Source organism: Pelophylax lessonae, assembly GCF_965119305.1.
Source record: "Pelophylax lessonae genome assembly, chromosome: 8".
Lineage (NCBI taxonomy): Eukaryota > Metazoa > Chordata > Amphibia > Anura > Ranidae > Pelophylax > Pelophylax lessonae.
This window is the reverse complement of record NC_138775.1, coordinates 444,242-516,330: the sequence shown is the minus strand read 5'-3', so window position 1 is coordinate 516,330 and position 72,089 is coordinate 444,242. Positions and strand designations below refer to the sequence as shown.

Genomic DNA, 72,089 nt, shown 5'->3' with positions numbered 1-72,089 from the left:
ATTAAACGGTTAAATAATTTCTCGTCCATTGTGGATGAAATGTTTAATGAAACTGTTGAAGCTGTAAGGGAAATTACTCAAGAGCAGAGACAAATTTTAGTACTGCAGGAGAAGATGGCACTAGATTTTCTTCTAGCTTCCGGGGGGGGGGGGGGTTCTGTGAATTCATAGGAGAAGACTGTTTACCTGGATAGCAGACACCAGTGATAAGGTCAAGGCCCACATGGATAAGGTAACTTCATTGCAAGGCAGAGACAGAGCTATAGCTAGGAGTTTGGGAGGTTTTGGGGATTTTTTGTTCTCCATTGGAATCTTGGTTGAAGGAAATAGGAGTATATATACTTATGTTGTTCTTGTTTCTATTCCTCCTATATGCCGTGGTGAAATTATCCTGTTGTCTGGTCGATCGAGTCACCAAAGCCCGAGCAGATGAGCTTGTCCTGATCGCTGAGACAAGATGCCCCAAGATGCGCTGATCAACGCATCCCATCATCTCATGTCCTCCCTCTGAAGTCACCTCCGGAAGAGCGGAACCCCAAGTGTTGTTTGCTTTCGACCCATTATCTTTTTTCTTTTTTTTTTTTTTAACTCTTTGAATTGGATTGTTTTTATCATGAGAAGAAGAAAGAAGAAGATTCATAAAAGGGACACATGGGAGCATGACAAAGAGGAGGGGCTGTTGTGGAAATGTTATTAATATTTATGTGGACGTTTCTTTAGGATGTATTTTTAGTTAAATTGCCATTATGTCTCCCAGTGTCAGTTTACCAGTAATTGCTATGAACAGCAAATATTGATTTAACGGTCATTGAGGAAAGACATGTAGATGTGGAAACATTCCATTAGATGGATTGCACAATACTTGTAGCCTGATCTATGGCAGCGCAAGGAGAACTCCATCACACAAATATATATCAGCCAGCCGGGGCCCCGGTATTCACTGCGGAGATATGTTTGTGATGTGGAATTATTATCGTTTTATTATCATCTGCCCTTTACCAGGATTAATGGCTGGCACCTTTCTGTCATATTTGATCCATATGACTGAAATACTGCTGCTATTGTCTTTTGCAGATATAATAATGTCCCATTCACTGGAACATTGAAGCCACTCCCTCCCTTTTGTTCACTTGCTGTAAATAAACCTAGCTCTGCTCTGGAGGACGCACACTCTGTGGACACAGAGGGACCCTTCAGTTTTGCATCGAATTGACTACAGCGAGCATCTGTTCATTTCCTTGCCGCCGAGCGCTTGGCTAACCTTACACAAAAGAACTGTACATTGTACTTTTCAGTACAAGGGATTAATGGTGTTTTGCACATATTAATATCCACAAGTCGGTTTTCAGCGCACCGATCGAGCTTCTATCCTCCAAACCTCATTCATTTCCATGACACGTCACTCTCTGCCGGAGGAGCCCTCACTCTACCCGAGCCCTCTGCCGGAGGAGCCCTCGCTCTACCCGAGCCCTCTGCCGGAGGAGCCCTCGCTCTACCCGAGCCCTCTGCCGGAGGAGCCCTCGCTCTACCCGAGCCCTCTGCCGGAGGGGTCACTCTACCTGAGCTCTCTGTAGGAGGAGTCTCTCTAGCTAGGTTTTCTATGGGAGGAGTCACTGTACCTGAGCTCTGTGGGATGAGTCACTGTACCTGAGCTCTGTGGGAGGAGTCACTGTACCTGAGCTCTCTGTAGGAGGAGTCTCTCTAGCTAGGTTCTCTATGGGAGGAGTCACTGTACCTGAGCTCTGTGGGATGAGTCACTGTACATGAGCTCTGTGGGAGGAGTCACTGTACATGAGCTCTCTGTAGGAGGAGTCTCTCTAGCTAGGTTCTCTATGGGAGGAGTCACTGTACCTGAGCTCTGTGGGATGAGTCACTGTACCTGAGCTCTGTGGGATGAGTCACTGTACCTGAGCTCTGTGGGAGGAGTCACTGTACCTGAGCTCTGTGGGAGGAGTCACTGTACCTGAGCTCTGTGGGAGGAGTCACTGTACCTGAGCTCTGTGGGAGGAGTCACTGTACCTGAGCTCTGTGGGAGGAGTCACTGTACCTGGGTTCATGAGATAATTCGCCTCGTGCGGCGGTCCGATTGCTCCGTAAGTCATTGCATTTGTTCTAGGAAAGATGAGAATTGCGTTATTCTGAGGAAACATAAAGCAGTTATCATTTGCAGGTGTTGGGGCCCAATCACCCCACAAGCGGCTGCTGTGCGTTGTGAGAGCGCTTCGACGCATTCTGTTTACATTTGTATTTAAAGCGGTATTAAACCCTGAACCAGAAATGTCATCTTTCCTGGCTCCTCCCACTGACCTCCTACAGGACAACCCCCCTCTAGATGAATACAATGAAATGACCCTCTTCTATGTGCACGGCGCGACCACAATCTGTTCCTGTACATTGGACGGGTGGGGGGTGTCCCACCCAATGCAAACATACAACACGTTACATTGGTGGTGACACGGGACGCCACCTTCACAGGAACTCTGGTGACACGGTGTAACGTTAGAAAACCATACCTTGTGAAAATTCCATTCCTCGTCACTTCCGGTGCACATACGTCATGGAACAGCTGAGCAGGTTACCATTGCGCATGCTCAGAGGTCCGGAGGGTAGGGAATTTTGACGGGGTAGTGTGTTGTAACGTTCCACCGCATTAGCTGTTGCCGCGGTAACATTAAAACATCTCGGCTGCAACATGAATCATCTCCGCTCCTACCCCTGTCACTTCCCTGATCTCATCTCCGCTCCTACCCCCGTCACTTCCCTGATCTCATCTCCGCTCCTACCCCCGTCACTTCCCTGATCTCATCTCCGCTCCTACCCCTGTCACTTCCCTGATCTCATCTCCGCTCCTACCCCTGTCACTTCCCTGATCTCATCTCCGCTCCTACCCCTGTCACTTCCCTGATCTCGGCTACTAAATGTAAAAGTGGAGGCGGGTCTATGACAATATAAATCGCGGAGCCAAGATGTTTTAATGTTACCGCGGCAACCGTCAAAATTCCCTACCCTCCGGACCTCTGAGCATGCGCAATGGTAACCTGCTCAGCTGTTCCATGACGTCGGTGCACCGGAAGTGACGAGGTTAGGGATTTTTCCCGGGTAGGGATTTTTCATGGAACACCGGCTCATCTCTAAGTCGGGGAACTGCCTTAACGTTTGACTTTTCACAAGACGCTTCCCTGCCTGTTCCCGGGGATTGGTGAGCGCCTGCGTGGCGAAAGATACCCCCGCATGCAGGGTGGGTAGGCTCCGCCCCCACAAACTGACCATCTAACAGTTCATTTAGTTGCACACATTTGTAAATCTATGTGGAAGTCGCAGCGCCCCACCAAGGCTCCTCTGTGTACTGCGCTCCTATTTTATATATGAAAGTCTGGATGAACCAATAGCAGGTTTGCCTGGACACGTCGGGGGAGGGAGGGGGGGGGACAGCCCATACACATGTAAAGGGCCCGGCCACATACTTGACCGGATTCACGCCATCAGACAAGTTTTTTTGATTGGATATTCAACAGAGAAAAACTAGATGGCGCAATATATACCAGAATGTAATATATAAGATGATGATTACGCGGATTGTCACCCCTCCCCCATAGCATTTACTATATGGGAGGATTTTACTGTGGAAATTTAAAGCTACAGACACCAAATATAAACCCATTGGCAGATGTGTCACTTTCACCCATTTGGAAGTATTGTAGAGATGGCGGTTTGTAGCCAATGGGTTTATATTTGGTGTCTGTAGCTGTAAGTTTCCATGGTAAAATCCTCCCATATAGTAAATGTTATGGAGGGGGGGGAGGGGTGACAATCCGTGTAATCATCATCTTATATATTACATTCTGGTATTTATTACATTCTGGTATTTATTACATTCTGGTATTTATTACATTCTGGTATTTATTACATTCTGGTATTTATTACATTCTGGTATATTTGGCGTCATCTAATTTTCCTCTTGTCTGATATTATCACCACTGATGTGGAAATGTCTGTTGGTGGGACTCCAGTTGGCAAGGAAGGTTGGAAGAGCAGGTGAGTGTGAGGATGTCCGGGGGGGGGGGGGGAGGTGAGTATGAGTATGTCCGGGGGGGGGGTGAGTATGAGGATGTTCAGGGGGGGTGAGTATGAGGATGTCCAGGGGGGGGGGTGAGTATGAGGATGTCCAGGGGGGGGGAGGTGAGTATGAGGATGTCAAGGGGGGGGGGAGGTGAGTATGAGGATGTCCAGGGGGGGGGGAGGTGAGTATGAGGATGTCCAGGGGGGGGGGGGGGAGGCGAGTATGAGGATGTCCAGGGGGGGGGTGAGTATGAGGATGTCCAGGGGGAGGGGGGGTGAGTATGAGGATGTCCAGGGGGGGGTTGAGTGTGAGGATGTCCAGGGGGGGGGTGAGTATGAGGATGTCCGGAGGGGTGAGTATGAGGATGTCCGGGGGGGGGGGTGAGTGTGAGGATGTCCAGGGGGGGGTGAGTATGAGGATGTCCAGGGGGGGTGAGTATGAGTATGAGGATGTCCAGGGGGAGGGGGGGGAGGTGAGTATGAGGATGTCCGGGGGGGGTGAGTATGAGGATGTCCGGGGGGGGTGAGTATGAGGATGTCCGGGGGGGGTGAGTGTGAGGATGTCCGAGGGGGTGAGTGTGAGGATGTCCGGGGGGGTGAGTGTGAGGATGTCCGGGGGGGTGAGTGTGAGGATGTCCGGGGGGGTGAGTGTGAGGATGTCCGGGGGGGTGAGTGTGAGGATGTCCGGGGGGTGAGTGTGAGGATGTCCGGGGGGGTGAGTGTGAGGATGTCCGGGGGGGTGAGTGTGAGGATGTCCGGGGGGGTGAGTGTGAGGATGTCCGGGGGGGTGAGTGTGAGGATGTCCGGGGGGGTGAGTGTGAGGATGTCCGGGGGGGTGAGTGTGAGGATGTCCGGGGGGGTGAGTATGAGGATGTCCAGGGGAGGCGAGTGTGAGGATGTCCGGGGAGGCGAGTGTGAGGATGTCCGGGGGGGCGAGTGTGAGGATGTCCGGGGGGGCGAGTGTGAGGATGTCCGGGGGGGTGAGTGTGAGGATGTCCGGGGGGGTGAGTGTGAGGATGTCCAGGGGGGGGGGAGGTGAGGATGTCCAGGGGGAGGGGGGGAGGTGAGTATGAGGATGTCCGGGGGGGTGAGTGTGAGGATGTCCAGGGGGGGGGAGGTGAGGATGTCCAGGGGGAGGGGGGGAGGTGAGTATGAGGATGTCCGGGGGGGTGAGTGTGAGGATGTCCGGGGGGGTGAGTGTGAGGATGTCCGGGGGGGTGAGTGTGAGGATGTCCGGGGGGTGAGTGTGAGGATGTCCGGGGGGTGAGTGTGAGGATGTCCGGGGGGGTGAGTGTGAGGATGTCCGGGGGGGTGAGTGTGAGGATGTCCGGGGGGGTGAGTGTGAGGATGTCCAGGGGAGGCGAGTGTGAGGATGTCCGGGGGAGGCGAGTGTGAGGATGTCCGGGGGAGGTGAGTATGAGGATGTCCGGGGGGGTGAGTGTGAGGATGTCCGGGGGGGTGAGTGTGAGGATGTCCGGGGGGGTGAGTGTGAGGATGTCCGGGGGGGTGAGTGTGAGGATGTCCGGGGGGGTGAGTGTGAGGATGTCCGGGGGGGTGAGTGTGAGGATGTCCGGGGGGGGGGGAGGTGAGGATGTCCAGGGGGAGGGGGGGGAGGTGAGTATGAGGATGTCCGGGGGGGTGAGTGTGAGGTTGTCCAGGGGGGGTGAGTGTGAGGATGTCCAGGGGGGGTGAGTGTGAGGATGTCCAGGGGGGGTGAGTGTGAGGATGTCCAGGGGGGGTGAGTATGAGGATGTCCAGGGGGGGGTGAGTATGAGGATGTCCAGGGGGGGTGAGTATGAGGATGTCCAGGGGGGGGGTGAGTATGAGGATGTCCAGGGGGAGGGGGGGGGAGGTGAGTATGAGGATGTCCAGGGGGGGGGGAGGTGAGTATGAGGATGTCCAGGGGGGGAGGTGAGTATGAGGATGTCCAGGGGGGGAGGTGAGTATGAGGATGTCCAGGGGGAGGGGGGGAGGTGAGAATGAGGATGTCCAGGGGGGGAGGTGAGTATGAGGATGTCCAGGGGGGGTGAGTGTGAGGATGTCCGGGGGGGTGAGTATGAGGATGTCCGGGGGGGTGAGTATGAGGATGTCCGGGGGGGGTGAGTGTGAGGATGTCCGGGGGTGGTGAGTATGAGGATGTCCGGGGGGGGGGGGTGAGTGTGAGGATGTCCGGGGGGGGTGAGTGTGAGGATGTCCGGGGGGGGGGTGAGTGTGAGGATGTCCGGGGGGGTGAGTGTGAGGATGTCCGGGGGGTGAGTGTGAGGATGTCCGGGGGAGGTGAGTGTGAGGATGTCCGGGGGAGGTGAGTGTGAGGATGTCCGGGGGGGTGAGTATGAGGATGTCCGGGGGGGGGTGAATGTGAGGATGTCCAGGGGGGGTGAGTATGAGGATGTCCAGGGGGGGGGGTGAGTATGAGGATGTCCGGGGGGGTGAGTGTGAGGATGTCCAGTGGGGGAGGTGAGTATGAGGATGTCCAGGAGGAGGGAGGTGAGTATGAGGATGTCCAGGGGGAGGGAGGGAGGTGAGTATGAGGATGTCCAGGGGGGGAGGTGAGTATGAGGATGTCCGGGGAGGGAGGTGAGTATGAGGATGTCCAGGGGGAGGGAGGGAGGTGAGTATGAGGATGTCCAGGGGGGAGGTGAGTATGAGGATGTCCAGGGGGGAGGTGAGTATGAGGATGTCCAGGGGGAGGGGGGGGGAGGTGAGTATGAGGATGTCCAGGGGGGGAGGTGAGTATGAGGATGTCCAGGGGGAGGGGGGGAGGTGAGAATGAGGATGTCCAGGGGGGGAGGTGAGTATGAGGATGTCCAGGGGGGGTGAGTGTGAGGATGTCCGGGGGGGTGAGTATGAGGATGTCCGGGGGGGTGAGTATGAGGATGTCCGGGGGGGTGAGTGTGAGGATGTCCGGGGGGGTGAGTGTGAGGATGTCCGGGGGGTGAGTGTGAGGATGTCCGGGGGGTGAGTGTGAGGATGTCCGGGGGGGGCGAGTGTGAGGATGTCCGGGGGGGTGAGTGTGAGGATGTCCGGGGGGGTGAGTGTGAGGATGTCCGGGGGGGTGAGTGTGAGGATGTCCAGGGGGGGGGGGGAGGTGAGGATGTCCAGGGGGAGGGGGGGAGGTGAGTATGAGGATGTCCGGGGGGGTGAGTGTGAGGATGTCCAGGGGGGGTGAGTGTGAGGATGTCCAGGGGGGGTGAGTGTGAGGATGTCCAGGGGGGGTGAGTGTGAGGATGTCCAGGGGGGGGGTGAGTATGAGGATGTCCAGGGGGGGTGAGTATGAGGATGTCCAGGGGGGGGTGAGTATGAGGATGTCCGGGGGGGGGTGAGTATGAGGATGTCCGGGGGGGGGGAGGTGAGTATGAGGATGTCCAGGGGGGGAGGTGAGTATGAGGATGTCCAGGGGGAGGGGGGGAGGTGAAAATGAGGATGTCCAGGGGGGGAGGTGAGTATGAGGATGTCCAGGGGGGGTGAGTGTGAGGATGTCCGGGGGGGTGAGTATGAGGATGTCCGGGGGGGGTGAGTATGAGGATGTCCGGGGGGGGGTGAGTATGAGGATGTCCGGGGGGGTGAGTATGAGGATGTCCGGGGTGGTGAGTATGAGGATGTCCGGGGGGGTTGAGTGTGAGGATGTCTGGGGGGGGGTGAGTGTGAGGATGTCCGGGGGGGGTGAGTGTGAGGATGTCCGGGGGGGGGTGAGTGTGAAGATGTCCGGGGAGGGGTGAGTATGAGGATGTCCGGGGGGGGTGAGTATGAGGATGTCCAGGGGGGGTGAGTATGAGGATGTCCAGGGGGGGGGGGTGAGTATGAGGATGTCCGGGGGGTGAGTGTGAGGATGTCCAGTGGGGGAGGTGAGTATGAGGATGTCCAGGGGGAGGGAGGGAGGTGAGTATGAGGATGTCCAGGGGGGAGGTGAGTATGAGGATGTCCAGGGGGGGTGAGTGTGAGGATGTCCGGGGGGGGGGGGGTGAGTGTGAAGATGTCCGGGGAGGGGTGAGTATGAGGATGTCCGGGGGGGGTGAGTATGAGGATGTCCAGGGGGGGTGAGTATGAGGATGTCCAGGGGGGGGGGTGAGTATGAGGATGTCCGGGGGGTGAGTGTGAGGATGTCCAGTGGGGAGGTGAGTATGAGGATGTCCAGGGGGAGGGAGGGAGGTGAGTATGAGGATGTCCAGGGGGGGAGGTGAGTATGAGGATGTCCAGGGGGGAGGTGAGTATGAGGATGTCCAGGGGGAGGGGGGGGAGGTGAGTATGAGGATGTCCAGGGGGGGAGGTGAGTATGAGGATGTCCAGGGGGGAGGTGAGTATGAGGATGTCCGGGGGGGAGGTGAGTATGAGGATGTCCGGGGGGAGGGGGGGAGGTGAGTATGAGGATGTCCAGGGGGGAAGAGGTGAGTATGAGGATGTCCGGGGGGGGTGAGTATGAGGATGTCCAGGGGGGGGGGGTGAGTGTGAGGATTTCCAGGGGGGGGGGGAGGTGAGTATGAGGATGTCCGGGGGGGGGGAGGTGAGTATGAGGATGTCCGGGGGGGGGAGGTGAGTATGAGGATGTCCAGGGGGGGTGAGTATGAGTATGTCCAGGGGGGGGGAAGAGGTGAATATGAGGATGTCCAGGGGGGGGGGAGGTGAGTGTGTGGATGTCCAGGGGGGGGGGGGAGGAGTGCAGTTCCCCCCTCCCCCCAAAGCCGACACAAATCTCTCATACAGGCACACATTACTGTATAAGCCCCCCCCCCCCCCCCCTATGCACACATAATGTGACCTGCATTGCACTCAGTGTTATCCAAAAACTTTGTACAGTGAGAAGTTCTCCCCACATTCTGTATACAATGTAACAATCCTCAATAAACCGATCGTTGTATTATTGGATGAATATTTCCTATTTATAGAATCATTTCTGTCTATGGAGGATTGTCACTCAGTGTTTCCTCGCAGACTCCCTTCACACATGCATGGTAAGCAGCACCATCCGGGGAAATAGAGAACAGGCATTGACGCCCCCCATCCCCCCACTCCACCCACCTGAACCCCCCCCCCAGTCCACCCACCTGAACCCCCCCCCCCCAGTCCACCCACCTGAACCCCCCAGTTTTCCCACTCCACCCTCCTGAACCCCCCAGTCAACCTACCTGAGCCCCTAAATTCAGCCACCTAAACCCCCCAGTCCACCCTCCTGAGCCTCCCCCCCCCCCCAGTTTTCCCACCTGAACCTCCCACTCTACCTACCCAAGCCCCTCAGTTCACCCACCTGAATCTCCCAGGTCCACCTACCAACCTACCTGAGCCCCTAAATTCAGCCACCTAAACCCCCCAGGTCCACCCACCTGAACCTCCCAGTCCACCCACCTGAACCTCAAAGTCAACCTACCTGAGCCCCTCAGTTCACCCTCCTGAACCTCCAAATCAACCTACCTGAACCTCCCAGTCCACCCACCTGATCCCCTCAGTTCACTCAACTGAACCTTCCACTCCACACACCTGAACCTTAAAGTCCATCTACCTGAACCCCCCACCCCCAGTCCACCTGAACCTTCCAGTCCAAGTACCCGAGCACCCCAGTCCACCTACCTGAACCTCCAGTCCACCCACCTGAGCCCCCAATCCACCTACCTGAGCCCCCCAATCCACCCTCCTGAATTTCCCAGTCCACCTACCTGAGCCCACCAGCTCACTCACCTGAACCCCCTCAGTTCCCTCATCTGAACCCCCCAGTCCACCTACTCGAGCCCCCCAGTTCACTCACCTGAACCCCCCCCACAGTCCACCTACCTGAACCTTCGAGTCCACCTACCTGAGCCCCTCAGTTCCCTCACCTGAAACCCCCAGTCCACCTACCCAAGCCCCCCAGTCCACCTACCTGAGCCCCTCTGTTCCCTCACCTGAACCCCCCAGTCCACCCACCTGAACCCCCCCCCCCCCCGTCCACCTACCTGAGCCCCTCAGTTCCCTCACCTGAACCCCCCAGTCCACCCACCTGAACCCCCCCCCCCACCTACCTGAGCCCCTCAGTTCCCTCACCTGAACCCCCCAGTCCACCTACCTGAACCCCCCCCCCCCAGTCCATCTACCCGAACCTCCCAGTCCAGCTACCTGAGCCCCTCAGTTCCCTCACCTGAACCCCCAGTCCACCTACCTGAGCCCCCAGTTTACTCACCCGAACCCCCCCCAGTCCACCTACCTGAACCCCCCGAGTCCACCTACCCAAACCCCCCCAGTTCACTCTCCTGAACCCCCCAGTCCACCTACCTGAACCTCCCAGTTCACCCACCTGAGCCCCCCAGTTCACCCACCTGAGCCCCCCAGTCCACGCTCCTGAATCTCCCAGTCGACCTACCTGAGCCCCAAAGTTCAGCCACCTAACCCCCCAGTCCACCTACCTGAGCCCCTCAGCTCCCTCACCTGAGCCCCCCAGTCCACTTACCTGAAACCCCCCAGTCCACCTATCTGAAACCCCCCAGTCCACCTACCTGAACCCCCCCCCAGCCCACTCACCTGAACCCCCCCCAGCCCACCTACCTGACCCCCCAGTTCACCTACCTGAGCCCCCCACTCCACCTACCTGAACCCCTCAGTTCCCTCACATGAACCCCACCAATCCACCTACCTGAACCTCCCAGTCCACCTACATGAAACCCCCCGTCCACCTACCTGAACCCCTCAGTTCCCTCACATGAACCCCACCAATCCACCTACCTGAACCTCCCAGTCCACCCACCTGAACCTCCCAGTCCACCTACCCGAACCTCCCAGTTCACCCACCTGAACCCCACAGTCCACCCACCTGAACCCCACAGTCCACCTACCCGAACCTCCCAGTCAACCTACCCGAGCCCCCCAGTTCACTCACCTGAACCCCCACCCAGTCCATCTACCTGAGCCCCCCAGTTCACTCACCTGAACCCCCCAGTCCACCTACCTGAACCTCCCAGTCCACCTACCCGAGCCCCCCAGTTCACCCACCTGAACCCCCCCAGTCCACCTACCTGAACCCCCCCCCCAGTCCACCTACCCAAGCCCCCCGGTTCACACACCTGAACCCCCCCCCCCCAGTCCACCTACCTGAACCTCTCAGTCCACCTACCTGAGCCCCAAAGTTCACTCACCTGAACCCCGCAGTCCACCTACCCGAACCCCCCAGTTCACCCACCTGAGCCCCCCAATCCACCCTCCTGAACCCCCCAGTCCACCTACCCGAACCTCCCAGTCCACCTACCTGAGCCCCTCAGTTCCCTCACCTGAGCCCCCCAGTCCACCTACCTGAAACCCCCCAGTCCACCTACCTGAACCCCCCCAGCACACCTACCTGAACCTCCCAGTCAACCTACCCGAGCCCCCCAGTTCACTCACCTGAACCCCCCCCCCAGTCCATCTACCTGAGCCCCCCATTTCACTCACCTGAACCCCCCCAGCCCACCTACCTGAGCTCCCCAGTTCACTCACCTGAACCCTCCCCAGTTCAATACCTGAACCCCCAGTCCACCTACCTGAACCTCCCAGTCCACCTACCCGAGCCCCCCAGTTCACCCACCTGAACCCCCCCCCCCAGTCCACCTACCTGAACCCCCCCCCCTGTCCACCTACCCGAGCCCCCCAGTTCACACACCTGAACCCCCCCCAGTCCACCTACCTGAACCTCTCAGTCCACCTACCTGAGCCCCCAAGTTCACTCACCTGAACCACGCAGTCCACCTACCCGAACCCCCCAGTTCACCCACCTGAACCTCCCAGTTCACCCACCTGAACCCCCCAGTCCACCTACCTGACCCCCCCAATCCACCCTCCTGAACCCCCCAGTCCACCTACCCAAACCTCCCAGTCCACCTACCTGAAATCCCTCAGTTCCCTCACATGAACCCCCCCAATCCACCTACCTGAACCTCCCAGTCCACTCACCTGAACCCCCTCCCCCCCCCCCCAGCACACCTACCTGACCTCCCCAGTTCACTCACCTGAACCCCCCCCCCAGTTCCCTCACCTGAACCCCCCCAGTTCACCCACCTGAGCCCCCCACTTCACCCACCTGAGCCCCCCACTTCACCCACCTGAGCCCCCCAGTCCACGCTCCTGAATCGCCCAGTCGACCTACCTGAGCCCCAAAGTTCAGCCACCTAACCCCCCAGTCCACCTACCTGAGCCCCTCAGCTCCCTCACCTGAGCCCCCCAGTCCACTTACCTGAAACCCCCCAGTCCACCTACCTGAAACCCCCCAGTCCACCTACCTGAGCCCCCCAGTTCACTCACCTGAACCCCCCCCCAGCCCACCTACCTGACCCCCCAGTTCACCTACCTGAGCCCCCCACTCCACCTACCTGAACCCCTCAGTTCCCTCACATGAACCCCACCAATCCACCTACCTGAACCTCCCAGTCTACCTACATGAAACCCCCAGTCCACCTACCTGAACCCCTCAGTTCCCTCACATGAACCCCACCAATCCACCTACCTGAACCTCCCAGTCCACCCACCTGAACCTCCCAGTCCACCTACCCGAACCTCCCAGTTCACCCACCTGAAGCCCACAGTCCACCCACCTGAACCCCACAGTCCACCTACCTGAAACCCCCCAGTCCACCTACCTGAACCCCCCAGTCCACCTACCTGAACCCCCCCCAGCCCACCTACCCGAGCCCCCCAGTTCACTCACCTGAACCCCCCCCCCAGTCCATCTACCTGAGCCCCCCAGTTCACTCACCTGAACCCCCCCCCAGCCCACCTACCTGAGCTCCCCAGTTCACTCACCTGAACCCCCCCCCCCAGTTCACTCACCTGAACCCCCCAGTCCACCTACCCGAGCCCCCCAGTTCACCTACCTGAACCCCCCCCAGTCCACCTACCCAAGCCCCCCAGTTCACACACCTGAACCCCCCCCCCCAGTCCACCTACCTGAACCTCTCAGTCCACCTACCTGAGCCCCCAAGTTCACTCACCTGAACCCCGCAGTCCACCTACCCGAACCCCCCAGTTCACCCACCTGAACCTCCCAGTTCACCCACCTGAGCCCCCCAATCCACCCTCCTGAACCCCCCAGTCCACCTACCCGAACCTCCCAGTCCACCTACCTGAGCCCCTCAGTTCCCTCACCTGAGCCCCCCAGTCCACCTACCTGAAACCCCCCAGTCCACCTACCTGAACCCCCCCAGCCCACCTACCCGAACCTCCCAGTCAACCTACCCCCAGTTCACTCACCTGAACCCCCCCCAGTCCATCTACCTGAGCCCCCCAGTTCACTCACCTGAACCCCCCCAGCCCACCTACCTGAGCTCCCCAGTTCACTCACCTGAACCCTCCCCAGTTCAATACCTGAACCCCCCAGTCCACCTACCTGAACCTCCCAGTCCACCTACCCGAGCCCCCCAGTTCACCCACCTGAACCCCCCCAGTCCACCTACCTGAACCCCCCCCCCAGTCCACCTACCCGAGCCCCCCAGTTCACACACCTGAACCCCCCCCCAGTCCACCTACCTGAACCTCTCAGTCCACCTACCTGAGCCCCCAAGTTCACTCACCTGAACCCCGCAGTCCACCTACCCGAACCCCCCAGTTCACCCTCCTTAACCCCCCAGTCCACCTACCCAAACCTCCCAGTCCACCTACCTGAAATCCCTCAGTTCCCTCACATGAACCCCCCCAATCCACCTACCTGAACCTCCCAGTCCACTCACCTGAACCCCCTCCCCCCCCCCCAGCACACCTACCTGACCTCCCCAGTTCACTCACCTGAACCCCCCCCCCCCCAGTTCCCTCACCTGACCCCCCCCAGTTCACCCACCTGAGCCCCCCAGTCCACCTACCTGAGCCCAGCACGCTCCCCCATGGCTGCTCTGGGTAGAGGGAAGTGAGATTTCAGTCTTGTGACTTCCAAACATTCAGGAAATCCGTCCAATCACATCACATGACGTCACCTGACTCTCCTCTGCTGGAAGAAGGAAATCTCTGTCCTCAGAATTGCAGCAAACATAAAACTTTCTACCAATCAGCAGCCTTTCCTCCTCCCAGGCTGTGCAATGTACAGAATATTACTGCTAGTGTCCCCATCAGGGAGATTTCCTACAACTTCCTGTCCGGGGGTCAGACAGGACAGGAAGAGACCAGAAATCTCTATGGGGATAAAAACTGCAAAATACACACAAAATGAGGGTTTAATCTGAATATATTTCACCTGTGAATGTGCCAACAATAAGGAAAAAAATCTCATTTAAACTTTCTGTAATGTATTGTCGGCTTCCATGCCAAGCTGACCGAAATTTCCTATAGATGCCAATGAGCACTGAAAGCTGCTCTGGGCAGGAAGGGGTGAAAGTGCCCGAAGGGAACCCTATGACAGAATTGAATTGGGATCTTTATGTTTTTAGGAGTGGACATTTTTCTGCACAATTATTTATTAACTTTTATTGGATTGATTGGGACATACACAGTGCAATACGATTGATTTTATATAGGATTGAGATATCTTGCAATATGGAATTCATTGGCTTCACATTTGTATCCATTTTATTTATTTATTTGGATTCATTCGATTCTTTAGAATTTTTTCACTCTTTTGATACACGATTGTTTTCTTGAAGGAATAGTAGGATTTTTTTCCATTCACAGTAATTATCTACTTGTTAATTTGTTTTGACATTATTGAAACATTTCGTTATTTACTGAGACAATTTTGTTTATATCACTATACAGAACTTGCACCAATTTTAGAATATTCAACATTTTTACCTCTTCAGCATCATTTGGAGTCGTACATTTTTACTATACAACACAATATATAGATTTGTCCATCTGTACGGATGCAGTATATCGATTTCTTTATGAATTAGCGCCAAATTTTGTTTCATTATTACTACACAGATCAAGTCACTTGCACTATTTTTGGAATATTCACTATTTTAACCCATTCAGCATTATTTGGAAGAATACATTTTTACTCATTTTGTCCATCTGTACAGACGCAGTTTATCGTTTTTTTATGAATTAGCGCCAATTTTTTAGTATGACAGAATTAAAAACAAAACAAAAAAATGTTGTGGGGTCCCTCCCAAAATCTATACCAGGACCTTTTCTGAGCATGCAGCCTGTGATGTCAGAAGGGGGTGGTGCCACTTGGTGATGTAACCTGGTGGCCCCGCCCCTTGCCTATAAAACAGCTGCCCCCTCAAGAGCGTCATTCCGCAGGGCGCTTCAGAAGAGTCTTTAATTTTTCTCTATTTTTCGGGTGCAGCGGGTGTCGCGATTGACGATGGATTTACATCGGGGGACACAATTTTTTATGTGTTTCTTTTTTTGTACACTTTTGTGGTGAATGGGTGGGGGTACAATGTATCCGATACCCATTCACATGGGGGGATGGGATCTGGAGGCCCCCTTGTTAAAGGGCTTCCAGATTCCAATAAGCCCCCCACCCACTTTGGGCAAGCTACACGGTATGTTTCAGGAGGGGGGGCACTACCTCTCCCCCCCCCCCTTATCTGGCCTTCCAGGCTGCATGCTTGAATAAGGGTCTGGTATGGATTGTAGGGGGGACCCCACGCCATTTTTTTTAAATTCCTTCATAGGGTTTACCTTAACCCCTTAAATACCGGGCATTTTGACCCCCTTCCTGCCTAAATAAATTTCCAGCATTCGGTGCTCATTTTGGCATCTATGGGAAATCTTGGTCAGCTTGGCATGGCACTGCTCCTAAACTATAAGTGACAGGGACACAAAACTTGGGGAGCACCGAGAGGGGACCCAAGACTACAACATATCTATACATTATAGAAGAGGGGTATGCCTGTTCACTAAACTGACTGCACTAACTGGACTGAACTCACTATCCACTAACTACCTGCCTAACCTCTATTATCACACACTATACACGGCTTCCATGTAAGCAGCAGCCTTATATAGTGTGGGGCGTGGACTTAGCCCCTGAGCCATGATTGGCTAAAGGCACATTGTGCTGTGATTGGCCAAAGCATACAGGTCAGGTGCATGCTTTAGCAAATCATCAGTAATTTATTCACTGCACCAGCACAGTGCATTATGGGGCGCTCATGGGCGGACGAACTTCCTGCCGAGTGCCCCATTTGTTCACGTGTTCGGCAAACACACAAACAGCTGATGTTTGACTCGAACATAGAACCCATCCTTAGAAATGGGTTGGGGGCAGTGGTGTAGCGTGGGTTGTCAGCACCCGGGGCAAGGCAGGTAATTTGCGCCCCCTAACCCGCGGGATTTTAACACTCGAGTCTCTTCCACTAGATTAGTTAAAGAAACCCTTACCCCCTAAGCACATGTATTGTTTGTCATGAAAATACTGATGTAATCAAAGTAAAATGCATCTAAATACAAATTTTAATGACCAGCGTGCCCCCTTTCAATGCAGAGAGACCTGGGTGCCCCCTTTCAATGCAGAAAGACCAGCATGCCCCCTTTCAATGCAGAATGACTAGCATGCCCCCTTTCAATGCAGAATGACCAGTGTGCCCTCTTTCAATGCAGAGAGAGCAGCGTGCCCCCTTTCAATGCAGAATGACCAGCGTGCCCCCTTTCAATGCAGAGAGACCAGCATGCCCCCTTTCAATGCAGAATGAGCAGCGTGCCCCCTTTCAATCCAGAATGACCAGTGTGCCCCCTTTCAATGCAGAGAGATCATCGTGCCCCCTTTCAATGCAGAATGACCAGCGTGCCCCCTTTCAATGCAGAGAGACCAGCGTGCCCCCTTTCAATGCAGAATGACCAGCGTGCCCCCTTTCAATGCAGAATGACCAACGTGCCCCCTTTCAATGCAGAATGACCAGCGTGTCCCCCTTCAATGCAGAGAGATCATCGTGCCCCCTTTTAATGCAGAGAGATCATCGTGCCCCCATTCAATGCAGAGTGACCAGCGTGCCCCCTTTCAATGCAGAATGACCAACGTGCCCCCTTTCAATGCAGAGAGACCAGCGTGCCCCCTTTCAATGCAGAATGACCAGCGTGCCCCCTTTCAATGCAGAATGACCACCGTGCCCCCTTTCAATGCAGAATGACCAGCGTGTCCCCCTTCAATGCAGAGAGATCATCATGCCCCCTTTCAATGCAGAATGACCAGCGTGCCCCCCTTCAATGCAGAGAGATCATCGTGCCCCCTTTCAATGCAGAGTGTCCGGCGTGCCCACTTTCAATGCAGAGTGTCCAGCATGCCCCCTTCAATGCAGAGAGACTTACCTGCAGCGGCGGCTTCTCCTCCGTTCCCCGCGTCTCCTCGAGTCCTCCCACCTCCCCCTAGGCCAATGGCATGCGTTCGCCTTTCGGCCAATCAGGAAGCGGATCTCGGACATGCTTCCTGATTGGCCAGGAGGAGGATCCGTGTGACAATAGCGAATTTTGATTCGCTATTGTCACACAATGGGTGGGCTCGGGGCACATTGCTCTGCGCCCTGGGTCCACCCTTTTTTAAAGCCTATTCGAACTAAAAAACCCACTCTGTGACAGCGCCAGGCTGCTGACTCACTCGCTGCTAAACTGACTGATCGGTGAGGAGAAGCGGCATAGGCAGGGCTTGGCTTGCAACGCCACCCCACCCTACACCAATGGACAGGTGAGGCACAGTCCAGCCCCACCCTGACCCACCATTTTCAGCCATAGGGCGGCCGCACTGGACATCTCCCAGCGTAAAGATGGAGGCAGCCGCAGACAGTGTATGAACTGTGTATGTCAGACAGACAGAGTGACACTGCAGATGCGCCTCCCAGATGTTGCGCCCGGTGCAGCTGGCCCCCCATGCACCCCCCCACGCTACGCCACTGGTTGGGGGGTGGAGGGATATTGAGGGGTTAGGGTTGGAAGTATGGTAAGGGGTTAGGTCTGGAGGTATGATAAGTGGTTAGGGTTGGAGGCATGGTAAGGTGTTAGGGGTATGGTAAGAGGTTAGGGTTGGAGGGCTAATGAGGGCTTAGGGTTGGAGGTATGATAAGGGGTTAGGATTGGAGGGATAATGAGGGGTTAGGGTTGGTAGTATGGTAAGGGGTTAGGGTTGGAGGGATAATGAGAGGTTAAGGTTGGTAGTATAGTAAGGGGTTAGGGTTGGAGGGATAATGAGGGGTTAGGGTTGGAAGTATGGTAAGGGGTTAGGGCTGGAGGGATAATGAGGGGTTAGGGTTGGAAGTATGGTAAAGGGTTAGGGTTGGAGGGATAATGAGGGGTTAGGGTTGGAAGTATGGTAAGGGGTTAGGGCTGGAGGGATAATGAGGGGTTAGGGTTGGAAGTATGGTAAGGGGTTACGACTGGGGATAGGGTAAGGGTTGGAGGTATGGTAAAGGGCTAGGATTGGAGGGTTGGTGAGGATATCCCCCATGTCTAATGAGGAGCTGGATTAAAAACGGGAACTCACCACCCGATAAATCACCATCCCATGGAGTAGAAAGGATTGCTGGAGTAGCAGAGCAGTCCTCTATGCCTGTGGAGTGTCCTGATATCTGGGGATCTGCAGGATAGCCTACCTGGTGTGAGGCTTCGTGTGGCGGCAGCGCCGCCATAGTGGTGGATCCGGGCGGCTGCTTCGAAACGTCCTGTGGTTCTCCCAGGGTGTTTTTTGGCTTCCCTTTTGCCATATAAATGTGGCTGGGTAGGTGATGGGGGGCTCTGGATGAATTTTGGAAGTCCTGGGGCCTCTGATAAGCAGGATGCAGCCGGCTCAGAATGCATCCTCCATGTTTAGGCACGCATGCGCCTTCCCTTTCATTTTTTGAGCAGTGTGTATGTATATATATATATATATATATATATCTGTGTGTATCTGTGTAGATCCAGAAAGTAAACAGGCAGCAGCTTCAGCTGCCCACAGTTAAAATGGCTGCAGCCAGACATGGTGGAGGGAGATTTCGGCAGCACAGCATCGCAGTATATATAAAATAATATGCAGAGTGGTTGGAGGGAAGCTTCAGAATGGCAAAGAAATGATGTGAGCAGACTGCGCTTCCTCTTTAAGTTGTAAGTGAAAAAAAATAAAAGTTGGTGCACTGAAGAATTTGGTGGGAGGGCCAGTGGGCGGGTCCTGGTTGGTACTTATGCCCAGGCCTAAAGCTGTGTAAGGGGCCCCAAAATTTCTGATGCCTGCTCTCTACATTGTCCACAGAGGACACTACAAAAGTCTGTATACAATGCAGGGCCAATCCTGGGCGGGTGCGCAGGGTGCACCACGTGAGGGGGGGGGGCGCACATAAACCTGAATGATCTCCGGAAAGTCCCAGGAGTCTCTCACACAGCGAGGCTTCAGTGAAAGAACGGAGCCGCTACTTCCTTTGTAGTCCCAGCTCACAGGTGGAGTGATATTAAATGCACTCCGCCTGTGAGAGGAGGAGAAGAAGCGGCTTTGCTCTCTACTGCAGGCACATGCTTTCTCTGTACGGCTCCTCCTCTTACAGGCGGAGTGCATTTAATATCACTCTGCCTGTGAGCCGGGACTATGGAAGAAATAGAGGTGCCGTTCTCACAGTGACAGCCCCACAGAGCCAACCAGAATACAGGACCAGCAGCCCAGCCCCAAAAACCAGGACCAGCAGGCCAGCCCCAGCAGCCAGAACCCAAGCCCCAGCAGCCATTCTTTAAGGTAAGTGAAGTCTTCTAGTCTTGGGCCTGGGCATCAAAGTACTATTAATTAATATAATATGGCTTATTTTTCTATTGTTCGGTGACACTCTAATGTAGTCTCTCATGGGGGCTGGAGGGGACTCTATCAGAGACTCTCCAATAGGCACAGAGAGGGCCTCTGTAAGATAAACCCCCCTCCAGGTCCCATTAGACTCTGTTGTAGTCTCTAATGGGGCCTGTTGGGGGGTCTTTCTAACATAGACTTTAAAATGCACACAGAGATGGCCTCTCTCGAACAGATGACCTCTGTTCGAGAGACCCCCCTCCAGGTCCCATGATACGATTCCATTGTAGTCTCTAATGGGGCCTGGTGCTGGCTCTAACAGACTCTCTAACAGAGGCCCTCTCTGTGTTCATTGGAGAGACCCCCCTCCAGGTCCCATTAGGAAAAGGGGAGGCGTTAATAAGATGACCACGCCCCCGTGGAGGCGCCATAAATATTTCTGCACCCAGGCGTCTTGTTACCCTAGGATCAGCCCAGATACAATTCATTCTATGGGGTCTTTTCAGGTACCTTCGGGTCAATCATACATCTTGCTGGAACTGTTATAAGGGTCCTAAGTGTTCCTCTACGCGTTTCACTTCAGGAGGATGGGAAGTAGAGCTGCACCATTAATCATTACAAAAACAAAAAAAATTGCGATCTTGATTTACCCCCCCAGCCTTAAAAGTGCAAGTCCTCCATTCATACAGAGCCTGTCTCTCAAAAAAAAAAAAAAAGAGCCTCAGGAAATGTTTATCAACATTGTTAAGGCTGGGAGATCAGATCACTATAAACACAATGTATTACAATGGGAGATCACTATAAACACAATGTATTACAAGGGGAGATGACTATAAACACAATGTATTACAATGGGAGATGGCTATAAACAATGTATTACAATGGGAGATCACAGTTTTTTGAGGAAAAAATTCACTTTAATGAATAAAAAAAAAAAAACCTAAACAATAAAAGTTAGCCCAATTTTTTTGTATAAATGTAAAAGACGATGTTACCCCGAGAATCGGAATCTTTATTCCAAGCAAACAAATGGGGATTCTAATTTTATCCAGAATCGTGCCGCTGTAATGGGAGGGATTTGGACCGCTATGGAACTCATTTATACCACAATTTCTGGCATTAAAGGTTGTTGGTAAAAACATGCGCAGTCCTCGGGGACCTCAAACACAATTATCGCCTGATGGGAAGGGCACCCGACACATTCACATGTCCTTACACACAGGAACGGGGTTCTTTTTTAACTAAACTTTGTTATCACATAAGCCCCCCCCCCCCCCCCCGTGAGATCATATCATGACAGGTCCTGTGATTGGACGTCTTCCCACTGACAACCAAATATCACAATGCCCTGATGGGTGGAGCCAGTCTAGGGGAGTGGGTGTTCCCAGGCAGGCTTTATTTGCATACAGACAGCCCCCAGGTAACACCCACATGTGATGATGAGCCTCCATGATTGGAAAAATTAAATTCCAATGAATGAAAGGGGCAGAGCCAGGGACAGTCAGGCTGGGGAGGAAAGAGCTAAATGATGCGGGATGTTCTTTCTACATATTCTAATGAACATTGTGACACGCTCACAGTGTGCAGTGAAGTCAGAGGAAGCTTTTTCAGTCAAGGGGAGGAGCCGGTAAACCTGTGCAAGACTGAAGGGAGAGGAGCCGGTACACCCGCGCAAGACTGAAGGGGGGGAGCCGGTACACCTGCGCAAGACTGAAGGGGGGGAGCCGGTACACCTGCGCAAGACTGAAGGGGGAGGAGCCGGTACACCCACGCAAGACTGAAGGGGGGGAGCCGGTACACCTGCGCAAGACTGAAGGGGGAGGAGCCGGTACACCCACGCAAGACTGAAGGGGAGGAGCCGGTACACCTGCTCAAGACTGAAGGGGGTCGAGCCGATACACCTGCGCAAGACTGAAGGGGGAGGAGCCAATACACCTACGCAAGACTGAAGGGGGAGGAGCCAATACACCTACGCAAGACTGAAGGGGGAGGAGCCAATACACATGCGCAAGACTTAAGGGGGAGGAGCCAATACACCTACGCAAGACTGAAGGGGGTCGAGCCGATACACCTGCGCAAGACTGAAGGGGGAGGAGCCAATACACCTACGCAAGACTGAAGGGGGAGGAGCCAATACACCTGCGCAAGACTGAAGGGGGAGGAGCCGATACACCTGTGCAAGACTGAAGGGGGGGGGATGAGGATTAGGCTCAATGTATGTTACATATCAAGTTATAAATCAGTTTTCCATGAATAAAAAGGACACTTTTTTTATAATAAAATGTTTATTTTTCAGTAATTTCCATTATAAAGGAAAACTTATACACAATATAAAGAGTTCTCTCCATAAAACATAATACTTCACACTTCGTTACATTCAGTTTGTTGTATGTAGCAGATTTGTAGCGCCGATATTTCAGGACACCAAAGACTATGGGGGAGGGGGGGGGGGCATTTATAAAAAACTGCTATGCATGCGCCTCCAGCATTTTTACAGTTATGAGAGAAGAATTGCTGTAATGTGTCCAATATGTTTGTTTCCGATGGCCATCAGCTCCATTTAATGACATGTCAGGCAGTATCACAGTATGGCCACTAGATGGAACCGGTGATGAAAGGAAATAAACATATTAGATACATTATGGAGGTTATTAAAGAGAGCAGTGTGTGTGGGGGGGGGGGGGGGGATAGAAATTACTATTATGGCGACTTCCAGCCAAAGCCGATATTTCAGTTCTGAGTGATCACTTGCGGACTTGGCCCTCGCCCCCCCCCCCCAACCATTTCCAAGTCTATAATGAGCCCTTCAATTGGCTGAACATTAGGAGGAGATTGGAGTGCTGGAGAGATGGACACACAAATGAAATATTACGCACAGAGGGGGGCGCCCATCACGCACAGAGGGGGACGCCCTCCACGAAGCGCAGTCAGGTCACCGCTCAGAGGATGACGCAGCAACAAGTGGATGGATAATCCTTCGTCTCCACCCGATTCTCCCGTCCGTAGACAAAGTAGCTGCAGCTCTTCCCCTTCCAGTTGTACTCCACCTTGGTGAGGGGCAGCCACTCGATGGATTGTCTCTGGGGACACAGAGGAGAAATTGGGGGTCACAGTACAATCAATCACAACTGGCAAAGCTGCACACTGCTGGCTCCGATTATAGAAATGTCTCAGTATGACCGATGTGTCTGATGAGTTTATTTCCTAGGATGTCACCTCCATCTAGTGGCCACAATGTGTTACTTTCCTGACAAAACCTCACTCAAGAAAATACTGCATTATAACCATGAGCCGACGATCATAGAAAATATGCATATTACACACATTATGGGGGAATGATCTTGACCCTCCAACTGCCACTTTTGCTGGTCAGCTTGGTCTGTATAACCTGGTCCAAACATCCATTACCATCACTAATGGATAAGCACCCTGTAAGCGCTGAATAAACTATATAGAATCTGCTACAAAACTGAGTCAGACAAGCGATGCTCAGCCATTCACAGGAGGCTTTGTATTGAATGGATGAATACAAGGCTTCCTCTGGTTGGGATCCTCAGCTGAATTAGCCATCCACCCAATCATATTTAACCACTTCCCCCGGGTGGCCATCATGTGACATCGGGGTGAAGTGGTAATATCTGGGTGATGGGTGCAGCTGCCGGCATCATTCCGATAACTGGTTTCAGCCGGTGATTCCCTGAACCGTAAGAACAATCTTAGGGGAGGTTTCGCCACTTCATTATTTTCTCTGGTCTCACCTGGAAGTTTACCATAGAGCTGACCAAGGACCAGATGGTCTCTATGACTCTCGGAGGCCGCAAGTGACATTATGATGTCACTTCTGGCGCTGGCAGATGTAAACACTGTGGTGTTTTTTTTTTTTTAATTGGAAAGCCTGAGATCGATTTATTGTTTTTCTTTGCTTTCCAGATCCCAGCCCAGAGCAGAGATGTGACCCCCCACCCCCAACTTCTCCATAAAGAGGACCTGTCATGCCCTATTCCTATTACAAGTGAGGTTTACATTCATAGTTACATAGCAGTTGAGGTTGAATAAAGACAGCAGTCCATCCAGTTCAACCTCTGTAGGTGCGATCATCTCTCATACCCCTGAATGTTTTTATCCTTGAGATGTATGTCCAAAAGTCTTTTAAAAGTATCCTTACTCCCCGCAGTTACCACCATTTGTGGTAGAGAGTTCCACAGTCTTATAGCCCTTACTGTAAAATAACCCCTGCGTAGCCTGAGGTTAAATCTCTTGTTCTCTAATCGCATTGTATGTCCTCGTGTCCTCATGCAATCCTTGCGACTGAATAGTTTATTTTCTATGCTCTGATCACCATTGAGGTATTTGTAAATTGCTATCATGTCCCCTCTCACGCGTCTCTTCTCCAGGGAGAATAAATCGAGCACTTCTAAACGTAATTAAGGTCCTCCAATCCCCTAATCAGTTTAGTTGCCATTCTCTGGACTCTCTCCAGCTCCAACACATCCCTCCTGAGGACTGGTGACCAGAACTGGACAGAATACTCCAGATGCGGTCGGACCAGAGTTTTATAAAGTGGAAGGATTATAGTCTTATCTCTGGAATACATCCCTTTCTTTATGCATGCTAATATTCTGCCGGCTTTGGCAGCTGCTGCTTGACATTGCATGCTATTGCTAAGTCTATCTGCTACTAAGACTCCCAGATCTTTCTCCATTTTGATACCCCCAGGGGTTCCCCCCCTAGCGTGTATTTTGCCAATGCGTTATTAGTCCCTAAGTGCAATACCTTGCACTTATCCACATTAAACCTCATTAGCCATAAAGATGCCCACTCTGTTATTTTGTTCAGGTCATTCTGTAAGATTTCTGCCTCACGATGTAAAGTTATTGTCCTGCTCAATTTTATGTCATCTGCAAACACTGAGATCGAGCTACTGATCCCGTCCTCAATGCTGTTTATGAATAAATTGAACAAATTGAATCCTGGATGCATTCCTTCTTAATAGGAATAAAAGTGATCAAAAATTAAAAAAAAAAAAAAAAAAAGCCTCCTGTGAATGGCTGAGCAGCATTTGGCCTTTCACAGGAGGCTTTGTATTGAATACAAGGTTTTCTCTGGTTGACTGAGGTGTTGGCGATCGTGAGGTCATTTTGCCACCTCTCCAACTCAGCCAACCAGAAGAAGCCTTGTATTCATTACAAAGCCTCCTGTGAATGGCTGAGCAGCATTTGGCCCAACTAGATTTGGTTCTGGGAGTGGGATGGGAGGTCTCCGTCCTGCCGCTGAAACACAATGCTGTATCCTGGATGCAGCGGATTCCATATACAGGTTATTCAGCGCTCTGTAATGAAGGTAATGGCAGAAAGCTGGAGTTTGCTTTTAAAGAAATTGGAAAAAAACAAGAAAACGAATGCAGCCACCACATCTAGGAGTTGGTAAACTGCATTATAGGACATTTGTTTTTGGGTTTAAAACTGCTTTAGACTAAATGTGAATTATAAAAGGGCGATAGCCTGCAGTCATCTATGAATTCACTTTTCCATTTCGTTTTATGGTGACTTTAGAAATACTTGTAATGGTAAATCCGGCAAACCTGAGCTGAACCCTGGCACAAAAATCCATTTCATATCCCTGAAGAGCCACAAAACCAGCCCCCCTGCACAATGAGAGCAGAGCTGTGCGAGGGGCCCAGCAGGCTCCACCCACTACAAGGGGGGCAGAGACCAGATCAGCCCAGCCCCCCTGCACAATGAGAGCAGAGCTGTGCGAGGGGCCCAGCAGGCTCCACCCACTATAGGGGGGGCGGAGACCATAAGCAGTGGGTGGTCTTTATTACAGAAGTCTCACACTGGATGCACAGATCTGGGAGAAGATTCCGGAAGAAGTCACATGACTGATGGATTTATTATTCCGGAATTCGGATATAAAGGACTCGGCACCTCTGAATGGAGCATTGCACTCCTCAGGATCCAGAAATAACAGGTAAGTGGTATCCCTGTACTTACCTGCTTCAGTATCCGGGAGCTGGAGATGAACTGGGAGTAATGCTGCTGGACGGCCGTCTGGGACGCCTGATTGATGGACGCATCGGGGAAATTCACCAGAGGCGGCACCTACATCAACAGACAACCAATCACCATCCAAGAATGGAGGAAAACCTTCACACGATAGAGGAGAGTAATGACAGCCCCTCCTATACACATCCAGCCCCCCCCCCCCCCCGAGACAGACCCAGCCCCCCATTCTCATCCAGCCCCTCCATTTACACATCAAGCCCCCCTGCCAATACACATCCAGCCCCCCCCCCCGAGAGACCCAGCCCCCCATTCACATACAGCCCCTCCTATACACATACAGCCCCCTCCATACACATCCAGCCCCCCCCCCCCCCCGAGACAGACCCAGCCCCCCATCCTGCCAATACTCATCCAGCACCCCCCCCCCCCGAGACAGACCCAGCCCCCCATTCACATCCAGCCCCTCCATATACACATCAAGCCCCCCTGCCAATACACATCAAGCCCCCCTCCCACCCATATGTATCCAGCCCTCCCCAGACAAACCCAGCCGTCCCCCCTGCCAATACACATCCAGACCCTCCCCCTATACACATCCAAGCCCCCCTGAGACAGACCCAGCCGCCCCATACACATATCCAGCCCCTCCTATACACATCTAGTGCCCCCCCCCAAGACAGACCCTGCCAATACACATCTAGTGCCCCCCATTCACATCCAGCCTCCCCCCCCCCTGACAGCCCCAGCCCCCACATTCACAGCCAGCCCCTTCCTCCCATACACATCTACTAAAAAGCCAGCCCTACACGCGTGTTTTCTTTGGATCCACCAACACTGGAGGGGGACGCTCAAATAAAAATAAGCTCAATGAACGGACACAATTAGGAGTCTAAATCACGATTTTTCAGAATACAAAATCATGAAAGTCTCTCAGGATTTTTTTAATAATTAAAAAATTCAGACCTTACACAAGCATGAACAATAAAGTTTGTTGATGTTCCCAGTTTTTTTTTTTTTTTTCGAATGAAGGACACATTGTCCTGCCAACATACATGGAACCGATTCCCAAATACATATTACATAGTTACATAGTTTGTGAGGTTGAAAAAAGACATCCGTCCATCCAGTTCAACCTATGATGTGTGTGTGTTTGCTGTTAACCGTACATTATATACCCCCGTATGTTGTACATTGTATACCCCTGTAGGTTGTACATTGTATACCACTGTAGGTTATACATTGTATACCCCCTGTATGTTGTACATTGTATACCCCTGTAGGTTGTACATTGTATACCCCTGTAGGTTATACATTGTATACCCCCTGTATGTTGTACATTGTATACCCCTGTATGTTGTACATTGTATACCCCCTGTATGTTGTACATTGTATACCCCTGTAGGTTGTACATTGTATACCCCTGTAGGTTATACATTGTATACCCCCTGTATGTTGTACATTGTATACCCCTGTAGGTTGTACATTGTATACCCCTGTAGGTTATACATTGTATACCCCTGTATGTTGTGGTCTTTAAGGTCCCCATCTAATAGTTTTTTGAAACTATCGATGCCCCCTGCTGATACGACTGCTTGAGGAAGAGAATTCCACATCCTTACTGCTCTCACAGTGAAGAACCCCCTGCGTATTTTAAGGTTAAACCGCCTTTCCTCTAGTTTTAGTGAGTGGCCACGTGTCTTATTGTATTCCCTTACTCTGAATAGTTTGTTCCTTATGCTAGGGTCGCCAGTACAGTATTTGTACATTGATATCATATCCCCCCTCAATCGTCTCTTCTCCAGAGAGAATAGGTTCAGTGCTTGTAGTCTTTCCTCATAGCTAATGTCCTCCATTCCCCTAATTATTTTTGTTGCCCTTCTCTGGACTTTCTCCAATTCCAGCACATCCTTCCTGAGGACCGGTGCCCAGAACTGGACGGAATACTCCAGATGTGGCCGGACCAGAGTCTTGTAGAGAGGGAGAATAATCTCTTTATTTCTGGAGTGAATCCCCTTTTTTATACATCCCAGTATTCTGTTGGCTTTGCTTGCAGCGGCTTGGCATTGCATGCCACTGCCAAGCCTGTTGTCTACCAGTACCAGTAAACCCTCTCCTGTATGAGGTGTCCAGCCTATCCAAGATATCCAATAGATGGAGCAACCCCAATGTCAGCCAGGGGCTCCATCCATGGTTAGATGCCCTCCCCCCACCTCTAGTGTCAGCCTGGGGCTCCATCCATGGTCGGATGGGCCCCCACCCCCAATGTGAATCAGGGGCTCTATCCATGGATAGATGCCCCCCCCCCCCCAGTTTTAGCCAGGGGCTCCATCTATGGTTGAGTCCCCCCCCCTAGTGCCAGCCAGGGGCTCTATTCATGGTCAGATGGGTCAGCCAAGGGCTCCATCCATAGTTAGAGGAGCCCCCCCTAGTGTCATCCAGAGGCTCCATCCATGGTTAGATTGGTCACTCTAGTGTGAGCCAAGAGCTACATCCATGGTTAGACAGCCCAACCCATTGTCAGCCTGGGAATTCATCCAAGATCAGCCAGGGGCTTCCATCCATGTTGAGATGGGCTTTCCTTGTGTCAGCCAGGGGCTCCACCTATGGTTAGACAGCCCACCCTAATGTCAGCCAAGGGCTCCATCCATGGTTTTATATTTTATATATATAGCATCAGATGGAAAAAGAAAATCTCACCAATAGCTGCTCATCTGCGAAGATTTTTTCGCCAGTCACCTTCTTGAAGAGGTCAGTGTTGAATTCGGAGCGGTGGTCAGGAATGAACTCATACAGGTTGTTCTTCCTGCAGAACAAAATATCAAATCTCTAAACTGGACTTCTCTTCATATACACTTTATGGAATGTTGTTTAAAAAAAAAAAAAAAACAACACAACCCACACACTACAATCCTCAGTTCTATACCACTCCCACACACGTCAAGCCACACCCCCTTTAAACCACACCCCCCTCACAGCCTCCAAAGGAACAGAAGCACAAAGATTTACCAGTTGGGATTCAACCGACCCCAAGAAGGTTTACTCCACACAAAGTATATTGTATACTCACCATGTAACCGTCAGCTCGATGTAGGAGATCACTTGCCCCTTTCCGCTACAGCCGGGGCAGGTCTGCACGTTCGTCTGGTTGCAGGTTTTGCATCTGTTCACAGAATAGAATTTGGTGAATGGATGGGTAATCAGAGGTTTTTGGAATTTTCACCAAGCAGTTCAATAGACAAACGAATTTCAAGCAATTGGTTTAGAATTGGGTGGCGTAGGAAAGGGTTCAAGACCTCATAGGTTTATTTTTTGCCCTGCCTGTGGAAGGAAGAAGTTTTGGATATAAATATAACCCAAAACAAGCAAATTCTTCACCCTCTTCACTAGTGGCACAGCGCCCATCACAGACCCTCTTCACTAGTGGCAAGGCCTCCATCGCAGACCCGCTTTACTAGTGGCACAGCACCCATGCAAGACCCTCTTCACTAGTGGCAAGGCCCCCATCGCAGACCCTCTTCACTAGTGGTACGCCACTTGTAGCAGACCCTCTTCACTAGTGGCACGCCACTTGTAGCAGACCCTCTTCACTAGTGGCACGCCACTTGTAGCAGACCCTCTTCACTAGTGGCAAGGACCCCATCGCAGACCCGCTTCACTAGTGGCACGGCACTTGTAGCAGACCGTCTTCACTAGTGGCATGCCACTTGTAGCAGACCCTCTTCACTAGTGGCAAGGCCCCCATCGCAGACCCGCTTCACTAGTGGCATGGCACTTGTAGCAGACCCTCTTCACTAGTGGCACGCCACTAGTAGAAGATCCTCTTCATTAGAGGCACGGCCCTTTAGCAAACCCTCTTCACTAGTGGCACAGCACTTGTAGCAGACCCTCTTCACTAGTGGCACGGCCCCCATTGCAGATCCTCTTCACCAGTGGCACGCCACTTGTAGCAGACCCTCTTCACTAGTGGCACGGCACTTGTAGAAGACCCTCTTCACTAGTGTCACGGCCCCCATTGCAGATCCTCTTCACCAGTGGCACGGCACTTGTAGCAGACCCTCTTCACTAGTGGTACGGCACTTGTAGCAGACCCTCTTCACTAGTGGCACGGCCCCCATTGCAGACCCTTTTCACTAGTGGCACGGCACATGTAGCAGACCCTCTTCACTAGTGGCAAGGCCCCCATTGCAGACCCTCTTCACTAGTGGCACGGCACCCATCACACACCCTCTTCACTAGTGGTACGGCACTTGTAGCAGACCCTCTTCACTAGTGGTACGGCCCCCATTGCAGACCCTCTTCACCAGTGGCACGGCACTTGTAGAAGACCCTCTTCACTAGTGGCACGGCACTTGTAGAAGACCCTCTTCACTAGTGTCACGGCCCCCATTGCAGATCCTCTTCACCAGTGGCACGGCACTTGTAGCAGACCCTCTTCACTAGTGGTACGGCACTTGTAGCAGACCCTCTTCACTAGTGGCACGGCCCCCATTGCAGACCCTCTTCACTAGTGGCACGGCACTTGTAGCAGACCCTCTTCACTAGTGGCAAGGCCCCCATTGCAGACCCTCTTCACTAGTGGCACGGCACCCATCACACACCCTCTTCACTAGTGGTACGGCACTTGTAGCAGACCCTCTTCACTAGTGGCACGGCACTTGTAGCAGACCCTCTTCACTAGTGGCAAGGCCCCCATCTCAGACCCTCTTCACCAGTGGCATGGCAGTTGTAGAAGACCCCTTTACTAGCTGTACTGAGGTCACGTTGAATTGCCGCCTAGACACAATGTCTGTGCAGAACACATGTACTCCCAATGCTTTCCCAACACTTACCCTTCTGAACCGCTTCCATCGCAGTGTGAACATTCTTCTCCAGCACTGCGTCCAGACCCATTACACCATCCACATTTTTCCTGGGAGGAATAAAAACACAAAACATACCACAATGAATCATTGGCAAGGTTTACTTTTTGCTGCTTCTATTTATTGAAAATGTAAATTTCTGAAAGCAGCCAACAATCTTCTCTTCCTCCATGGACCCCTGTGAGGTAAGAAGACAATGGACAGATAAAATTGGGGCTGTCCATGAAATTCCTCAAAGTATTCAGACCTGGTTGTCGGTGTACTGTTAACACTCCTAACTTATGTTGGCCATACACTAGCAGAAAAATTGTTTGAAAATCTGTCAAATAGAAAATCGGTTTTAACTTTTCAGAGACGAAAAATTGAAGGGACGGTTTGGAAAATGCTACTGAACGATAAATTGTAAGGTTAATGTGTTTCTCGCCCGAACTGTTTGCACCGCGCATATGTGACAAACTGAACGAAAAACGGATTTGTGTCCATTGAATGATTTATCATTTGAAATTCGGTCATTACATCATGGCACGATCGTCTGCTCTCATGGCCGATTTTTCGTTTTTCATAAAGGAGTTTGAACGATCTTTCGGCTAGTATATGTCCAGCTTAAGGAAGACCCCCGTGTGGTTAGGCACCCAGGTTTTAACTGACTGTCCCATTACTAGTTCTGGGGCAGAAAATGCTCTTCAAACAGTCCCAACAACCTGCCAAAACTCCCACCATCTTTCTGGGCTTAAGTGGGGAGAAAAAAGAACCTTGAATACATTCCGTGTTGCCATTCTGCCCAAGCTGGTGGCATTTCCCTTTAAATAGAAAAGCGACTTGGGTATCCAAGAAAAGGAATTAGAAAGGTGATTGCAGTGTTCCCGGAACCCAATCATCACGCAGCACTTTGTAACCAGGACTGGGACGGTTCACAAACTAAGCAAGGACAAAAAGTAGAGAACAAAGCGCCGGGACCGCCATGGATTAAAAACAATTTGTTAGACTTCCAGTACGAAATAGAAATACATTTTTATTATTACAGGTCAAGAATTGTGAACTTTGAGGCCTCAAATGACCTTGTTACAGATTGAGTCAAAACCCCTTCAGTTTGAAGCACGCATTGCGTCCATTGTTGAAATGGTTTTATTTACATGAACTTTGAGATAAGAAGCTATGTCATCTGCCCCCAAAAGGAAATTGTGTTTGGTAAAATTTGAATATAATGCTCTGGAAAGGCAGGCAACTAAATTGCTTATCCCAGGTGGGACGGCCTTGGGGGGGGGGGGGGGGGGTACATACAACAGACCTCAAAGGATAAAAGTCATGAAAAGAGAGAAACCAGAGGGATCATAAAACATTATGTTCTGGCCATGAGACGTTTATCACACAATGGCCAAAACTCAAATTCAGGATGACACCTGTGTTCACCCATCCACTAGCAGATAAACTATTGTTTCAACCATAAGAAGACAAACAAACGGAAATCAGCCTGGACAAAGACTAGAGTCTGTAATTCATTTACCTACACACATACGGGGGTAAAGATTGTGTCATACAGACAATTGTCCATTGAAAACTAAATGGTATCAAAGAAATATTGTCAGACTGACGAGAACTGCATCCTCAAATGAATTTCATATAATCATAAGCTTATACAACATCCTTGTCCCATCATATACAAAAGTGGGTTGTGGAACTTATGATGTTATGACAATCTTCTATTGAGAAGTACATTATATCTATTATATAGTAGTGTCAATTGGTCTGAATTTCTCCCATATTTTATAATCCAGTCCCAAATCATGACTGTATTGTTGTTAACATAATAATCCCTTATTGGATAATATTCTGATTGGAAATAACCCATGTGTAGAAAAGTTTACATATACAAGTTGTTGTGTAGCTATATTATTATATATATATATATATATATATATATATATATATATATATATATATAACTGTCCATGTATCTATATCATTCTTACTGCTAATAAATGTAAAGTATATAGGTAAATCAGTAATTTCCAATCATTATATACTATATATATATATATATATATATATATATATATATTGTATTAGTAATATTCTTAATTCAATGGTGTTACCAAGTCCAATCTTTACTTAGATACATGGTGGATATTAGATGGACATGTATAGAGGATGAGAGCATGGATAAATGATTATGTTGTTTGTTATGATAGTCTTAAATGGAGAAATTATACAGTTTTAATATCCCATATATTGGTTAACTAGTAGAGGTGTCGCCCAATGACCTCAGTACTTAATGGTTAAGTAATCTCAACCAATGGGGATAATGTTCCTCCCACTGGGTTTGGTTTATGGTAATTTTTACTGCCCTTTTGTTCAACACAATATAAAAAGGAACCCCAGATGTAATAGGACACATCACGACACTCTCACATTGCCCTTCATACATTACATATACAACACACACGCTACTACAGCCATGCATAGACTCATCTATACAGACTCCATCTTGCTCCATCATGTATCTGAAACTTGGAGGGACGCCAAACGAAACTCCTCCCTAACTGGCCACCATCTTGGAAAGGCCGCCATCTTAAGGACTCTGGTAACGACCATTCTAAGCTAGCAGCCATCTTAAGTATGGTAAATATATCTTGCTTATTATTTGATTGTTATTTACTATCATTTCTTTTCTTCCTTACATGTTTTATATTTCATATTTAAGAGTAACGAGATTACAGTCCCAGCCGTATTAACCATACGTAGATTTTTCTCTAAGAGCTGATTTTTGCTTTTTAGAACATTTTTATTAATATCAGATTTAGCGCATATTGGCGTATTAGTCTCACGTTTTGCATAGCCTATTCTCGCTTCATCTGCAGTGGAGTGACTATCGGCTGCGCAATTCGCAGACAATTGTGGTCTGATTATATAGCACATTTATCTATGGTTTATGCTACTACATCTGGGAAAAACGCAATCTTGCTTTATTTTACTTTCATCGTTTAGCTAAATATCACATTGCATTTATCGTTTTAAGTTTGTAATTTATGTAAAGTTATCTCTTTGTGTCACTCAAGTCTGATCATTTATGGTGAAAACATGTCTGGTGAATAAATATACTTGTATATTCCCTGCTGTAGACTGTTTCACTAAGATTGGTATATGCTTTTAAAAAGAAATTAATCGATCAAAAGGAACTCATTCTACTCGTTCAGAATAATATTCTCGAACATGTAAAACACACAACAAATTGAAAGTTTGTTAAAGGAAAACTGAACTCACAATGGAGCGTAAAGTGGAAATGTCGGCTGGCTTGGCAAACGGAGAAATGCCCCTGAAACGGATCGTCATAGCAACCTTTCACCCTGAAGTAAGGGTCACCCTCTTCCTATCGCCTCCATTGGAGGTCCACAATGAAATTCCTCCTTCCACAGCCATGCCGGACTATTACAGGACATCTGCTCCACACTCCCATGACCAGAGCGCCCCCTTCTGTTCCACTGAGTGCAGCTTTACGGTTCTTCAAATATTGGAGGTTGGCATAGCTCCCAACTGTCCCTTCAAATATTGGAGGTTGGCATAGCTCCCAACTGTCCCTTCAAATATTGGAGGTTGGCATAGCTCCCTTCTGTCCCTGATTTGGAACAAAGTCGCTCAGTCCCTCTTTCCTCCATTGGTCCTTCATGTTGCTCTGATCTATATATTTGTATATAAAATGCACTATTTATCCTCCAGCGATAAACCTTTCATCCAATTTCTACATTGCTGCATTTATACATTTTAAAAGCCAATATAAAAGAATTTGTAGAGGGAAAAAAAAAGCACTTGTGGGATAAACAAATAGTTTTTTTATAGAACAATTTTTAAGGGGGGGGGGGGGGGGGGAACGTGTCCTACACCTTCATACTTTTGCTAATCCGTGCCCCTTCTTCCCATCTCAGAAATTTGGGGGGTGTGGGTTTGTACATACACAGGCCTTTATCCATTGTTCTTATTGATGTCCTTCACTTCTGTCCTAGCAACATGACAGGAGGATAGGTGACAATAGACTCATAGCAACAAAGAGATGCCAGGGGTCCTAACCCTTTCCCACTCAGCTTTGTCTGGAGTGCCCCTTTACATATTTCATCTATTCCATTCCTGTCATTTGAATGATGGCTACAATTTACATCTATAAATGGCGGCTGCCGTGTTTTCCCCAGAACTATTAGGACTTACCCGTCCATTTCCATTACATTTCTGACAGATGATCTTCCCCTTTCCATGGCACTCTTCACATTCCTGGAGGAGAAGATAGAGGACAGAAGGGTCACCAATGAGAACACTTCCCCCAATCTATGTAACAGAGCTCGCAGCCAAATATCGCACAGCTCTGCAGAACAAGTATCGGACACATTTACTTATACACGCCAACAAATCTCAGAGTTACACACGGTGAAGTGACAATCGGACAACGAGATTTGAAAGTTAAATTCTTCTTAAAATATTTTTGTGGGACCTGGCTCCACACATCTAGACAAAAATGCCCCCCACCCCCCGGTATAAAGTCTCCTGAAATACTCATCAAGCACCCCAGGAGGCTTTGGGACAATTGCCAGAGCCAACTGAACCCCGTTGGGGCGAGGCACCTGAAGTGACAGTCAGCTCTGACAACATGAGAAGAGAAGATGGCGGTGCAGGACCAGGAGTGCAGCTGCAGAGCTGAGGTTCCACCACACAATGCCGGATTCAGCATAGATGAAAGAGAGCGATCACAGGACCTGCCACCACCACGCGTCTTGTACTTTCCTCCGTATGGAAGAGACCTTACCTTCTTGGAGGAGGTGTGAGGTACCGGCTGTTTTTTTGTTTCATCATGGAAGAGGGCCGGAGGTTCCAGGATGATCTCCCAGGGCTGAGGAGCCGGCCCTTTGGATGGACCATCCAGATTCTCACCTGCAGGAAGACGAATACAAGGACTTCAGTTCACAGACAATTCTCATTATTCTGAAATTTTTTTCACCAAACTGTTTCACATTTAAGTTCCTGCTCTTGTGATTGGCTTATTGGTATCTACAGGACTCAGCAAATCACAAATTCTATAGATACACAAGCCCACAAACTGGTTATCATCCAACAAACTTCTGTAGACCAATCAGAACCAAGATATTTCAGGTGACTTCATAACGCAGTGCACCATGACGCAGAGTATACGTACTTTGGTAATCTGCAGAGCATTGGGTGTTGGCAGCCACTCTACAGCACAAAAAGAGTTCCATTCACAATCAGTGCCACTGAAACACATGGGGAACCCCAATACTATGGAGAGGTTTTGCTGTAACATGCGTTATAATGCAATCGTTTCACAATCTGCATGTGTAGATCATCACTTTGCAGTCAGATTTACTTCAGATGAAGTCTGAACGTCCTGCGTAGGGATTGCTCTTCACAGTTCCTCTGGAGGTGCAAATCTCTGATGGCCGACAGAAAACATTGTGTGGCCAAAAGTCCTGTGCCTGGAGGTGACCAGGAAATTTACGAGTCCACTAGAACCTTCCAGAATCCCAGCACAGCCCTCAGAGGAACACAGGGGCAAGAAATGGCTGAATGTCCCCAAAATGAGGATTCGATTGGAGATGTTAAAAGGGAGTGAAGACCCCTCCCCCATAGTGAAATAAGGTCAGCTCCCCCCATAGTGAAATAAGGTCAGCTCCCCCCATAGTGAAATAAGGTCAGCTCCCCCCATAGTGAAATAAGGTCAGCTCCCCCCCATAGTGAAATAAGGTCAGCTCCCCCCCATAGTGAAATAAGGTCAGCTCCCCCCATAGTGAAATAAGGTCAGCTCCCCCCATAGTGAAATAAGGTCAGCTCCCCCCATAGTGAAATAAGGTCAGCTCCCCCCCATAGTGAAATAAGGTCAGCTCCCCCCATAGTGAAATAAGGTCAGCTGATGGCCATTTCAACAATTCACCAAAATCCCACCCATGAATGGTCTCCACAGATCATGAAATCCAACACTCACTTGTTGTTAGCGGTTTGGTCGTAAATTGGCAGGACCGTGACTCTGTGAAGGTTTCCAAGCGATACTGCCAATAAAAGAAGACGATAGTTATCATTCAATAGGAGGAGACATTAATTTGGGGGTCCTCGTGTCAGTGAAGACCTCCAGCTGTATTCTCACCCTATATGTATTGAATGGCTTCATTTGCTGGATTTCCATCTCTTGCACGGGGGAGGAGCCATAGCAGCACTGGCCACTGACGTAGTCCTGAAGGGCCTGCTTCGCCGTCTCCTGGCTAATAGAGGGAACCCTGCGGATGGAGAAAATTACAGTTGATGTCACATGAAGGAAAAATATCGCACCTTACCCAACTTTATGGTCATCGGGAGAATAATCATCATTATATTCCTCAGACCCAAAAACCCAATACTGATTTTATTTGTTGGGCTCCTAAAATAAGAAAAAAAAAAAAGCGCACGATCTCATGCAATTAGTCACTTTATTGAATTGGATAAAATCAGATTGGATTGCAGTGACCTTTGTCGGTAGAAAGTTACATAGTTACATAGTTAGTGAGGTTGAAAAAAAGACATCAGTCCATCCAGTTCAACCTATGATGTGTGTTTGCTGTTAACCGTACATTGTATACCCCCTGTATGTTGTACATTGTATACCCCCTGTATGTTGTACATTGTATACCCCTGTATGTTGTACATTGTATACCCCTGTATGCTGTACATTGTATACCCCCTGTATGTTGTACATTGTATACCCCTGTATGCTGTACATTGTATACCCCCTGTATGTTGTACATTGTATACCCCCTGTATGTTGTACAATGTATACCCCTGTATGTTGTACATTGTATACCCCCTGTATGTTGTACATTGTATACCCCCTGTATGTTGTACATTGTATACCCCCTGTATGTTGTACATTGTATACCCCTGTATGTTGTACATTGTATACCCCTGTATGTTGTGGTCTTAAAGGTACCCATCTAATAGTTTTTTGAAACTATCGATGCCCCCTGCTGATACCACTGCTTGAGGAAGAGAATTCCACATCCTTACTGCTCTGACAGTGAAGAACCCCCAACGTACTTTAAGGTTAAGCGCTTATTCAGACTGGTGCGACACAACTTGCTGGGGCGACTTGCAGGGACTTCATATAATTGAAGTCAATGCAAGTCGCCTCCAGGTCGCCCCAAAGTAGTACAGGACCCTTTTGTGTCGCTCCTATTAGAACGGGTCCTGTACTATTCAATGGCGAGCGACCGACCGCGTCTTGTAAGGCAACCAAGTCGCCTGACAAGTCGCGCTAGTGTGAATGGACCCTAAACCGCCTTTCCTCTAGTTTTAGTGAGTGGCCATGTGTATTATTGTATTTCCTTTCTCTGAATAGTTTGTTCCTTATGCCAGGGTCGCCAGTACAGTATTTGTACATTGATATCATATCCCCCCTCAATCGTCTCTTCTCCAGAGAGAATAGGTTCAGTGCTTGTAGTCTTTCCTCATAGCTGATGTCCTCCATTCCCCTAATTATTTTTGTTGCCCTTCTCTGGACTCTCTCCAGTTCCAGCACATCCTTCCTGAGGACCGGTGCCCAGAACTGGACAGCATACTCCAGATGTGGCCGGACCAGAGTCTTGTAGAGCGGGAGAATAATCTCTTTATTTCTGGAGTGAATCCCCTTTTTTATACATCCCAGTATTCTGTTGGCTTTACTTGCAGCGGCTTGGCATTGCATGCCACTGCCAAGCCTGTTGTCTACCAGAACCCCCAGGTCCCTTTCCATCCTAGACTCACCCAGAGGTTCCCCCCCTAGTGAGTAGCTTGCTTTCTGGTTTCTGGCCCCCAAGGATGAGCATTGCACACAGGCTCAGAGCGGGGAGGATGGAAGCTGCCCCATGGCCAGTGATGAAGGAAGGTGCGGCTTCAGGTGGAATCCTCACTTGTGGAGCCGACAGGTTCAGCAAAGACCGGGCCATGGTGCAGCTTCCATCCTCCCCGCTCTGAGCCTGTGTGCAATGCTCATCCTTTCTGATAAACGTCACTGCAATCTAATTTGGTTCCATTCAATAAAGTGATCCATTGTGCCAGATGACGGCCCCAATGTTTTTATTTTCTAGATTAGAACATGGCTCTGTGCATGATGAGTGCAGGAGACCTTTCTACGTGGATTACAGACGAGCCATCGATTGGGCTCACATATCACAGAGAAGGGTTCGTGTCTTTTCTGTGACTGGTAACCGAAAATAAGAATAGAAGCACAAAAATGTGTTTCCCCAATTTTGTTTTCCTTCACAAACTACAGAAACATGGATGCCGCGTCCACCAAAGCCTTTCACAACCCATCGGGGTTTACCAAAGATAGAAAATGAGTCAATTCTGCAGAGAATCCAATCAGCTTCTATCCTCAGCTTCTATCCTCCGCTTCTATCCTCCGCTTCTATCCTCCGCTTCTATCCTCCGCTTCTATCCTCCGCTTCTATCCTCCGCTTCTATCCTCCGCTTCTATCCTCCGCTTCTATCCTCAGCTTGTTTCGGCTTTAGCAGTAATTGCCCTCTCTAGGGTCAGTAGATAAACCCCATTGCAGCTACAAAGGCCAGCTTTTCATTGGACACAGCAGAAAGCCAATAGCCTGCAGAAGAAGACAAAGCGGAGGCGGTCACTCCCTGGGGTACGCCCCCCTTGTAATGTAAAGAAACCATAGAAGAGGCGCCAATATACTCATCAATATCTTAAATCTGGGTAAAAGAATAGAAATACAGATGGGGCTGCACTGAATATGAAGGACAAAACCCAACATGACATTGAGACATCATTGCGTTTCTTCACCTTTATATTACACTTTGGATTATTACTGATTTAGGAAATTTCTGAGTCACCGGGAGTGGAAATCCTCCTCTCCTCTGGATCACAATCTCTGAATCTGATTGGTAACGTTCTCTGGGTTACCTTTCCATGATTTTCTATAAATTGATAATCTATACAGATCACGGAGGAGCAATGCTGAGGTGGAGGAGATCGATCGATGTGTGGACACCAGAAGTGAAGTCAGGTGTCTCCAACTTCCTTTAAAGAAGAACTATAGGCAACCCCCCCCCATTTTGGAAGGGGGAGGGTTATACCCATCAGCTTATTTTTTTTTGCCATCTATGTCCCATAGAAAAACAGGAAGTGAGGGGAAATGCCTGAAAATTAACCGCTTGCCGACCGCCGCAAGAAGATTTACTGCGGCGGTCAGCCCCTCACCGGCAAAGTGACGTAAATATATGTCACTAGGCTGTGAGGCTCTGGGGAGCGAGCGCACGCCGCCGGCGGCACGCTCCTGCGTGGTCACGGACCCCCCGCGCATGTGACCGGCGGACCCGATGTCCGCCGCTCACTCTGCGATCGTCGGGGGAGAGGGAGAAAGGCAGGCAGCTTGTGTAAACAAGCCACCTGTCATTCTCCCCTGTGTAGAAACACTGATCATACGGTTCTACTATGTAGGACCGTTGATCAGTGTAACTACACCTCAACAGACAGCCAATCACAGTTAGAATCACGCCCCTAGGGACACACACAGCCCCTCCCTCTCAAATACAGTTAACCCCTTCCCTGCCAGTGTCATTTTACAGTAACAGTGCATATGTATAGCACTGATTACTGTAGAAATGTCACTGGTACCCCCAAAGTGTCAAAAATGTCAGTCAAGGGTCCGACAAAAAAAAAAAAAAAAAAAAAAAAAATCACAGATCGCCGCCATGACACGTAAAAAAAAAAAAAAAAAAAAAAAAAAAAAACAACAAAAATGACAAAAATCTTTCCCTTAGTTAGTAAACGTGATAACTTTTGCGCAAACCAATCAAAATACGCTTTTTGCGATTTTTTAACCAAACATAGGTAGCATAAAACAAATTGGCCGAAAATGTTAAAAAATTTTGATTTTTACTTTTTTTTTTGGGGGGGGAATTTCATATAAAAAAATGTGAAAAATATTGTTATTTTTGCAAAATTGACGCTCTTTTTTTGTTTATAGCGCATGATCAAAAAATCGCACAGGAGATCAAATACCACCAAAAGAAAGCTCTGTTTGTGGGAAAAAAAGGACGTCAAATTTGTTTAGGTACAGCGTTGCACGACCGCGCAATTGTCCGTTAAAGTCACGCAGTGCCGAATCGCAAAATACCCCCTGGTCAGGAAGGGGGTAAAATCTTCCGGGGCTTAAGTGGTTAAGGGAACCCTTTGGGGACCCCCAGGTCACCAGAACTAGTGTCCCCCATTGGAAGATTTCCCCTCTTACTTTTCTGAGGACAACCCAAAATGTGGGATTTTCTTTTACTTTTAATGATAAACCGGACACAGAGGATGAAAGGAAGAAAGGGAAGGAAGCGCCAACTAAGTGTAGAATCCCAGTTATATTTTAATAGTAAAAGATTAAAAACACACAGAAGAAGTATAGATTAGAAATTCTCATCTGTTGTTGGTATTTGTGGAGTCCTCCTAAGTCCGTCCTGCAGGACCGCTGTCCTCTGTTCCATCTGCTGGAAGGATCGGAGGAACAAGGAAACAAGGCAACGCGTTTCGAGCATTTGGCTCCTTCTACAGGCTCTGGGTTGCCTTGTTTCCCTTTCTCATCCGGTTCCTCCAATCCTTCCGGTGACATCACTTCTTCTGTACATTCCACACTGGTTCAAGAGGCTTCTCCAGGTTCCGGAGTCCGCCATCTCCCTGCCCAGCAGCTGGAACAGAGGACAGCGGTCCTGCAGGACGGACTTAGGAGGACTCCACAGATACCAACAGATGAGAATTTCTAATCTATACTTCTTGTGAGTGTTTTTAATCCTTTACTATTAAAACCTACCTGGGATTCTACACTTAGCTGGCGCTTCCTTCCCTTTCTTCCTTTCAGTCCACACAGAGCGGTCACAACTCTGAGGACAGCAGCCGCAGGTGGTCCCGCATTTTTCTTTATTGCACCCCCAACACTAAACGGATCGCCTTTCACCCCAATTATTGGTAGATATTTACAACCATCGCTGGCTGGTCTATATAGAGATATAACCTGTGCACCAATATCTCTATTCCTCAATGGATCTACCCAACGGGGACACAGACAGCAATAAAAACTGACAGGGGGTCTAATCCCTCCCCTCTCCATCCAAAACTACAAAAAAAGTTTTGCCTTTAATTACACTTTAACTGGAACTTTTGAAAGTAAATCAGTGAACTATCAGGGGAACTTTCATTGCAGACTAAAGCCAGGGCCGGTGCTTCCACTAGGCAAACTAGGCAGCCGCCTAGGGCGCTTTGCCATCTAGGGGCGCAGCCACGAGTCAGCACTCACTCTCCGTCATGAATGATCCTTGTGAGCTGAGGAAAGGGGCGGCAGTGGGGGAGGAAGAAGGGACAGAGGAAGATGCCAGGTGTCTGGGGCAGTGGCAGAACTACCAGGCCTTGGCTTTCCACCATTGTTGGGGGAGCCCCAAGGGGCAGGAAGGGAGCCCACCGGAGTGCTAGCTGCATAATGATCCTCTTCGTCTGGAGCTAAGCGGCCTAATCCCTGGGCGGGAAGTGAATCTCTAATCTGAGCTGGTGGGCAGCCGTTCATTTTCCTGGGTTGGTATTAAGCAGGGAGTGGAGGAGAGCTGAACCTGAGCTCAGCACTGGAGGGCGGAACCTTTACTGGGGCAGAAACAACGAGGCACCGGAAGGGTCTGAGGAGGTTGGTGATGAAGGATGTGCGGAGCTCTCCGACTGCTGCTTCTCCCTCCACCAGGAGCCGGTTGGAGCTGTGGGGAGCACTGTGGTCCTGGAGAGGAGAGTCCTGGGAGAAGGAATCAGCAGGATCACAGTGAAGGAGGGCAGAGTGGGGGCCACTCTCTTCATACCACCCAGTGAGTGTCCCCAGAACAGGGGATCAGGGTCCCTGGGTGTGACATGGAGCATCCCTGGTATGAAAGGGAATCGGGGTACCAGGTGTGACATGGGGGAGAGGGGTCACCAGGTGTAACAGGGGTTTGGGGTCACCAGGTGTGCCATGAAGAATTGGGATCCCTGAGTGTGCCATGGGGGATGGAGGTCCCCAGGTGTGACATGGAGGAACATTGGGATCACTGGGTATGACAACATTACATGGAGGAACCATCAGATCGGGGTCACTGGATATGACAGAGCAGTTTTTAACCCCTCCCCCTTTTTTTTGGGGGGGAGGGGGGGGGGGCACAAGTAGCTGATCTTGCCTAGGGTGTAAAACAGTCTAGCACCGGCCCTGACTAAAGCTACTTATAAAATGCATATACAGTAAAACCTTGGTTTGAGAGTAACTTGGTTTGAGAGCGCTTTGCAAGACAAGCACATTTTTAAAATAAATTTTGACTTGATATACAAGTAGCGTCATGTCACAACTGGGTATAAAAGAGAAGAGGGCGCCTCTAAGTGTAGCAATATGGTTACATTTAATGAAGGTTCAATATTTAGCAGCTCACAGGGTTGATGATTAAAACAGGCACATCTAAGTATGCCGGCATCCGGGGTAAAGCTGTCCACATAGATCATCCTCCGCACCGCCATCTTCATCACACCCTTCCACGCTCCACGAGCGATTCAAAGTCTCGCTTTCAGATCACTCTACTGCAGGGTAGTCTTCCCAATCACAATTGCGGACGGACATCAGTGAGAGCCGGTGGTTCAGAAGACGGTCTATGTGGACAGCTTTACCCCGGATGCCGGCATACTTAGATGTGTCTGTTTAATCATCAACCATGTGAGCTGCTAAATGTTGTACCTTCATTAACCACTTTACAACCGGAGGATTTTGCTGTCTTCCGTCCAGGCCACTTTTTGCGATTCGGCGCTGTGCGACTTCAACTGACAATTGCGCGGTCGTGCGACGCCGTACCCAAACGAAATTTACGTCCTTTTTTTCCCACAAACAGAGCTTTCTTTTGGTGGTATTTGATCACCTGTGCGATTTTTACTTTTTGCGCTATAAACAAAAAAAAGAGCGTTTATTTTGAAAAAATAACAATATTTTTCACATTTTTTTATATGAAATTCCCCCCAAAAAAGATGTAAAAACCAATTTTTTTAAAAGTTTTTGGCCAATTTGTTTTATGCTACATATGTTTGGTAAAAAAAATCGCAATAAGCGTATTTTGATTGGTTTGCGCAAAAGTTATCGCGTTTACTAACAAAGGGAAAGATTTCTGTCATTTTTGGTGTTTTTTTTTTAACGCGTAATGGCGGCGATCTGCGATTTTTTTTGCGGGACTGCGACATTGCGGCGGACAGACCGGACCCCTGACTGACATTTTTGACACTTTTGGGGGTACCAGTGACATTACTGCAGTAATCAGTGCTATATATATGCACTGTTACTGTAAAAATGACACTGGCAGGGAAGGGGTTAATTTTATTGGAGAGGGAGGGGTTAATGTATGCCTGGTGCTTACTGACGTGTAGGGGGGGAGGTGACTATGTGATTCATGGACAGATCGGATGTCCAGCTATGCTGAACAGTCCCATCTGTCACTCCCTGTCACTATGGAGATCCGCCCGCTGTGTTTACACACAGCGGGCGGATCTCCAGACTCGATCCCCGACGATCGGGTAAGAGCAGCGGCGATCGCCGCTGCTCCTCCCCTGGCCCGACTCCCGCTGTGAATGAAAACAGCGGGAGCGAGCCTCCGGCGGCGCGCAAGCGCCGCCCAGAAGGGGAGGAGTCCAGTCACGTTAATACTACGTGACTGGACGATAACGAACCACTCTGCCGCAGTACTATTACTGTGAGCGGTTGCAGAGTGGTTAAATGTCCCCATATTGCTACACTTATGCCCCATACACACGTACAGATTATCTGCAGACTTTTGTCTGCAGACTTACCTTTTCTATGTAGTGCAAGGGCCTGCCGGATTGCATACAAATTGAAAGTGTTTAGGTTTGACCTCATATTACATGGTTTTGGTAAGTCTGCAGACAAAAGTCTGCAGATAATCTGCATGTGTGTATGGGGCATTAGAGGCTCCTCTCTCCTCTTTTATACTCTGTAGCTCCTGCTGGATTTTGCTTCTAATCCCCTTGTGGAGGCGCCATTTGTGGATGGACATTTTATGATGACACAACCAATCACATTGCTATAATCTTTGTATATAGACTATAAACTGAAAGACTTATGAATAAATGGCTGTGGAACGAATCATCTGAGTTTCCATTATTTCTTATGGGGAAATTTGCTTTGCTATAAGAGAGCTTTGGATTACAAGCATGTTTCCGGAACGAATTATGCTCGCAATCCAAGGTTTTACTGTATAGTGGAATGGTCCCAGGATCTGGTAGAGATCTGGTGTTCGCTGTGACGGGGGGACACCATGGACTCTCCTGATGCCGGTGCTTTGGGTGCCAATCAGATGTGACCATCAATGTCAGTATGAAGTCCAATTATCTGGAATTTCCTTCCCTCCATTATTGGAAAAGCAACGCAGCTGAATGTATAGAGGAGATCTGCTGAGTGCACAATCCCTGGATTTATATGAGACACAAGTGGGGGGCCAGGAGCAGAAAGAAACATTCAAAGATGGCGCAGGGGGTGTGGGTTGGGGGGGAGGGCGCAGGGGGTGTGTTGGGGGAGGGGACGCTATGAGCAGGAAGAAACATTCAAAGATGGCGCAGGGGGTGTGGGTTGGGGGGGAGGGCGCAGGGGGTGTGTTGGGGGAGGGGACGCTATGAGCAGGAAGAAACATTGGATAACGCTGTAAGCCGTGCTTGTGGTTTTTTTGGGTTGATTTTTGACTCCGGTTTTAGCTCCTCCAAGTATCACAAATCTCCACATTTCAGGGACCAGGGCCGGCCATACATGGATCCCTTCCTGCTGACCCAGCCGGGATTCCATCCATCTATGGGCAAGCTGATTGGATGGATAGACCTGAGGGCAACCAGCCGGTGAATATTTTCATTCAATTACTGCTGGAGGATAAAGCCGCTATCAGCAATCAAAGGGTTTTTCACCCTTGGAAGGAAAGAAAACTAAAGAAGGCCCCATTCACATTTGTGTGACCTGAACATTGCGCAACAGTGCCGTGATTTTTGCCGCAACTTTGACTGGATTGAAGCAATGGCTGTGTAATGCGAGGTCTATGGACCTCGAGTCGCATTAAAGTCATCCCAAAGTAGTGCAGGAACTATGAAGTCACTGCAGCTTGAAGTAGCACAGAGATGAATGCTACCCATTGGAAATCATTGGGTATGAACTTGGAACTGCAAAGTCGCAAGACAAGTCACACAAGTGTGAAAGGGGCCTAAGGGGCTGCTTTGGACCCCCTTCCTCAGAGATTTGAAGGTTGTAAAGCGGCCATTTCTAATCCTTCCCACAGATCAATAGTTCTTCCTGATGTGTAGCTGAGACATTAATCAGTGTTACCGACAGCATAATCCAGGAGATCTTCTGTATGGGAGACCCCAAGGAGGCCTCAATGGGAGACCCCAAGGAGGCCTCAATGGGAGACCCCAAGGAGGCCTCAATGGGAGACCCCAAGGAGGCCTCAATGGGAGACCCCAAGGAGGCCTCAATGGGAGACCCCAAGGAGGCCTCAATGGGAGACCCCAAGGAGGCCTCAATGGGAGACCGCAAGGTGGCATCAATGGGAGACCACAAGGAGGCATCAATGGGAGACCACAAGGAGGCATCAATGGGAGACCGCAAGGTGGCATCAATGGGAGACCACAAGGAAGCATCAATGTGAGACCGCAAGGTGGCATCAATGGGAGACCACAAGGAGGCATCAATGGGAGACCACAAGGAGGCATCAATGGGAGACCACAAGGAGGCATCAATGGGAGACCCCAAGGAGGCCTCAATGGGAGACCGCAAGGTGGCATCAATGGGAGACCACAAGGAGGCATCAATGGGAGACCACAAGGAGGCATCAATGGGAGACCGCAAGGTGGCATCAATGGGAGACCACAAGGAAGCATCAATGTGAGACCGCAAGGTGGCATCAATGGGAGACCGCAAGGAGGCATCAATGGGAGACCGCAAGGAGGCATCAATGGGAGACCGCAAGGAGGCATCAATGGGAGACCGCAAGGAGGCATCAATGGGAGACCACAAGGAGGCATCAATGGGAGACCACAAGGAGGCATCAATGGGAGACCACAAGGAGGCATCAATGGGAGACCACAAGGAGGCATCAATGGGAGACCACAAGGAGGCATCAATGGGAGACCACAAGGAGGCATCAATGGGAGACCACAAGGAGGCATTAATGGGAGACCACAAGGAGGCATCAACGGGAGCATCTCATTGGTCCTCTTCATTATTACAATGAGAGAAGTAAAAGGGGATCCCGGATTGGATGTCACATTATAAGTTTTTAGTTGCTGGCCCGGGTGACGCGGTTCCTGAAGCGGATCATCTGCGTCACCAAAGCAAACCACATGGCTGCAGACCTCCACGCCCCGATATAAACCCGCCATTTTCATTTAGGTGTAATCAATGAACTTCTTTTTTCCGTACTTTAAATCTGACAATTCTACCACAGAAAATCTTCTGCTTGATAAAGTAAATCAATAAAAAATACCCAGCGTGTCCAATTCAGAGCGGCGCCCTGTCCAGCCCAATTATTGCTCATCTGGGACTACAGAATGATTAGTCTGGGATGTGGAGAATAGGATAGGGGGTTGGGTTGGAGATGTTTTTCCAAACGAAAACTGGGCAGGGCTTACACCACTTATTATATTAATATTCCTGACTGATCAATATTTTCTGTAAAGGGGAAATAACGCGAGGAACGGCCATATTGCAGAAATCTCAATCCATTTCTTGCCTTGCATACATTTCTATATAATGAAAGCCTCTTACGTCCAATCTGTGTTTGCAGCTGTGGGGAGGGCATCGGGTCCGGGTCCCACCACTGGCGGGGGAGGAAGAAACTTCCCACCTGTAAAGAGAAGTAAAGAGTTTTGTCTGTAATTCTGGCAGATTGTGAAGAATCCTTAAGGAGGTTCTCCCTGCCTGGAGCTTGGAAGCCTAAAATCGGAATTTACACAACTGCTGGTCTGCAGGAGGAGAGGAGAGACCCAGAGAGCAGAACCGGGCAGAACCTCAGATCCAAAATAACATCCAGAAAAGAAAAACCTCCAAAATGACTTCATCCAGAGATTGTCTTATTTCCCGTCATGTCGGGTTTTGTGGTTTCTGCTGCTCTGGGGGGGGGTTTAAGTCGTACCCAGAAGTTGGGGGACAATGACCATTCTTTATACTCCTGGCCATACACATGTAAACAACCTCTACAAATCTCTTAATTGGCCAAAACCTTTTACATAAGCCCCCCAATGAGGACCCCCACTCCCCAATGAAGATCCACCCAATGAGGACCCCCCCAATGAAGATCCTCCTTCTCCCTAGTGAGGATCCACCCCCCCCCCCAAATAGGACCCAGGATCAATCCAATGATGATCCACCCCCCCCAATGAGGAGGACCCACTCCCCGAGTGAGGACCCGCCTCCTCCCCGACAACCCCCCCCAATGGGGACCCCCCAATAAAGATCCCCCCTCTCCCTAGTGAGGATCCACCCCCCCCCCCAATGAGGACCCGTTATCAATCCAATATGATCCACCCCCCCCCCAATGAGGACCCATGATCAATCCAATATGATCCACCCCCCCAAATGAGGAGGACCCACTCCCCGAATGAGGACCCGCCTCCTCCCCGACAACCCCCCCCAATGGGGACCCCCCCAATAAAGATCCCCCCTCTCCCTAGTGAGGATCCACCCCCCCCCCAATGAGGACCCGTGATCAATCCAATATGATCCACCCCCCCCCCCCCAATGAGGACCCATGATCAATCCAATATGATCCACCCCCCCAAATGGAGGACCCACTCCCCGAATGAGGACCCGCCTCCTCCCCGACACCCCCCCCCCCAATGAGGACCCCCCAATAAAGATCCCCCCTCTCCCTAGTGAGGATCCACCCCCCCCCTTGAGGACCCATGATCAATCCAATATGATCCACCCCCCCAATGAGGTACCCGCCTCCTCCCCGACACCCCCCCCCCCGATTGGGGACCCATCCCCCTCTGCCAATACTCCCACAACACATAATATTCAGTTTGGATCCATGAGTTCTCACACAATGTCGCAGTTCCAGATCTGTAGGACATCGTGCCTCAGAATGTGTGACTAGAAGAGATGCTTCATATTGAAATGGGGAAATGTTGATCGGCAACAATGGACACATCATTCGGGGAACAGATGGAGCCCTACATACAATTGGGCAATACAGATTCCAACATGAAAGTATTTTACAGACTAAAGTCAAATATCTGGCCAACTTACCTCCATCCCCCGCCATTCCTTCATAGCCGGGTATGCCGGAGAACTGGGGATAGGGGGCAGTCTGAGGCAGGAGGGGGTTTGTGTTGACTGGGGGATAGAACCCTGGAGCCATGGTGGGATTCATAGCGGAGGGGTAGATTGGTCCCGGAGGTATCATGGGATTTGGTCCCGGAGGTATCATGGGATTCGCTCCAACTGAGGAAGAAGAACAATAAATCTTAGGTGGTGGTAAAATAATAATCAGATGCGGGCCGTTCATGGAGGAACGAGGTTCATAGATGCCTCCTCTGCCAGTAACTGAGGCATACCTGTATTCATCATCGGGTATCCCGGCTGAACCGGCTGCCCCATCATTCCATAATTCGGCACCTCCATGGTTCTGGAAAGAAAGAAAAAAAATAAATAAAAATGATATGGATACAAATCTAATAAGAAGCCAATCAGCGGCATGTAAAGCCAATTTCCTCTTACCTGAATGTGGAGGTTCTGTTCTGATTGGAATAACGTTTCCTCCATCATAGAAGAAAGTGTATGGTGGGTGAGGGGACAAACCGAGGGGGGGGGAGATATACTGAGGAGAGGAGATATGACATGCGGAGGGGACAAACCACCAATATAGGACTGTGCCACATGGATACTATTATTTATCATTGTGCAGCCATTAAAAACAGCACCAAGCTGATAATGTGTGAAAAGTTGTGACTGCGCAGATGGAGAATATATATATATATATATAAATATCAAAAAGTTCAAAACCTAATCATAATCTAAAATCCAATATACATGTAATCTGCAAATCAACCCTCAAATACATATAAAAAAAACATGATTCCGCCCCCCCCCCCACAATTCTGGCCCCCCTCTCACACGATTCCGCCCCCCCCCCCTCACACGATTCAGGCCCCCCCCCTCGCAAGATTCCGGCCCCCCCCCTCGCAAGATTCAGGCCCCCCCCCCTCACACTTGTACGACCTGAAAGTCGTGCGACTTTGACACAACTTGAAGCAATGGCTGTGTAATGTGAGGTCTATGAACCTCAAGTCCCATCAAAGTCAGACCAAAGTAGTGCAGGGACTTTGAAGTCGCACAGATATGAATGGTACTCATTGCAAATCATGGAGTATGACTTGTGTAGCACTGCCCCCTTGAGGACTGCTGGATATTACACTTTCGGGGCCCCCTGGGTTACCGTTGGCATTAACAATTTAATACTTTTACTTCTTGGCGCAGTCAATGATCAGTCTAGGGGCATGGAGTTGTTTTTGGGGTTTTATTTTAAATAGGGATGGGAGAAGGGAATATTGGGATACTCCAAATTAACTATTCACAAGATGCAAGGACTCCTATCTGATGATGCAGCCAGGCTGTTGATCCAACCTGCCACAGGTTTAAGTCTCCTGCTAGAAGACTTGGTGAACTACATTTATCTTTGGGACACTCTCCTCAGTATCCCTTTTCTGTACTGCTGACACCCATCCACTGACTATCCTACTCCTGGGGTGGCCCCCCTCAGGTCAGGCCCCTTGACACGATCCCCTGTACTCACAATACTGTTTTTCCAGGGTCTCCAGTGTCTTCCCCTTCAGTCAGCTTTCCTGGACCTCTGGGTTCAGCTCCATTCCTCTGGCCCTCAGAACGACCTCCTGAGGCCACATGCCACTGCTACAGAGGAGGCGGCAGCCGCCACCCTCCCTCTGGGACTCTGCTCTCCAGCCAATGAGCACACAGCACATGTGCTCCTGGCTTTTATACAGTATCCCAGAATGAACCGAGACAACCTGTCTCTACCAATCACCAGGACTGTATCAAAGCCTATGCATCCATTGGTCAGGTTTCCTCCCACTGTCCAACATGCCTCCCCATTGGACCAGCTCCAAAAAAACAATAAGGTGTGACCACCCTTCTCCTGCGCTTGGTATCCAAACCCCTCGAACACACTCCTCACGGGACTCACAACTGGCTTCTCAGATGGCTAAGGTCTTGCTGCCCATATTGGACTGGGGTAGTCCACCGGTACTAGTCCACCTGAGGCTCTGAGGAAGAGGCTAGGCCTCGAAACGCGTCAGCCGTCATCTCATCGGTTATGGACGATTGTATGGACTACACCCGGACATTTGAGCAATCTAGCTTGATATGATTCACTTTTATCTACGTCTGTGAGTAGCCATTTTTTAATGTTCCATAAATAAAGCCTTTTATTGAGGATAATGCGCTAGGTCGGTGCGCCCTTTTTTGTTTTCTTTGCTTCTCCTCATCGGACCAGCATGAAACACTCTCTAGACCCAATGAATCACATACTGAGCACACTGAGCAGACCTCACTAACAGATCCTGCTCTCTGGTAGGCAGAGAACAATATAGATTTACCTGCAGTTTCTCTGGTAAGCAGACAGAGCCAAAAACTATACTCTCTCACTATCACCTACCTAGGAGGGGGCTACACTCACCCCCCACCAAACCGAGCCATGTCCTCACTAGCACCTACCTAGGAGGGGGCTACACTCACCCCCCGCCAAACCGAGCCATGTCCTCACTATCACCTACCTAGGAGGGCGCTACACTCACCCCCCGCCAAACCGAGCCATGTCCTCACTAGCACCTACCTAGGAGGGTGCTACACTCACCCCCCACCAAACCGAGCCATGTCCTCACTAGCACCTACCTAGGAGGGAGCTACACTCACCCCCCGCCAAACTGAGCCATGTCCTCACTAGCACCTACCTAGGAGGGGGCTACACTCACCCCCCGCCAAACCGAGCCATGTCCTCACTATCACCTACCTAGGAGGGTGCTACACTCACCCCCCGCCAAACTGAGCCATGTCCTCACTATCACCTACCTAGGAGGGTGCTACACTCACCCCCCGCCAAACTGAGCCATGTCCTCACTATCACCTACCTAGGAGGGTGCTACACTCACCCCCCGCCAAACCGAGCCATGTCCTCACTAGCACCTACCTAGGAGGGTGCTACACTCACCCCCCCGCCAAACCGAGCCATGTCCTCACTAGCACCTACCTAGGAGGGTGCTACACTCACCCCCCACCAAACCAAGCCATGTCCTCACTATCACCTACCTAGGAGGGTGATACATGTGTAATGTGACTTTGCAGTCCTAAGTCGCACAAGTGTGAATGGAGACTCAAATATATTGAGAATGTGATAAAATCATCATATAATCCATGCAGCAAAAACGTCCATATAAATAAATCCGGGATCTTCAATCCACCACTTCAAAGTGCAAAATTCACTGTATCTTCACAGTGCACACTCCACCTTGCCTGGCCGCCATGGGGGACTGACCAACCACAGATCAGAGTGTGCGGCTGAAACACTCTTCTATATTCCGTCAGCAAACCAGCGCCCTGAGTGCGTGTATTATATGAGGATTTTATCACATGGGGATATTTATTGAAGTCGGACACTCGGGACTGTTTGGTGAAGATAATATACAATGTATTTATATGAGGAGTGATTTGCAGGTTGCACCTGTATGAATTTTAGATTATGATGAAGTTCTGGGATGGAGACGCCGGGCAACACCAGTTTGGGTCTCATTTAAAGTCCCACCTAGTCCAATATGTTGAAGTTCTGAACTTTTTCACGGTTATTTATCCACTTATTTTATTCATCTTTGAGCAATACTGGGAAACATGCCGAGGGACATAGTGAGGGGGACAGTGTGTGTGTGTGTGTGTGGGGGGGGCACATTGCGGAGAACAGTGTGTGTGGGGGGGGGGCACATTGTGGAGAACATTGTGTGTGTGGGGGGGAAGGTGGGGGGTTGACATTACATTGAGCAAGATCAGTTTTCTGGTGCTAAAAACAAGGCCAGGAATATCAGATCACACACACTTGTGAATGGATTGGGGGGGGGGGGTAAATTTATAGAATGCCCAAGTTTTAGTTTTGTCTGGAAATTTTTATAAAACAAGGAACCAATAAGTCCCAGAATCCTTCATATTGATCTCCTGTAATCCCAGTAATGGAGGAAGGGGGGCAGCGGTGAGTCCCAGTAATGGAGGAAGGGGGGCAGCGGTGAGTCCCAGTAATGGAGGAAGGGGGGCAGCGGTGAGTCCCAGTAATGGAGGAAGGGGGGCAGCGGTGAGTCCCAGTAATGGAGGAAGGAGGGCAGCGGTGAGTCCCAGTAATGGAGGAAGGGGGGCAGCGGTGAGTCCCAGTAATGGAGGAAGGGGGGCAGCGGTGAGTCCCAGTAATGGAGGAAGGGGGGCAGCGGTTGAGTCCCAGTAACGGAGGAAGGGGGGCAGCGGTGAGTCCCAGTAACGGAGGAAGGGGGGCAGCGGTGAGTCCCAGTAATGGAGGAAGGGGGGCAGCGGTGAGTCCCAGTAATGGAGGAAGGGGGGCAGCGGTTGAGTCCCAGTAATGGAGGAAGGGGGGCAGCGGTTGAGTCCCAGTAATGGAGGAAGGGGGGCAGCGGTGAGCCCCAGTATTGGAGGAAGGAGGGCAGCGGTGAGTCCCAGTAATGGAGGAAGGGGGGCAGCGGTGAGTCCCAGGAATGGAGGAAGGGGGGCAGCGGTGAGTCCCAGGAATGGAGGAAGGGGGGCAGCGGTGAGTCCCAGGAATGGAGGAAGGGGGGCAGCAGTGAGTCCCAGTAATGGAGGAAGGAGGGCAGCGGTGAGTCCCAGTAATGGAGGAAGGAGGGCAGCGGTGAGTCCCAGTAATGGAGGAAGGGGGGCAGCGGTGAGTCCCAGTAATGGAGGAAGGGGGGCAGCGGTGAGTCCCAGTAATGGAGGAAGGGGGGCAGCGGTGAGTCCCAGTAATGGAGGAAGGGGGGCAGCGGTGAGTCCCAGTAATGGAGGAAGGGGGGCAGCGGTGAGTCCCAGTAATGAAGGAAGGGGGGCAGCGGTGAGTCCCAGTAATGGAGGAAGGAGGGTAGCGGTGAGTCCCAGTAATGGAGGAAGGGGGGCAGCGGTGAGTCCCAGTAATGGAGGAAGGGGGGCAGCGGTGAGTCCCAGTAATGGAGGAAGGGGGGCAGCGGTGAGTCCCAGTAATGGAGGAAGGGGGGCAGCGGTGAGTCCCAGTAATGGAGGAAGGGGGGCAGCGGTGAGTCCCAGTAATGGAGGAAGGGGGGCAGCGGTGAGTCCCAGTAATGGAGGAAGGGGGGCAGCGGTGAGTCCCAGTAATGGAGGAAGGGGGGCAGCGGTGAGTCCCAGTAATGGAGGAAGCCGGGTCCGGACGGAACTTCCCATAAATGGAGAGCGACCTCTGCTGGTGACTGCAATCCTCAGTCCTCTGCCCCCGATACCCCTGCGGTGACCTTACAGTGATGCAGGGGTTAATACAAGTAGCTGCATCGGCACACTGCCCTTTCTGCCCTCCTCCGTTCATAAAAGCCGTCCTATTGGCTCCAACAGTGCAAGGGCAACTAGAAAATGTTCCCATGGGGTGGGGGTGCACTGTCAGGGTAATTGCTCATATTGGTCTAAAAAAGAAGAAGGGGGGGGGGAATTTATTTACCTGACCCTCCGCCTTAGACAATCGCTCGATTCCCCCATCAACACAGTGAGGGGGGGGGGGGGGGTCTCTGTTCATTGGACTGTGTGGCTGGAGTTCACAACCACAATCTGAGATCACAGAACAATATTCTCCGATTATAGAGACCCCTCCCATGTATACCGATCGTACGCCGACCCCTCCCATGTATACCGATCATACGCCGACCCCTCCCATGTATACCGATCGTACGCTGACCCCTCCCATGTATACCGATCGTACGCTGACCCCTCCCATGTATACAGATCGTACGCTGACCCCTCCCATGTATACCGATCGTATGCCAACCCCTCCCATGTATACCGATCGTACACTGACCCCCTCCCATGTATACCGATCGTACACTGACCCCCTCCCATGTATACCGATCGTACACTGACCCCCTCCCATGTATACAGATCGTACACTGACCCCCTCCCATGTATACAGATCGTACGTCGACCCCTCCCATGTATACAGATCGTACACTGACCCCCTCCCATGTATACCGATTGTACGCCGACCCCTCCCATGTATACCGATCGTACGCCGACCCCTCCCATGTATACCGATCGTACGCCGACCCCTCCCATGTATACCGATCGTACACTGACCCCTCCCATGTATACCGATCGTACACTGACCCCCTCCCATGTATACCGATCGTACACGACCCCTCCCATGTATACAGATCGTACGCCGACCCCTCCCATGTATACCGATCGTACGCGACCCCTCCCATGTATACCGATCGTACGCGACCCCTCCCATGTATACCGATCGTACGCGACCCCTCCCATGTATACATCACCCCTTCCAGGACAGCCCCATTAGGGCAGGATCACACCTCAGACGCACAGAACACGTCACATTTCGGGGAAAGAATCCCCCAATGCTGCATACAGGAAGGTGCAATCTACTTTCTCCACTGCAGGTGGCGATGAACCTCGGAGCAGGGGGGAGGGAGACAAGAGGAACATGGTTCTATGGTTTCCTGGGTCACTTGGGCAGAGATTTGGTTGGATGCTAACAGCTCATGTGACTGGCGGCCATCTTTGGTCAGGCAGAGTCTATTCAGGACCCTGGTGTGCAAAATGTCAGTTTAGGGGCGTGTCCTGTGCCGGGTTCAGGCAGTCATTGGATGTAAGAAGGCGAGGCATGAACAGGAGCCCCATCCCCCGGTCCGTACATCCGCCCTGCCCCGTCCCCCGGTCCGTACATCCGCCCTGCCCCGTCCCCCGGTCCGTACATCCGCCCTGCCCCGTCCCCCGGTCCAAACATCCGTCCTGCCCTATCCCCCGGTCCGTACATGCACCCCCCAGTCCCTCCATCCATCCTGGTCCGTCCATACGTCCTGCCCCATTCCCCCCCCCACAGTCCGCACACATGCGTCCTGCCCCACCCCCGGTCTGTACACGCGTCCTGCCCCCCCCCCGGTCCATACACATGCGTCCTGCCCCTCCAACACGTCCATGCGTCCTGCCCCATCCCCCCGGTCCGTCCAGGCATTCTGCCCCATTTCCCCCCCAGTCCATACATGCGTCCTGTCCTACCCCCCCCCCCGTTCCATACACACGCGTCCTGCCCCATCCCCCGGTCCGTAGATCAGGCCTGCGATGCCGCCCCCGGTCCGTAGATCAATCCTGCCCTGCCTCTCCAACCCGTCCACGCGTCCTGCCCCACCCCTCCTACCCGTCCATGCGTCCTGCCCTGTCCCCCGGTCCATCCATCCGTGCTGCCCCGTACATCCGTCCTGCCCCATCCCCCGGTCCGTACATCCGTCCTACCCCATCCCCCAGTCCGTACATGCATCCTGCCTCGTCCATACGTCCTGCCCTATCCATACATGCGTCCTGCCCCATTCCCCCACAGTCCATACACGCGTCCTGCCCCCACCCCCCCTGGTCCATATACGCGTCCTGACCCCCCCCGGTCCGTAAACATGCGTTTTGCCCCATTCCCCGGTCCGTACATGCGTCCTGCCCCATCACCGTAGATCAATCGTGCCCCACCCCCCTGGTCTGTAGATCAATCCTGCCCTGCCCCTCCGGTCCATCCATGCGTCCTGCCCCATCCCCCAACCCGTCCATGCGTCCTGCCCCGCCCCATTGATTAGTGCTGCACAGTCCCCTGGTCCATAAATAGCCACCCCCCCGGGCTGTTCATCAGTCCTGCCTCATACCGTCCATCCATCCTGCCCCTTTCCCTGGTCTGTACATGCGTGTCCCGGTCCATTCCTCTGTCCTGCCCCCTGTCCGTAGATCAGTCCCAGCCCCCCTGGTCAGTAGATCAGTCCCGTCCCAGTCCCCCCAGTCCATAGATCAGTCCCACCCCCCGGTCCATAGATCAGTCCCCTCCCAGCCCCCCTGGTCAGTAGATCAGTCTCATCCCAGCCCCCCCAAGTCCATAGATCAGTCCCGTCCCAGCCCCCCCCGGTCCGTAGATCAGCTCCGTCCCAGCCCCCCCCTGGTCCGTAGATCAGTCCCAGCCCCCCTGGTCAGTAGATCAGTCCCGTCCCAGTCCCCCCAGTCCATAGATCAGTCCCACCCCCCGGTCCATAGATCAGTCCCCTCCCAGCCCCCCTGGTCAGTAGATCAGTCCCATCCCAGCCCCCCCAAGTCCATAGATCAGTCCCGTCCCAGCCCCCCCCGGTCCGTAGATCAGCTCCGTCCCAGCCCCCCCCTGGTCCGTAGATCAGCTCCGTCCCAGCCCCTCCCAGTCCGTAGAGCAGCTCCGTCCCAGCCCCCCCCCCAGTCCGTAGATCAGTCCCGTCCCAGCCCCCCCCCCCAGTCCGTAGATCAGTCCCGTCCCAGCCCCCCCCCCCAGTCCGTAGATCAGTCCCGTCCCAGCCCCCCCCCCAGTCCGTAGATCAGTCCCGTCCCAGCCCCCCCGGTCCGTAGATCAGCCCCCCCCCCCCGGTCCGTAGATCAGTCCCTTCCCAGCCCCCCGGTCTGTAGATCAGTCCCGTCCCAGCCCCCCCCAGTCCGTAGATCAGTCCCGTCCCAGCCCCCCCGGTCTGTAGATCAGCCCCCCCCGATCCGTAGATCAGTCCCGTCCCAGCCCCCCGGTCTGTAGATCAGTCCCGTCCCAGCCCCCCCCCCCCGGTCCGTAGATCAGTCCCGTCCTAGTCCCCCCGGTCCGTAGATCAGCCCCCCCCCCCCGGTCCGTAGATCAGTCCCGTCCCAGCCCCCCGGTCTGTAGATCAGTCCCGTCCCAGCCCCCCCCCCAGTCCGTAGATCAGTCCCGTCCCAGCCCCCCCGGTCTGTAGATCAGCCCCCCCCCCCGATCCGTAGATCAGTCCCGTCCCACCCCCCCGGTCTGTAGATCAGTCCCGTCCCAGCTCCCCCTCGGTCCGTAGATCAGTCCCGTCCCAGCCCCCTCGGTCAGGAGAGTGCAGAGTCAGGGGCAGTTGTGCACCACCGGCTTCCAGGTTTTATTGTCAAAGCTTCATTGAAGAAGCTGATTGGCTGCCATGCACAGCTTCACCGAATTCTGCACTCTCCAGTTTTAATAAATCTCTCCCTGTGTGTTCAGTCTAATGCCCCATACACACGTGCAGATTATCTGAAGACTTTTGTCTTCAGATTTACCTTTTCTATGTAGTGCAAGGGCCTGCCGGATTGCATACAAATTGAAAGTGTTTAGGTTTGACCTCATATTATATGGTTTTGGTAAGTCTGCAGACAAAAGTCTTCAGATAATCTGCACGTGTGTATGGGGCATAAGACAGGGAATGTGCCGACAGGAGAGACCTCATCACTGGGGACTCCCAGTCATTAATGGGCAGATTACTGGGGTTCCGGGGTCTGGCTCTGAGCCGACTGGAGAGCCAATGGGAATGAAGAGAATGAAATTCCAGTTGGCTGCCATCCCATGGAAGGTGTGAGGATTATGATGGGAGAAAACAATCCTCATTTCCCGGATATCCATGTGACTGTCTGTAGGGGCACTCCTTCCATTCACCAGAGGGGGGGGGGGGGGGTTTACAAAGAGCAAATAAACAAACACACCCAACCCCCCCAAAAAAAAAAAAAAAGTTTCAGATCTGCCAGAAATTAAAAGCAGATTTCCTGGAAGAAGAAGAAGATGGACCCCGGGGTGTCCGGGGCAAATCCCATAAACAAGACTTAACCCAACTCCGCATAACCGGCACCAATACTTTTCTTGGAGAGAAGGAAGATTTGCAAAAACAACAAAACAAACAGAAAAATAAACAAATCCCGCACAAATATAAACACAAAACAAACACAAATATAAACAAACACCAGGCGGGGGCAATAACCTCCATAGTGCTTACAAGGTGTAAATGGAGGCGCGCTGTGAATGGGACCCCAATCATTGATACTGGGGGGGAGGGGGGGAGTCAATCAGAGCCCCACATCTCCAGCTCTGTACACACCTTCCTCCACAACTCTCCCTACTGGGGCCCCACTACACCTGGGGGCCCCTGTGCAGCACATGGGATAGTTGGCTATGGAGGGTAGAGACAGATTTCCACTCTCTGATCTCTGTTCCTGGAAAGTCCATGCATAAAAAAATCCCTAGAAATGTTACTGGTCTTACTGGGAATTCTCAGGGGCCCCAGAAATCCACAGGTCCAAATCTGTGTAATAAATGTAATAAAAGTGGCAGAAAAGTATCCATACCTGGGGTGAGATCAGAGGGGGGGTCCACTGGGTGCTGCCGGAGACCTCTGCAATCCTCTAATGGTGGGAGATGGGGGCTGTGCAATCCTCTGATGGGAGGAGGGGGGGGGGGGCTGTGCAATCTTCTAATGGTAGGGGAAGGGGGGAGGGGGCTGTGCAATCCTCTAATAGGAGGGGGGAGGGGGGGGCTGTGCAATCTTCTAATAGGCGGGGGAGGGAAGGGTGTGACTTCACTTCTGCAATCTTAGCCTGGGGCCGGATCTGGGGGAGGGGGGATTAGCTGCATTTACAGGAGACATACAAGTCAGTGCTTGAGAAAACATTTCATCACAAAACACCGCACCCCACAGAGGAGATCCACACCCCAAGGAGGAGATCCACACCCCAAAGAGGAGATCCACACCACAAGGAGATCTACACCCCAAGGAGGAGATCCGCACCCCAAAGAGGAGATCCACACCCCAAAGAGGAGATCCACACCACAAGGAGATCTACACCCCAAGGAGGAGATCCGCACCCCAAAGAGGAGATCCACACCACAAGGAGGAGATCTACACCCCAAAGAGGAGATCCACACCCCAAAGAGGAGATCCACACCACAAGGAGATCTACACCCCAAGGAGGAGATCCACACCACAAGGAGGAGATCTACACCCCAAAGAGGAGATCCACACCCCAAAGAGGAGATCCACACCACAAGGAGATCTACACCCCAAGGAGGAGATCCGCACCCCAAAGAGGAGATCCACACCCCAAAGAGGAGATCCACACCACAAGGAGGAGATCTACACCCCAAAGAGGAGATCCACACCCCAAAGAGGAGATCCACACCACAAGGAGATCTACACCCCAAGGAGGAGATCCGCACCCCAAAGAGGAGATCCACACCCCAAAGAGGAGATCCACACCACAAGGAGGAGATCTACACCCCAAAGAGGAGATCCACACCCCAAAGAGGAGATCCACACCACAAGGAGGAGATCTACACCCCAAGGAGGAGATCTGCGCCCCGAGGAGGAGATCTGCGCCCCGAGGAGGAGATCCGCGCCCCGAGGAGGAGATCCGCACCCCAAGGAGGAGATTCACACCCCAAGGAGGAGATTCACACCCCAAAGAGGAGATTCACACCCCAAGGAGGAGATCCGCGCCCCAAGGAGGAGATCCGCTCCCCAAGGAGGAGATCCGCACCCCGCACACTTCCCACACAATATATAAATATAGAAAATACAAAAAATATACAGAATGTGGAGTGAAGCTTTGCCTGGTGCATACAATACCCCCCACACCCATATACAATGCAATACACCCCCCCCCCCATTATACAATACACCCCCTCCATATATAATACCCCCCCCGCACCCATATACAGTGCAATACACCCCCCCAATATACAATACAATACGCCCCCCAAATACAATACCCCCTGCACCCATATACAATGCAATACACCCCCCCCCCCATTATACAATACACCCCCTCCATATACAATACAATACCCCCCCCGCACCCATATACAGTGCAATACACCCCCCCTAATATACAATACAATACGCCCCCCAAATACAATACCCCCCGCACCCATATACAATGCAATACACCCCCCCATTATACAATACACCCCCTCCATATACAATACAATACCCCCCCCCCCCGCACCCATATACAGTGCAATACACCCCCCAATATACAATACAATACGCCCCTCAAATACAATACCCCCCGCACCCATATACAATGCAATACACCCCCCCCCATTATACAATACACCCCCTCCATATACAATACAATACCCCCCCCCGCACCCATATACAGTGCAATACACCCCCCCTAATATACAATACAATACGCCCCCCATATACAATACCCCCCCCCGCACCCATATACAATGCAATACACCCCCCCCATTATACAATACACCCCCTCCATATACAATACAATACCCCCCCGCACCCATATACAATGCAATACACCCCCCCCCAAAATATACAAAACAATACACCCCACCCCCCATATACAATACACCCCACCCCCCCCCCAAATAGAATACAATACACCCCCCTAATATACAATACACCCCCCCATATACAATACAATACACCCCCCCAATATACAATAAAATACACCCCCATATACAATACACCCCCCATATACAATACAATACACCCCCAATATACAATATAATACACCCCCCAATATACAATACACGCCCCATATACAATATACCCCCCCAATATACAATACAATACACCCCCCCAATATACAATACAATACACCCCCCATATACAATATATCCCCCAATATACAATATAATACACCCCCCATATACAATACACCCCCATATACAATACACCCCCCCCCAATATACAATACAATACACCCCCCCATATACAATACAATACACCCCCCCTAATATACTATATAATACACCCCCCCATGTACAATACACCCCCCCAATATACAATACACCCCCCAATATAGAATATAATACACCCCCCAATATACAATATACCCCCCATATACAATACACCCCCCCAATATACAATACAGTACACCCCCAATATACAATACACCCCCAATATACAATACAATACACCCCCCATATACAATACAATACACCCCCCAATATACAATACACCCCCCATATACAATATACCCCCCCATATACAATACAATACACCCCCCCCCCTAATATACTATATAATACACCCCCCCATGTACAATACACCCCCCCAATATACAATACACCCCCCAATATACAATACAATACACCCCCCCCCAATATACAATACAATACACCCCCCATATACAATATATCCCTCAATATACAATATAATACACCCCCATATACAATATATCCCTCAATATACAATATAATACACCCCCCATATACAATACACCCCCCCAATATACAATACAATACACCCTCCCCAATATACAATACAATACACCCCCCCATATACAATACAATACACCCCCCCTAATATACTATATAATACACCCCCCATGTACAATACACCCCCCCCAATATACAATACACCCCCCAATATAGAATATAATACACTCCCCAATATACAATACACCCCCCATATACAATACACCCCCCAATATACAATACAGTACACCCCCCATATACAATACAATACACCCCCCAATATACAATACAGTACACCCCCCATATACAATACACCCCCAATATACAATACAATACACCCCCCATATACAATACAATACACCCCCCAATATACAATATAATACACCCCCAATATACAATACACCCCCCATATACAATACACCCCCATATACAATACAATACACCCCCCAATATACAATACAATACACACCCCCCCCAATATACAATACAATACACCCCCCTATATACAATACAATACACCCCCCCCCTAATATACTATATAATACACCCCCCCATGTACAATACACCCCCCAATATACAATACACCCCCAAATATACAATACACCCCCCAATATACAATACACCCCCCCATATACAATACACCCCCCAATATACAATACACCCCCCCATATACAATACAGTAAACCCCCCATATACAATACACCCCCAATATACAATACAATACACCCCCCATATACAATACACCCCCCAATATACAATACAATACACCCCCCAATATACAATATAATACACCCACCCAATATACAATACACCCCCATATACAATACACCCCCCCCCCAATATACAATACAATACACCCCCATATACAATATATCCCCCAATATACAATATAATACACCCCCATATACAATACACCCCCCCCCCCATATACAATACACCCCCATATACAATATATCCCCTAATATACTATATAATACACTCCCCCCAATATACAATACACCCCCCAATATACAATATAATACACCCCCCATATACAATACACCCCCCACATACAATATAATACACCCCCCCAATATACAATACACTCCCCCCAATATACAATACACTCCCCCCAATATACAATATAATGCACCCCCCCCAATATACAATACAATACACCCCCCCCCCCCCCCCATGGAAAGGGCTAAAAACAACCTGAGCACAGGACAAACTAACCAAACCGGTTCCTGCCCTTCCCGAGCCGCCCCCTGCAGGACAATAGAAGGGATTAGGAGGACTTTTTTGGTCCTTTTCTGTGGGCGGGTCGGCTGACAACACCAAGATATGGAGTCAGAGAGCGCTTAGAGTCAGAACTTTTTTTTAGTTTTGGTCAGCTTGGAGAGGGATGAGACCCCCTGCCAGTTTTTATTGCTGTCTGTACCCCCCTAGGGAGACCCCTGTCAGAATATTTATACTGCTCTGATAATTCAGACACCGCTTTTTAATAATAAATTAAAATAATCCGATTTTATACCCCCCCCCCCTCCATTTCTTCTGTTTATCATTGAAAGTGAAGGAAAATCCCAAATTTTGTCCCCAGAGAAGTAATAGAGGGGAGATTTCAGGTGTCAGAGATACCCAACACTGCGGGCAACCGCCGACCGGGTATGATTCGAGCCTTCATGTGCACACAGAGAGTAATATGGGGGGGGTTTAGAGGCAAAAAAACCTTAAAGTGATGCCTAGTGTACCTGAGGATTCCCCCCCCCACCCCCAATACCAGATCAATCCAAGAAAAGAACATCTGAGAGAAACATAATATACACTGACCTACCATACCCCTCCCCCACACTGACCTACCATACCCCTCCCCCATACTGACCTACCATAACCCCTCCCCCACACTGACCTACCATAACCCCTCCCCCATACTGACCTACCATACCCCTCCCCCATACTGACCTACCATAACCCTTCCCCCACACTGACCTACCATACCCCTCCCCCATACTGACCTACCATAACCCTCCCCCATACTCACCTACCATACCCCTCCCCCATACTGACCTACCATACCCCTCCCCCACACTGACCTACCATACCCCTCCCCCATACTGACCTACCATAACCCTTCCCCCACACTGACCTACCATACCCCTCCCCCATACTGACCTACCATAACCCTCCCCCATACTCACCTACCATACCCCTCCCCCATACTGACCTACCATACCCCTCCCCCATACTGACCTACCATAACCCTTCCCCCACACTGACCTACCATAACCCCTCCCCCACACTGACCTACCATAACCCCTCCCCCACACTGACCTACCATAACCCCTCCCCCACACTGACCTACCATACCCCTCCCCCACACTGACCTACCATACCCCTCCCCCACACTGACCTACCATACCCCTCCCCCATACTGACCTTCCATACCCCTCCCCCATACTGACCTACCATACCCCTCCCCCACACTGACCTACCATACCCCTCCCCCATACTGACGTACCATACCCCTCCCCCACACTGACCTACCATACCCCTCCCCCATACTGACCTACCATAACCCCTCCCCCACACTGACCTACCATAACCCCTCCCCCACACTGACCTACCATACCCCCTCCCCCACACTGACCTACCATAACCCCTCCCCCACACTGACCTACCATAACCCCTCCCTCACACTGATCTGTCATAACCCCTCCCCCACACTGACCTGTCATAACCCTCCCCCATACACGGACCAGCCATAACCCCCCATACACCGACCAGCCATAACTCCTCCCCTCTCACACCAACCATCTATAACTCCTCCCCCAATACACCAACCAGCCATAACCCCCCATACACCAACCAGCCATAACTCCTCCCCTTTCACACCAACCAGCCATAACCCCTCCCCCATACACCAACCAGCTATAACCCCTCTCCCCATACACCGACCAGCCATAACCCCTTCCCCCCATACACCGACCAGCCATAACCCCTTCCCCCCATACACCGACCAGCCATAACCCCCCCCCCCCCTCCAGACGCTGACCAGCTATTCTGACTCCCAACTGTTGTAATAGTGACTTATCCCTTGCTGAGACCTATTCCTGGTCTGTATAAGCAGATAGAATCCTTGCGGACAATCGTTATCAGATAGCTGAACTCACCAGAGGCCGTTTCTTTCCCTCCACGTAGGTTTTATTGCAAGCAGTAGGTATAGCAGACAACAAAATGTGGCAGATTATTGAAGATGGTATCTGCAGGTCAAAACATGGTAATGTGTTCCCGGATGTGAGCAGATTGTATGAAGTCCTAGACAGACGCGGCCATCTTTTTATAAGGTCCACCGTAAGTCCAGAATTCTCTGAACAGGAGGCATCTCCATTCCCAGATTTAAATCCTCTGGCATTATCGCCAGACTGAAAGAATTTCATCACAGCAGCACTGTTTGAGGCAATCTTATGGAGTCCTTTGGAGGAGGTCTATGGCTTCTTCATCTGTGGATAAGGATTTGAGTCCATCGTCCACTTAGAAGTCTCACTCAACAAAGTGTCGATCATCTGCGCCATATTCCTTTGTACCATCAAGAGCAGTCCTTCGTAGGCCATACAGCAGGTGAGGGACGGTTTCCGAAGACGTACTTTCATGCGGTATTCACTTCATTGTTGTTGTCACGGTGCCACAGAAACCTTAGGAAGTTCCTATGGTCTTCTCTTACTATGAAGCAATGGAACATTTGGTCAATATCAGCAGTTATGGCAACTGACTCTCTTCTGAACCTCATAAGTAGTCCTACAAGGTTGTTGGTTAGGACCAGTGAGAAGAACATCATTCAGGGATACGCCTTGATGCTTGGAGTCAAACACTACGCTGATTTAATTTGGTTTAGGTGGATGATACGCTCCAAAGCAAGGCAGATACCAGCACCCAGCATGTTCTAGAAGAGGTGGAGCTGGGTCAGCACGATCATTGGCAAAGATCCTTTTCATAAAGGCAATCAAATGGTCCTTCATTTTAGGCCTGTTCTTTAGTGTTCGCTGAAGTGAATTGAATCTGGATAAAGATTGTTCACGATTGTTTGGAAGTCTTGCAGCACGAAAAGGTAATGATGTAACATAGCTGTTAGATTCATCCGTGAAGAATTCACTATCCATTACTGTGATTATCTTCAATTGACGAGGCTATTCTGATGTCATCACGTGTAGTACACAACACTGAGCTACCTTAGTGGTTTTCCCAAGGAATGGGAATAACTTCAGATACCTGAATGATGTCACGCGGCTTCTCCTTTACTTCATAATGATGAGGGCATTGTCTGACGTGAGATTCACGCCCATTTCTTAGCACATGAATCTCAAAGAAGTGAATCTCAGCTGGCATTCGCATTCTGTTGAAGCATACATCGCCCACTATTACCCAGCCTAGATCAAGTCTTTGTGCATAGGTGTGCGCAGCCTATTGCATTAGGGTGTGCACTATGTATATATATATATATATATTGGACAATGCCAGCAGGGCAGAGATTGGTGTCAGTAGAGCAGTGGACGGTGTCAGTAGGGCAGAGATTGGTGTCAGTAGAGCAGTGGATGGTGTCAGTAGGGCAGAGATTGGTGTCAGTAGGGCAGAGATTGGTGTCAGTAGGGCAGAGATTGGTGTCAGTAGAGCAGTGGACGGTGTCAGTAGGGCAGAGATTGGTGTCAGTAGGGCAGAGATTGGTGTCAGTAGAGCAGTGGATGGTGTCAGTAGGGCAGAGATTGGTGTCAGTAGGGCAGAGATTGGTGTCAGTAGAGCAGTGGATGGTGTCAGCAGGGCAGAGATTGGTGTCAGTAGAGCAGTGGATGGTGTCAGCAGGGCAGAGATTGGTGTCAGTAGAGGAGTGGATGGTGTCAGCAGGGCAGAGATTGGTGTCAGTAGAGGAGTGGACAATGCCAGCAGGGCAGAGATTGGTGTCTGTAGAGCAGTGGATGGTGTCAGTAGGGCAGAGATTGGTGTCAGTAGGGCAGAGATTGGTGTCAGTAGAGCAGTGGATGGTGTCAGCAGGGCAGAGATTGGTGTCAGTAGAGGAGTGGATGGTGTCAGCAGGGCAGAGATTGGTGTCAGTAGAGGAGTGGACAATGCCAGCAGGGCAGAGATTGGTGTCTGTAGAGCAGTGGATGGTGTCAGTAGGGCAGAGATTGGTGTCAGTAGGGCAGAGATTGGTGTCAGTAGGGCAGAGATTGGTGTTAGTAGTATATTTGTATTATTTTATACATTTTTACAATTTTTTAAATAATGTATTATGATTTTATTTTTTACAATTTTTAGGAGCCCCACAGACCCCTGATGTCTCACATTTGGGACAGAGGATTAGGGTGTACCTAGGCACACCTGGCACACCCTGTGCGCACACCTATGTCTTTGTGCACATGGGGCATTGTCAGATCCATTGCACTGCTGGCGTACTTTATGTACTCTGAGAATGTCCATTGGAGGAATCTCGGGAACCAGGTGCCTTAAGTGGGGATGGTGATACGCAGCTTCTGGAGTAGGAATCTCTTACCTGTTGTCTGGTATGTGGTCACATTCACCTAATGTTGGTAAGGGTGTGCCCCTCTTTGCCTTGATATGGGAGACCACAAACCCATCGGCTCTTCTGCCAGAGGTTTTTATATGACCAGAACAAGTGTTGAGAATATATGGTGTTCCCTTTATACCAAAGACTCCAAAGAATTTAGGATTAAGCAGGGATCTGTTGCTCTGCTGGTCTATTATATATTATATTATATTATACATCCTGGTAGCTTTCTCAGGTTGATCCTTTGAATATGTAGCACTGCCCCATTGGGAGCTCCTGAGAATGGATTCCCCTGGGTTACCCATAGCAACAGTCTGTAAAATCCTATCGCTTTAACACTTGGCTGAGACAATGAACAGTCCAGAGGATTTATTTTTTTGTGTTTTCGTTGGAACTTGGATAGGAGAAGGGATGAGTGGGATGAGTGGGATACTCCAACTTGAACTATGCAGTAGAGGACATCTAATTGGAGAATGCAGCAAGGCCGCTGCTTCATCCTGCCACTGAAGTGAAGATAGTAAATATGATCCTGTTGTATTAGACCTTCAGGGTCCTAACTTGTCACCCCCTTTCTCACTTGCTGTGTGTGCTAGCCCCTGTCCACTGACTCTCACCGGAGTGGTCCCCTTCCTGGGCAGACCCCTGGCAAGCTCCCTGGTACTCACGGACACTGTTTTTCCTTTGGTTGCTCTGCTATTTGCTCCACCGTCAGTATTCTCTGAACCTCTTAGCTCAGCACCACACTTCTGGTCCACTAGGCCGACTGCCTGTGACCATTTTCCACCGTCACCCTCCTCCTGGGACCTGGCTTCCAGCCCAAAGACGCCCTGACACATGTGCCCCTGGCTTCTATGTCCAATCCCAGGATGCACTGCACATGTGCCCTCCCTCTGGGACAGCCACAAAAGCCTGTGTGTCACTGGCTAGGTTTCCTCCACTGTCCAACATGCTCCCCTATGCTCCCCTATTGGATACAGTGGGGACACTCCCTCAGACCAAGTGAATCACACATGGACACATGACACAGGCAAAACTACTGATCAGACTCCCCTGATAAGCAGATGGAGCAAACAATGCTTGTACCCAGCACCCACCTAGGAGAGTTCTACAGATATATTTTACTAGACAGACATTGGCACAGCATTTGTGGCTTCATTCTTCTCCACAGACTTCAGTACATGAAGATGAAGCATTTGTTGTGGCTGGAGCATGGCTTTGTTGTTCCCCGCCATGATTTGAAACAGAGTTGAATGTAGATGGCTGCGGTGGATTGTCTGGAAGTTGTGCCGGATGCATTGCTGTCACGTCTTTGTCTCTATACTGCAATCTGTGCACTCAATGACAACTTTACAATCTTTATGGTCATAGGAAGCTCAGCACTTATAGCATATTCCAAGTTTCTGGAGAATCTCCGTGTTCTTGAACAGTCTTTGCCCTAAGCCCACCACATTTCTAAAGAGGGTGAGGTTTGTTGTGAATAGGGCACTGACCATTAGGATCTTACTGTAACGGAACAGGGCACCCCTGACCGGGTACCTCCCTGTTCCGTTACACTTACCACTCGGGTGAGCAGGAGAGGATATGGGAGGTCAGATCGATGTCTTTTTAGTGCAGCCAGGCTGGTGCTAAACTACCCTGCTTCCCCGAAAATAAGACAGCGTCTTATAATAATTTTTGCTCCCAAAGATGCGCTAGATCTTATTTTTCCAAGAGGAAGAATTTATTGTTAACCAAAAAAAACCGAAATGTATTACCTGTATACGGTACGGTAGTAGTGGGGTATCAGGGTGGGGGAAGGGGGATCACTTAAAATAACACAGGGGGGGGGGTCAGAGGGGGGAATCAAAATGGCACAGGAGAATCAGAGGGGGGATTACCATTTTTGTAACCCCCTCTGATCCTCCTGTGTCATTTTGTTTGCCCCCTCTGATCCTCCTGTGTCATTTTAAGTGATCCCACTCCCCCCACCCCTGTTCCAGTGGACACCTTCACCAGACATCCCCCCCCCACCCCTTTATCAGACATTTCCCCCCTACCTCAGTCACCCCTGTGTGTCCACACAATGTGCCCGACTCCTGCCCCGTGTGACTCACTGTCTAATTGTGAGTCAGCCAGACTCCATTAGGGCAGAGCGAGCAGTAGGCGGCAGCTTGTCCCGGCGGCGGCGCGGGCTCTCTGATTAAAAGAGACCTCAAACTTCCGGTCTGCTCGGGCGGCGCCCGCCGCTACGGTCCAGAATCCAATGTTATGGTAGCTTCGGGGGCCTTATTATTGGGGAGACCTTATGTTCGGGGGAGGCCTTATTATCGGGGAGGTCTTATTTTCGGGGGGATGCCTCATATTTCAGCGAGAGGCAAAACTGTAAGTAGGTCTTATTTTCGGGGGATGTCTTACTTTCAGGGAAACAGGTTATTTTGCGCCCTAGGCAAGACCAGCTACTTGCACCCCCCCCCCCAAATAATAATTTTATACCTCTATACGGTATAGAAAGGGCACAAAATAGTCTAGCACCGGTTCTGTCTATATCCCCTGTTATGGTTGTTGCCCCCTCATTGAACTGCCGGGCTGTAGGCGAGGCATTACCTTAATTAGAGAACTAGAGGACAACAGAGGACTGGGTGATGGCAAGGCAGAGGACTGGGTGACGGCAAGGCAGAGGACTGGGTGAGAGCAGGGCAGAGGACTGGGTGACGGCAAGGCAGAGGACTGGGTGAGAGCAGGGCAGAGGACTGGGTGACGGCAAGGCAGAGGACTGGGTGAGAGCAAGGCAGAGGACTGGGTGATGGCAGGGCAGAGGACTGGGTGACGGCAAGGCAGAGGACTGGGTGAGAGCAAGGCAGAGGACAGGGTGATGGCAGGGCAGAGGACTGGGTGATGGCAGGGCAGAGGACTGGGTGACGGCAAGGCAGAGGACTGGGTGAGAGCAAGGCAGAGGACTGGGTGAGAGCAAGGCAGAGGACTATGTGACGGCAGGGCAGAGGACTGGGTGACGGCAGGGCAGAGGACTGGGAGACAGCAGGGCAGAGGACTGGGAGACGGCAGGGCAGAGGACTGGGAGACGGCAGGGCAGAGGACTGGGTGACGGCAGGGCAGAGGACTGGGAGACGGCAGGGCAGAGGACTGGGTGATGGCAGAGCAGAGAACTGGGTGAGAGCAAGGCAGAGGACTGGGTGAGAGCAAGGCAGAGGACTGGGTGGTGACAGCAGAGGACTGGGTGACAGCAAGGCAGAAGACTGGGTGAGAGTAGGGCAGAGGACTGTGAGAAATTGAGTTGAAAACTGCTCTGCCCAATTTTTCACAGTCGGGACAGCGCTACATAGGAAATCAGATACCATCTTGAGCTTTGCCAGCTAACAGCACTTTTTCACTTCTATTTAAAAGTCCAAAGATAGAAGTAAAATAGCTGACAGAGATAAGGATGGTATCTGGTTTCCATGTAACGCTCTCCTGACCCAATTTCTCACAGTTTGTGGCTGCGTTAAAAAAGAAAAACTGCATTTCTAGAGACATTTTTCTTACCTCCATTTTGCTCTCTGCCCCAGAAGAACCGCACAACCATCCCTGAGGCCGGTTGTACCCCCCCCCCCGGTGACAGGTGGGATTACCCCTTGACTGGCCACGCCCCCTCACAAATCCTGACCAGTGACAATGAAGGAGGCAGGCCAGCTCCTCAACACCAATCACAGACCTAAACCGCTGAACAGCTCTGCAGCTGGGGGAGCCAGAGGAGGGATCTGTCAATGTACCGCATATGATAGTTCCCACCCCGCGTCCATGTATGATCCTCCATAGCAAACATTCCCTCTCCACTCCTCCTCTGGACCTTCTGGACCTCTGGTACCCTACTGCAGACTGGCCACATGGACAGCGGCTCCAGAGGTGACATCCACCAGGGATGAGGAGGTGACAGTCCATGGCTGCGCCCCAGGCAGCAGTGTGCCTAGGCGGCTGCCTAATTTGCCTAGTGGTAGCGCTGGCCCTGGATACAGCTCTATTTAAGTCTCTATGTTTAGCTTTGTTATCATACCTTGATGATGATGATGATGATGATGATGATGAAGCAGGCAGTAGTGATGCAAAGTTCGATTCGTGAATTGGTTCATTTCGAACTACTCACTGAAATGAACCGATTCATGAATTGAATCTTCAGTTTAGTTGCTGAGTCTGCTGACAAGGAAGTGAACCAAAGCTCTGACTGTCCCCGCTGCCTGTGCCCCCCGCTGTCTGTGTCCCCGCTGCCTGTGCCCCCCGCTGTCTGTGTCCCCGCTGTCTGTGTCCCCACTGCCTGTGCCCCCGATGTCTGTGCCCCCAGTGTCTGTGTCCCCGCTGCCTGTGCCCCCGATGTCTGTGCCCCCAGTGTCTGTGTCCCCGCTGCCTGTGCCCCCCGCTGTCTGTGTCCCCGCTGTCTGTGCCCCCGCTGTCTGTGCCCCCGCTGTCTGTGCCCCCGCTGTCTGTGTCCCCCGCTGTCTGTGTCCCCCACTGTCTGTGTCCCCTCTGTCTGCTTCCCCGCTGTCTGTGTCCCCGCTGTCTGTGTCCCCTGCTGCCTGTGCCCCCCTCTGTCTGTGTCCCCTCTGTCTGTGTCCCTGCTGCCTGTGTCCCTGCTGCCTGTGTCCCTGCTGCCTGTGCCCCCGCTGTCTGTGCCCCCGCTGTCTGTGCCCCCTCTGTCTGTGTCCCCTATGTCTGTGTCCCTGCTGTCTGTGTCCCTGCTGCCCGTGCCCCACTGCCTGTGT

The 72,089-nt window shown here is 50.9% G+C and overlaps 1 protein-coding gene and 1 pseudogene across 2 annotated transcripts in view; one reads left to right on the top strand and one right to left on the bottom strand.

The window, feature by feature from the left end:
- LOC309561104 overlaps positions 1 to 476 on the top strand; it is a 716-nt pseudogene extending 240 nt beyond the window's left edge. The window contains exon 1 of the transcript in view: positions 1 to 476. This exon is cut by the window's left edge and continues 240 nt beyond it. The product of the transcript in view is annotated as an uncharacterized misc_RNA (transcript).
- A 22,120-nt stretch (positions 477 to 22,596) lies between these two features.
- On the bottom strand, positions 22,597 to 49,189 carry LOC309561944 (protein SSUH2 homolog; the record flags this gene model as incomplete). The annotated part of the gene is made up of 12 exons (XM_082266032.1): positions 22,597 to 22,743; positions 25,657 to 25,764; positions 28,366 to 28,471; positions 28,736 to 28,828; positions 30,498 to 30,577; positions 34,725 to 34,787; positions 35,317 to 35,441; positions 36,508 to 36,571; positions 36,667 to 36,796; positions 47,333 to 47,411; positions 48,815 to 49,003; positions 49,123 to 49,189. 12 exons carry the CDS (start codon positions 49,187 to 49,189, stop codon positions 22,603 to 22,605), a joined length of 1,245 nt encoding a protein of 414 aa, XP_082122158.1. The 3' UTR covers positions 22,597 to 22,602.
- Positions 49,190 to 72,089: the final 22,900 nt, after the last annotated feature.